We start from the raw sequence: 72089 nt of genomic DNA on the forward strand, positions 1-72089 counted from the left end.
GAGTGGACGATGTTTTCAACATTCTTGACAAGTAGAGGTTCAAAAGTAGAGGGAGGTGAGGGGGAAAGAAGAGGAAAAAACTGACAGTGATGCTGGTGCTGGGCCCAGGCAGGGTGTTCGGCCTAACATCCCTTTCTCCTGAGAACCAAAGTGGGGGATCAGCCATCCCAGAGCGTAAAAAACTGACAGTGATGCTGTGCTGTGGCCACACAGGGTGTTGGGCCTTACATCCCTTTCTCCTGAGAACCAAAGTGGGGGATCAGCCATCCCAGAGAGTAAGCCCCTCTACACAACACAGGATGGCCATTTTGTCCATAGTGACCAAGGACAGAACTCTAAGTCACTCATGCTTCAGGACGTCTGCTAGCTGCTGAGAGTAAAGAAGACCCAGGACACAAATTTACATCCCCAGAGTTACAGTTTAATCAAGCAGTTCAACTGCATGCTGGACACTTATTTGGTTATCCTGACCACAGAGCACCAAGGAGACCAGGACCAGGTTTCATAAAAATAAAACTATTTTCGTCACACTCATTCCTGAAGTTTCTCAATAGTGAAATGTGGCTCTGAGTTTCAGTTTTACAGCATTAAACGTAAAAACATTTCAGTAATTGAAACTGAACCTAAACAGAAATGTTCCAAGCATTTATTAAACTTTAACATATCTTAAGGCCCTGAAAAAAAGAATCAAACTCTTGTGTTTGTAATGCTCTGGACATTTCTGTGTGTGTGTGCATGTGTGTTCAGTCCTCTGCCTAAGTGCTGTCATGTTGTTTCAGGTTTTGGCTACTTCATCTCCCGCTCTCTGCGGGTGCATGTACATCACTGCAATGGTATTAAGGGATCCTACTTGAAGGAACATGCTCATCTCACTTGTAATTTTCTCTTTGTTGTGATTCTGATTGTGTATGACCATTTGCCTGTTTTTTTTATTTTTTATTTTTGACCCGTTTGCTGTCCCCTGATATTAGCTGTCTCACCGTGTACGGTAACTGCACAGCATCCATGTCTCCACCAGCAGACTCTGCAACAGTTTCTTCCCTGAGGCAGGCAGATTACTCAACACCCTGCTGCCTCCCAATGCTCACCTGGGCTAAACACCTAACCTAGTATGACTCCACTGCACACCTGCACCTTACAAAGCTGCATCAGACACTTTATGGAACACTAAATCTGTTGGTGCTAGCCTACCAATAGTTTATAGCCCCTGTTCTGTGTATTTATTTTTCTGCACTCGTCTCACGCTGTTGTGTATTTGCACTTTATGTAGTCTTACAAACTGTTGTGTTGCACCATGGTCCTTGAGGAATGACATTTCATTCCAATGTATACAATCTGTATAGAGGAATGATAACCCACTTGACTTGAATTGTTTGGTTGTCTGTTGCATTATATTTTTCAGGAAAATTCTCACTGATGAGCTTCATACATTTGTGTCTTAGCCTGAGATTATAACAAAGATATTTGGACTGTTGTAGTGGTGCAAAATTAGTCAGAGCTGCTGGCTAAAACACTTCTCTACTTGAGGCTTGAAACCACAATGCTATTTCTGTTCATGTGAAGTCCACTGTGTGATATGAGAGCATGCTGCTGCAGCCAGTCACACTACTTCAAATGCATTAAGAGTATTTTCATACTTGGCCTGAATACTTGAGTCCACTCCCAGGACTGATTCTGGTCTTGTTTCAGGGCAGGCTCATAATTGTAAGTTTGCTTCCCACAGACGAGTTCATTCTAAACCATAGATTAATTGTGCAATTTGTCACTTTTGCAAAATGGGAGGCACTTTTCGTTGTTTATTATTTTTCTTTGGTACCGGCACTTGAGCGGCATGTCAGCATGAAGGAATGCCTACAAATGAGGGGCCATTCTCTTAAGATTTTTGTGATGTTTTCAATGCAAGCATTCACACCACAGTGGTGAATGAATTACAGTGCTCCAGTCACTCCAGTGCCCAGCCAGATGGGGCATATTACTACATCGGACACCACCTTCATTAATTTACACACCGTTACAATGTTACCATTAGTAACATCCTAGTGACAAAGGCATATATCATTAGCTCCTATGCGAAATAACTACCTAAATATTTTAGAGAACCTGTCCTTTCCCAAGATTACCTACAATGTCTGGTGCCCTAGCTCCATGTATACAGCTAACTAAAATTGCTGATGACCATAAAGGCCTAGCTAATTGCATGTGCCATAGAAAAGAGTGTCCTATACCCAGAACTCTTTCAGGCTGCAGTGGGTGCTTCACTGAGCAGAACAACCTTCTGGGACACATAAACGGGAGAGGAGTGGGGCTCCTGTGTGTGAGTCTTAGCATTAGCTTTGGCTTTGCAATGATGCCACCAGATAACCCTTTTGCTCCACTGTGAGGGCTCTAATGCTGGAGTTGGGGGTTCACCATCTTAGCCTTTCCCTTACCGAAACCATGTTGCTCTCACTCTTGCTCGTCTTCTCTGGGGTCTGGATGTGTACCTCTAATCCTGCCATCTTTTTTGTCAGAGTGCTAATTATTTGTGAGAAATGTAGACTATTATTGTACTCAACACAGTGAACAAGCTCAACCTTGTCCATGTCGAATGTCTTACACTTAGCCTTTGTCATAACTTTCCAGTGAGGGTTTCAGGTAGATCTGATGTGGATGGCCTATGTTTGCTGTATTTAAACAAAAAATTCCTTTTTTAATAAAATAAAATCCTTCTAGAGCAGGTGGACTTGGAAGTACACAACTGTGCGCACTGTTTCCCTTTTTCACTTTTTTTTAAGTGTTTATTGCTATAAAATTCACATTCTATAATAACTGCTGTCAAAGAAGACAGACACATGGAAAAGTTTCTCAGTGAAGTAGAAAATCTGCTTATACAAAATCATGCCACTGCATCTGGGATCAAACTCTGCCATCAGTTCTCATTACAGCCACTGGACCAATCAAATCTGACCACAGCTTCAAAACATCCAATCAGGGGTGACTCTGAACCTGGTTTAATCTTGCACACACAAGTTCATTACCTCACTGTCACATTGTCTGAACAGGAACGATGATCACAGTCCTTGTCGCTCTTTGTCTCTTAACATCAGGTGAGTTACATTTTGTATATTTTTATATACAATTATAAAATTATTTCACTAAATATTTGTCTGATATCATTAAACAATGTGTATTTTTTTGTTTCAGTGAAAACTTCTAACATCAAGGAGATTCAAGTTCAAAAAGTAAAGCGTGGAGAAAATGTTGCTATAATATGTGACAACTTGTCCAGTGATAAAAATAAATTAGTTTGGTTCAAACAGAGTTTTGGAAAGGTTCCTCAGTGGGTAGGGAGAGAAGTGGAGAGCTTATTCAGAGCCGGTGAAGGATTTAATGATGGACGTTTCAGTATTAGTGTAAATGAAAAACTGCTTAATCTCAACATTAAAAAAATCAAAGAAGAGGATACAGGAACATATTTCTGTGCAGAATTGCTGGGATCTTCACTACACTTTAGATCTGGAACCCTTTTGGTTGTTGAAGGTAAACAGTTTTACTCTGATAACCTGCTCCTGAACTCAAACTAATTCCAGATCAACACTTTAGCCAGAATTATATTTAATTTCACACCACTTGTTATTTATAGTGTTATTTTTACTAATTGATGTTAAAGCTGAGGAGATGAAATGGCATCCTCCGACTGTAACGGTGATGGAGAACGGAGAGTCGCTCACACTCCAGTGTTCAGTTCAAGCATTTAATTCAAGCTGTGAAGAACAGAGTGTGTACTGGTTCAGACACGGCTCAGGAGAATCTCATCCAGGAATCATTTACACTCATGGAGACGGCAGTGATGAGTGTAAGAAGAGCTCTGAGGCTGGTTCTCCTACACAGAGCTGTGTCTTCACTCTCCCCAAGAGGAAGCTCACAACCTCTGATAATGGAACGATCTACTGTGCTGTGGCTGCGTGTGGACAAATCCTCTTTAGTAATGGAACTGAAATTAAAGTAGAAGGTAAGATTTTCTAAAACTTCCATCCAATATCAATTTTATTTTAAAGCAAGTTTTAGCTATGAATTCACTGTAATATCAACAAATGCATATTGTTTTACCTGGCTTCTGTATATGCTATTGTAAAGTTCACTTCTGACTTGTTTAAAATTACTTTTTTCCCCATACAGGTTACAGTTGTACTGATCAGGCAGATGTGCTGTTCTTGCTCTTAATTTTTAGAGTTGGAGTTCTTGCCATCATGCTCATTATCATAATAATAGTCCTCATCATTTTAAAATTAAGATCAGATTAAATATTCAAAGACAAATGGAATGAATCCTGAGCTAAGGAGAAAACAATGTGTTAGTTTTAATTAGTGTTGTTATGCTCGAGACCTGTCTCAGTCTTGTCATAAACTCGAATAAACTTGAATAAGCATAAACTTGTTGCTGAAATTCTATATGGTCTTTTCTCAGTCTCGGCCTACAAAGACTCAAAATACTTCTTTTATACACCACCCGAGACCATGTCATCATCTCCATGAACCAGTATTTTGTAATGTTCCCATATACCTATATATTAAGTAACTGTTTCAAAATATTTCATGTTCTTATGTTCAAAATAATATAGCACAAGTACTTGTGTACAGCTGTATTTTGTCTCAAAGATGTATGAGACAAAACAAAAAAATAAGTTTTTTATGCATTTTATTTACCTGCTGTATGTTTAAATCAAAGGAAATGTGCTTTGATTTGCAAATGTTTACATGTGCTATACAGCTTCAAGTTGCATTTTTTAATAAAAAAATTAATATTTTGTATAACTAGCAAACTCATTTTATTTACCTCACACATGCTCCCGAACCCATCACTGTTTTAATATTACTCATTGCTTATGTTGGCTGTATAGTGGAATGACTTTATATTTGCCATTTAACTGTGATGTGAAGTTATTCTTTAATATATTTGCTGTTTTTGTATCTTGTTTATTATTCAGTGTAATTAAAATTTGTTTAAATAAAATTTAAAGGCAATGTATAATGGAGTAGTCCTTTTTGCACTAGCCCAAATTTCTGTATCTGTGATTCTACAATAATACATAGAATACAGCTTTTTTTTAACTTAAACCAGCAGGAAATAGAACATAAAGTTGGTTTTTACTGTATAACTAAGTAATTGTACTGTATACCTAATTATATCTATTTATTGTCCCATTCCATGTTTTTAGGAATTAAATTTGGAATACTGAATCAATTCTTTACATAAAAAAATCAGATTGTATTTAATTTATAAAAAAAATTACATTTTGCCTCTTTAATGAAATCCAGAATATGTAATGTGTGTGAAGTGAATTGTATAGGACAGTAAGTGCAGCAATGATGCTCCTCACAGCTTCAGGGTCCCTGGTTTGATCCTGACCTCAGGTTACTCTCTGTGTAGACTTTCTCTTCATCAGGTTTGTGGACAAGGATACAAGTGCAGGTTAACAGGTTTTTATTAATCCAGGCAATCAAAACAAGAATGAGATTAATGGTCAGGGTCAAGATGCAGGCAAAAGTCAGGCACTCAAACTAGGCTTGGCAAGATCAAGGCAAACAATCAAAGGTTTGGTAACGACTGGTTAAAAACACAGAGCATCTATTTCGCAGGGTGTGTGTGTGTGTGTGTGTGTGTGTGTGTGTGTGTGAAATGTGAGTGCTTATATACTGTAAACGTGGCTGTGGTGGTTGAGTCCAGGTGTGTGCAATCAGTAATCGGGTGAACGTGAGAGTATTTGTGATGGCAGTGTGTTGTAGTCCTTGGTGGACATGTTTGTAGGCCACGCTGTATTCTGGGAGCTTTGGTTCGACACTGATTCTGGCATACCCATGACACACTGCATGTTCTCCATCTAAGCTTCCTCCAGGTTCTCCGGTTTCCTCCCACCTCCTATAAACATGGCAGTAGATGGACTGGCTAAGAAAAAAATTGCCCATAATTATAAATGAGTGTGTATTCCTGTTTCAGAAAGAGCAATCAATCTGTGAATCCTTTCCATGTCCAGGCCACCAGGTTTCATATATTGTGTTTACTCCTGGTGGTGCTCTTCCATCACTTCCTTTAAGTTTCAGCTTTGCAACCATACTCCGGCCAGAACCCAAAGACTCATGGTTTCCCTCACCATGACCAGCAGGTCATGGGAATAATGCAGCCGGATCACGGGTTAGAATGGTTTATGGTCAGAACTACGATGGTATCCGATCGTCTTTGAACTGGGTGGTTCTGCCTCCCCAGGGTAAGAGGGACTTTGAAAATTTTTTGAAGTCGAGTGAGTTATACCAGGGGCCAGGCACTTAAAATTAAACTCAAGACTAGCTAAGTGTTGCACTTTGTTTAAACAGCACTTTGTTTAAACATTTTTGCACAAAATAGTTTGGACATGTTATGGGTTCATTAAATGGTTCAAAGCTACCAAATCATGTGAGTATTCTTCAGTTAATACCAACTCTTTCTCTGTTATGTGCTTTAGGGTGGATTCCCCACTCATGTGTTTGAATAAATAGTGCTCAACATTCTACATGATCTTTTTCAGGGACATTATCATTGATGAACTTCATACATTTGTGTCTTAGACTGAGATTCTAATGGACATTTGGACTGTTGAAGTGATGGAAAATAAGTCAGTGTGAGCTGCTGGCTAAAACACGCAGTCTCTATCTCAGGCTTGAAACCACAATGCTATTTATGTTCATGTGAAACTGCTGCTGGATGCGAGAGAGTGCTGCTGCTGCAGCCAGTAACACGTCTTCAAATGCACAAGAGTGTTTTCATACTTGGCTTAAATAATTCAGTCCATTCTCAGGACTGATTCTGGGCAGGGCTCATAATTGGAAGTTTGCTTTCATACAAACAAATTTGTTCCGAACCGTGAATTGATGCCGCAATTCCGTACATGACTTTTGAGCAAGCAGGTTTACAGGTTTAACACAAGACACTAGGTTCATCTTTTTATGTTTTTTTTTTCATTATTTTCCTTTGGTGCCAGCACTCAAGTGGCACGTCATCCCCCTATGCAATACAAAAAGACATGATTTTTTTTTAACAGGCAATATACTACAGGTTGTCCAAAAACTCAAACCAATGGATCTTGAAATACATATAACTGATGTCATATTTATTTACTTATGTACACTTATTTTAATATATTTCTTACACGTGAAAATGGCATTTAACAGTGGCTGAAAGGATAAAGTGCTTCTTGGTACTCTCACCGCCCATAGGTGGACAGAAGGAGAAGGGCAAATTAGTTTAAGGCATTAGCAGAGGAAACCAGTGACCAGCAGAGGGAGTGAGTGTCTGCCAGTCACAGCTCTCTGCATGGCCTCTGTTAATGGCTGATAACCTTTGCTGAGACAGTGTAGCTGAAGAATACAGTAGTCCCTAGACCAGAGGCCTAATTTATGACAGTATTGACACTTAATCCTTATCCTTATTAGATGCCTTTTTCACATTGTCTGAGCTTTGATTGGACCCAGTTCTAGAACTGTTTCTTGTAGAGTGTTGTCAACCACTATCAAATACAGTTCCTTTGACCTTTTAATTTTTCTCCAGTGTGCTATTGCAATTTCTACTGCCTAAGAGAGATCTGGCTGTAATACATCAACCAGCTGCATAAAATAATGTTGCATTCGTCTAAAGTCAGAGAGAGATATACCTGGTTGTGACGGCGGGCCGGCAGCCCGCGCATAAGATTCATTTATCATTCCTCACACAACTGCCGGCAGGGTGCTGAAAGGACAATGCCACTTCAGCACCCCCATGGTTTCGGACGGCCGTAGGGTGCGTGGATGTGAGGCGGAGCGATCTAATGCAGCATGTCTGGCAGCCAATCAGGACTGCAGCAATATAAGCATTTATATAAGCAATATAATACCATATAAGGTAGGAGAGGTTTATGAGCCCTCTAATGGTTATCTCTCTGTTTCTACTAGATGGTTTCTACTAGATGGTTTCTAGTAGATGAGCCTCATCCTCTGCGTGCCGATCGCCCTATTTGCTGAGAACGTCTGCTGTGTATCCTTCGTTCAGCCACTGCTGCCTACTCACTGCACTCAACCCTGGTACAACACCACCCACAAACTTTCACCCCCAGCTCCCTCACTCTGACCCCACCTATTGCCTTCACCAAATTCACCAATAAAGAGCACGTTCCCCCTATATTCCTGCCTCTAGGTGCTTGTGTTCAGCCTCCTCGTGGTCTCGCATGTCACAAAGTGTTGCCCTATATTGTTGTTAAGACTCTGATATTGCTTTGAATTATGTTTATTTATTGGTCACATTCCAAATTCTGCATTGTGTGACTACATTAAAAGCTGTTTATTCCACTTATGCATTTTATAAATGCAAACAAAGGAGGAAATTTAAGGGCAACCACACCATATGGCAAAAAGTTTGTGGACACATGGTGCTCACACCCATATGTAGTTCTTCTCCCACAAAGTTGGAAGCACACAATTGTGTAGAATGTCTTTGTATGATCTAACATTACAATTTTCCTTCACTGAAACTTAGAGGCCCAAACCTGTTCTAGCATGATAATGCCCCTGTGCACAAAAGCAAGCTCCATGAAGACATGGTTTGCCAAAGTAGGTGTGGAAGAACTGGGATAAGCTGGAATACCGACTGCGTTCTAGGCCTCCTTGCCCGACATCAGTGCCTGACTCACTAATGATCTTGTGGCAGAATAGGCAAATCCCCACAGCCAAAATCAACATGCTCCAACATATTTTGGAATGCCTTTCTAGGAGATTGGAGGTATGGAGGAATTTCCTGTTATCAATATCATTTGTTAATCAGTATTATATCAATCAGTATCTATGCAACAGTATTGAAAAGTGACCTTAAATCACCTCATGTATTAACTTTTAAAGCTTCATTTATATACTACACTACCATTTCTGGCGCATTTGGAAGGGTGACTTTGGGCCTGTGATCCTGCAGGGACGTTTCTGTGAGAACGGACTGGTGTGACCTTGAAGATGGAGTTTTTTAAGGTGAAGGCTAATTTTGTTTTTGAAACATTAACATTAACTGACTGAACTCTCGCCACGGTTAAAAATAAGATAAGGGGACAGTGAAATAATTGTGACGAGAAGCAGATGTGTGATTAAAATAAAAAAAGGGAAAACTCCATCCAATGAGATTATTGTTTTAGAATTGTATAAAAGCATGATTATGTAAATCAGATGCTCTGCAGACCATCTCGGCTTTGTTGTTTGATTCAATAAAGTCTATAGATTTTTGGCATCCAGAACCCCTTGTCTTTGTAACTCATTTTCTTATTCTGATTTGCAGAAATATTTGCCACGACAGAGGCAATAAGGGGGAAAAAATAAAGCGGGAATAAATCTGGAATGCTCAGCAAGCATATATGGGTGTGATGGTCAGGTGTCCACATACTTTTGGCCATAGAGTGTATTTTGTTTAACAATTCAGTTAAGGATATCAGTTTATGTTAGTGTTTTAAGAGCAACATTAATGTATTAAAGGGAACTGAGTGGGAGGACCAAATGCTCAATAGGTTAATTCAGGAGGGAACATAGGTGGGCAAATTTGGTGAAAATATATTCAGTAGGAACAGGCCATTCCATTCACAGTGTCCCTTTGATAACTAGGACATGTCCCCAGCAGCAATCTTTTGCCTACTTGGACAAACCTGCCTTCTGTCTGGATGTGTTAGAACAATTCACAAACAACCACCTTCTTTCTCCTGCTGTCATGGGCCAGGAAGTAGTGGTCATCAGTGGGGCTGGTAGATGAGGCAGCAATAGAGGTGTTAGTGAGTAGAAGCTTTCCAGCAGTGACACAGGGGAGCTTTCCCCTAAATATCTCCACAAAATGTGTGTAGCATGCCTTTGTGGGTGTCATTATATACACACACGATCAGGAGGGTTCCTAAAACCTGGACTGGGAAGGCCATGGTGTGGCATGAGCCTAAGTAATGGCACTGCCTGAGCACACTAAACACTAAATTTATTTATCTGAGCAGTTGTTTTCAATAATTCTTGTTTTTTGTGAACTTGTAAGGCCTGGATTTATTGAGTAATTAAATGTTTCAGCTAGGAGCACCATAGGGACACAACAAGACTTTCACTGTGTGATAATGCAGAAGATGAAAATGAAGGCTGCTGTGGACACCACAGGCATGGCTTCAGCCTGTTGTGAGGACCAAGTCAGGGTCAATCAAGCATGCCATTCACTGTGGAGCAACCACCAACAAATCACCACAAAAGTGGCGTACCATGATGACACACCCACCCGGGAGCCAAATCTCTCACAATTACTAAGAAGGAAGCTTGGCTGAGCGGATGGGAAGAAGAAGACCTGGCAGTCCAGGTGGCTAAGGCCTGGTAAGGTGTGCTCTACAGATTATTTTAGACTTGGAACCAGAGCAAAACAGAGGTTTTTAACAGCTATTGTCAGCACTTCAACAGAGGTTTGGTGGACAGGATTCAAGTGAAGCTATGAGAGAGAACTGATCAGCATGTGAGCAGAGAAGAGAGTGTATTGGCATCTTTACTGCAGACATCCATTACTGCTCTCCATTTCCTAGACACTGTCCTGGAAAATCTAGCACTTCATACTTTTCTACATGAGTTTCACCCTGAGGGACTTTGGCAACAAGTCCACCTGTCAGCACCCACTATGCTCATCCAGGCCAGAGATGCAGAAAGAGTGGACAATGTTTTCAACATTCATGTCAAGTAGAGCTTCAAAAATAGGGAGGTAAAGGGGAAAGCCAGAAGGGAAAAAATTGGCAGCGATGCTGGTGCTGGGGCCAGGCAGGGTGTTCGGCCTAACATCCCTTTCTCCTGTTGACACCAAAACAAAGTTGATGGGAACCAAATTGGGGGATCAGCCATCCCAGAGAGTAAGCACCTCTACACAGGATGGCCGTGTTGTCCATAGTGACCAAGGACAGAACTCTAAGTCACTCATGTTTCAGGACGCTTGTTGGCTGCTGGTGGTACAGAAGACCCAGGACACAAATAATTTAATCAAGCAGTTCAACTGTATGCTGGACACTTATTTGGTTATCCTGACCACAGAGCACAAAGGAGACCAGGACCAGGTTTTATAAAAATTAAACTATTTTCATCACACTCATTACTGAAGTTTCTCAATAGTGAAATTTGACTCCGAGCTTCAGTTTTACGGCATTAAAAGTAAACACACTTCAGAAACTGAACCTGAGCCTAAACAAAAATGTTCCAAGCATTTATAAAACTTTAACATATCTTAAGGCCCTGAATTAAACAATCATACTCTTGTGTTTGTTATGCTCTGGCCATTTCCTGTGTGTGTGTATGTGTGCTCAGTGCTCTGTCTCTACCCACCATACAATAACTGCTGCTGCATAAGCAAAGCCACTACTATTACAGATGACCCCCTTCACTCACACCATGGACTCTTCACTCTCCTGCCATCTGGCAGAAGGTACAGGAGCATCTGTGTCTCTACCAGCAGACTCTGCAACAGTTTCTTCCCTGAGGCAGGCAGATTACTCAACACCTTTCTGCCTCCCAACGCTCACCTGGGCTAGTCAAACACCTAATCCAGTATGACTCAATACCACTGCACACCTGCATCTTACAATGCTGCATCAGACACATTATGGAGCATTAAATGTATTGCTGCTAGCCTACCAATAGTTTATAGCCCCTGTTCTGTGTATCTGTTTTCCTGCACTCGTCTCACACTATTGTGTATTTGCACATTATGTAGTCTTGCAAACTGTTGTGTTGCACCATGGTCCTTGAGAAATGACAATTCAATTCCAATGTATACAATCTATATAGAGGAATGATAACCCACAGGACTTGACTTGTTTGGTTGTCTGTTGTAAAAAGTGTCACCAAATTTTCTGTATACAGTATAAACACGCACACACACACGCACACAAACACACACACACACACCTGTTATATATATATCCTAAGAGTGGGGCTTAACGTGTTTATTTCTCACTTTAAACCACAGTATTTTCATGACGCACACTTTCTGTTGTGAGATGGAAACTAGAGGACAAATGTCTCAACCAAACATCAGCATGAGACCATTAAGGTTTTTACCACATCAAAGGTGTTGAAACTCAGGCTGCAGCAGCATTTTGTGTAAAGGTTTTGCACAAATAAGTTTGGACATGTTACAGGTTAATAATTAAATGACTAGTATCTATAAAAGGTGTAAGATTATTCTTTAATACCAATTCTTTCTAGGTTATGAAAGTTCCTCACATAGAGCCCAATCTCTTATACACTTTGAATAAATTCATAATATTTTTCAGGAACATTATCACTGATGAGCTTCATACATTTGTGTCTTAGCCTGAGATTATAACAAAGATATTTGGACTGTTGAAGTGGTGCAAAAGTAGTCAGAGCTGCTGGCTAAAACACTCATTCTCTACTTGAGGCTTACAACCACAATGCTATTTCTGTTCATGTGAAGCCCACTGTGTGATATCAGAGCATGCTGCTGCATGCTGCTACTTGGCCTGAATACTTGAGTCCACTCTTAGGACTGATTCTGGGCTCGTTTAGGGGCAGGCTCATAATCGTAAGTTTGCTTCCCACGGACAAGTTCATTCTAAACCATGGACTAATTGTGCAATTTGTCACTTTTGCAAAATGGGAGGCACTGGGTTCATTCTGTTCTTTGTTTATTGTTTTTCTTTGGTGCCAGCACTTGAGCAGCATGTCATAATGAAGGAATGGCTGCAAATGAGGGGCCATTCTCTTAAGATTTTTGTGATGTTTTCAATGTAAGCACTCACACCACAATGGTGAGTGAACTACAGTGCTCCAGTCACTCCAGTGCCCAGCCAGCTGGGGCATATTACTACATCGGACACCACCTTCATTAATTTATACACCTTTCCAATGTTACCATTAGTAACCTCTGACTGACAAAGGCATATACCATTAGCTCCTACATGAATAACTACCTAAATATTTTAGAGAACCTGTGCTTTCCCAAGATCTTAAGATCAATGTCTGGTGCCCTGGCTCCATGTATACAGCTAACCAAAATAGAGCTCTTTCAGGCTTCAGTGGGTGCTTAACTGAGGAGAACAACCTTCTGGGACACATAAACGGGAGAGGAGTGGGGCTCCTGTGTGTGAGTCTTAGCATTAGCTTCGGCTTTGCAACGATGCCACCAGATCACCCTTTTGCTCCACTGTGAGGGCTCTAATGCTGGAGTTGGCGGTTCACCATCTTAGCCGTTCCCTTACCGAAACCATGTTGCTCTCACTCTTGCTCATCTTCTCTGGGGTCTGGTTTTGTACCTCTAATCCTGCCATCTTTTCTGTCAGAGTGCTAAATATTTGTGAGAAATGTAGACTATTACTAATGTTGGAAGAAGAACAACTAAACATTCTGTACTCAACACAGTGAACAAGCTCAATCTTGTCCATGTCGAATGTCTTACACTTAGCCTTTTTCATAACTTTCCAGTGAGGGTTTCAGGCAGATCTGATGTGGATGGCCTATGTTTGCTGTATTTAAATATAAAATTCCTTTTTTTAAGAAAAAAAAATCCTTCTAGAGCAGGTGGACTTGGAAGTACACAACTGTGCACACTGTTTCCTTTTTTCACTTTTTTTAGTGTTTATTGCTCTAAAATGTCCTCAGAAAAATTGATTTTCTATAATAACTGCTGTCAAAAATTCATATTCTATAAAAACAGCCACATGGAAAGGTTTCTTAGTGAAGTAGAAAATCTGCTTATACAAAATTATGCCACTGCATCTGGGTTCAAACTCCACCATCAGTTCTCATTATAGCCACTGGACCAATCAAATCTGACCACAGCTTCAAAACATCCAATCAGGGGTGACTCTGAACCTGGTTTAATCTTGCACACACAAGTTCATTACCTCACTATCACGTTGTCTGAACAGGAACGATGATCACAGTCCTTGTCGCTCTTTGTCTCTTAACATCAGGTGAGTTACATTTTGTATATTTTTATATACAATTATAAAATAATTTCAATATATAATTGTCTTTATTACGGACATCATTAAACAATGCATATTTTTTGTTTCAGTCAAACCTTCTAACATCAAGAAGCTTCAAGTTCAAAAAGTAAAGCGTGGAGAAAATGTTTCTATAAAATGTGACAACTTGTTCACTTACACATATGATTTATTTTGGTTCAAACAGAGTTTTGGAAAGGTTCCTCAGTGGGTAGGGAGAGGAGGGGAGAACTCATTCACACCCGGTGCAGGATTTAATGATGGACGCTTCAGTATTAGTGTAAATAAAAATCTGCCTAAACTCAACATTAAAGAAATCAAAGAAGAGGATACAGGAACATATTTCTGTGCACAATTGCTGAGATCTTCACTATACTTTAGATCTGGAACCCTTTTGGTTGTTCAAGGTAAACAGTTTTACTCTGATAATCTGCTCCTGAACTCAAACTAATTCCAGATCAACACTTTAGCCAGAATTACATATAATTTCACACCACTCCTTATTTATAGTTTTATTTTTATTAATTGATGTTAAAGCTGAGGAGAAGAAACAGCATCCTCCGACTGTAACGGTGATAGAGAACGGAGAGTCACTCTCACTCCAGTGTTCAGTTCAAGCCTTCACTTCAAGCTGTGAAGAACAGAGTGTGTACTGGTTCAGACACGGCTCAGGAGAATCTCATCCAGGAATCATTTACACTCATGGAGATGGCAGTGATGAGTGTAAGAAGAGCTCTGAGGCTGGTTCTCCTACACAGAGCTGTGTCTACACTCTCCCCAAGAGGAAGCTCACAACCTCTGATAATGGAACGATCTACTGTGCTGTGGCTGCGTGTGGACAAATCCTCTTTACTAATGGAACTGAAGTTGAAGTAATTCAGGGAAAAGGTAAGACATTTGATAAATATTCCTGTTGAAAACTCAGAGATAGTTATAGTGATACTGATCCAAACGATGCTTTATCTTTTCAGAAATTAACCATTGGATTGTTGTTTTAACAACCTCCAATATAATATCTATTATTGTAATCATGGTTCTGGTTGGAGTTTTACTTAAACAAAGAAAAGGTTTGTTTGCTTTTATTATTTTTAAAATTAATTTATCAGTATCATGAAAACACTTATTACAGTTTAACGTTACTGATATTTATTATTGTTTTATAAAGGGGCTTCCAACGGCCATCCAAATAACACAAATCAGGTAATCCAGTGTTTTATAATGTGTATTGATTTTCTTTAAATAAATACAGATCTGTCCTCGAGTCTACAGATCATGTAGGATTATAACTGACATCATCTTACAAAATACAGTAAACAATAACTTTTAAAAAATAACTTTTTTGTGAATCTTTTAATCCACTCTGGTTTATAAACGACTCTTGTTCTTTACCAGGCTGATGATGAAGATGTCTTGAACTATGCAGCTGTGAGTTTTGCTAAGAAACCTTCATCCTCCAGAACATCCAGAGACAAGAGCCATGAAGATGTTTATACACAAGTTAAAATAAAATAAAGAGAAATGAATGAATTCAGATTTAAAAGCACCAGATGCTAAATATTTATTGCTGTAAGTCGAACATTATTTGGTCATGCATGGTGCATTTAACCAAAAAAAAAAAAAAGTTACAATGTATTACTTAATGTTTTTGCAATTAGAAACTGTCATTGCAGTTTGTAAAAAGTGAATTCATAATAAAAAAAAACAAATATTGTAAGAATCAGTGTTTTTTCATTATTTCCCATTAACTTAATATAACTTAACTTAATAATAACTTAATATAATTAGCTTTATTCTATATTATTATCCTGTCTTTATATATAAATACATGCATTTTTTCTAAAAGTCTTATCTTTGGATTTCTTTAGAAATGGTGCATTTATAAGAAAAAATATTATTGTTATTATTGTTTATAAAATTTAATCCAATTACCTGAAATAAATTTGAGTTGTATGAGGTCTCGCTTAGACATTGTATCTGAATAAATTTTTAAAACGTGAATTCTTTATTAAGAGGCTAAAGCCTCAAACGTGACCCCAGCATCAGATATATCAAATGCATTTTTGTTAACTTAAATCTATGGTAAAAATGAGGAAATTTGCTATTTAAAAAACGATTAAGGTTATATATGATGAGATAATTAGTAATTGTTCATTGCATTCTTCTAATTAACTCAAACATTGAATTCCAGACACTGAAATCAAATTTGAAAGAAAAAAAAAAAGGTACATTGATGGACAATGGTAGTGTCAAATAATCCATGACAACAAAAATGTATTTGGTTTTTTTTTTATACAGAATTCATTCAAAAACTGTATTAAAAGGCATGCGAGGTCATTTTGTTAATGAGTTATGTGTAAATAGTTAAGGTGTGTTATTTTCTCTGCAATGTGTATATATTTCTCTGATAAATGTATCTATCTAGCTGCTCTGGTTGGATTTCTCAGAACTCTGACAGCCTGCATCATGTTTTATACTTTCTGAAATTGATCTTACAATCAACAGATTTACAAGAACGAGCAGCTCCATATTGTACATGCTGTGGTTAAAGGTTCGAACTACTGGCCTCAATTTTTCACACAATTTCTCATTGATAACATTTTTCTGAATTTGTTTATATTACCCTATATAATATTGTGATGTGTGATATTACAACATTAAACAGCTAATTCTTTAAGGGGAATTCATCATAGAAAATACAAGCAGCAAGGATAAATCATTAAATAAGGAATCTGAATGATGTGAAAGTTTTTTTAGTGTAAAACACGATGGTCTGAAAATCTGATGTGCTGTTCGTACCTACTTTAACAAGGACCAGACGTCCCTATGGGGTGACCGTGTGAGTGGAGGAAATGAGTGGTGCATCATTTCCTGTTGAATGAGATGCAGGAAGATGCAGTGCAAAGAACATGGCCACCTTTAAGTATCTGATAATGTGAAATATGAGGATCATTTATTAACAGCTCACTTTAAGCTCTGTGCTTCTCATTTCCCTTTCTGCACCAAATATCACATCATTTGATGATATACACATAGTTCTGGTACATACACATATCTGTTAACTGGTGTGAACTACCTGTAAGTGTAACTCAGGATCAGAATCAATTTATATGCCAAATTCACAAGTACACAGGAATTTAACTTGGCAGATCAGCACAAATAATAAGTGGAATAATTGGCAAGATGGCGGCGCGTGCACAACGCGAGGCTCAGTGTCTCTTCAGATTTTGCAAATTGGCAGCGATATTCCTGCTCACAACTTCGAATCACCAACAACAAGAGACTTATGGACTGTAACGTCATGTTATTCATGGAAACATGGCTACACAGCGGAATACCCGACAATGCTATCGAGCTAGCCGGACGCCTCACTCTCAGGGCAGACAGAACAGCAGAACTTTCCGGTAAAACAAAAGGCAGTGGTTTGTGCATTTATGTCAACAAGGCTTGGTGTACGAACTCTGTCATTGTTGGAAGACACTGCTCAGCTAACCTTGAGTTTCTCATGGTGAAGTGTAGACCGTTCTATCTGCCGAGGGAGTTCACTTCAACTATAATAACAGCTGCATATATCCCCCCGGATGCTAATGCTACGCTTGCCATGAACGAACTGCATGCGTCTATTAGCAAACAACAAACTGCACACCCAGAGGCTGCATTTATTGTGGCGGGTGACTTCAACCACTCCAACCTCCAGACAGTACTTCGCAAATTCTATCAGCATGTCTCCTACCACACGAGAGGGGATAAAACTTTGGACCATGTCTACACCAATATTGCTGGAGCCTATACAGCAACCCCCCTCCCACACCTGGGACAATCTGATCACCTCTCTTTGTTCCTCACCCCCAAGTACTCTCCACTCATCAGCCGTGTGAAGCCATCAGTGAGGACCATCAAAGTGTGGCCAGATGGGATGGACTCCGTACTCCAGGACAGGTTTAAAGACACAGACTGGAGTATGTTTGCCTCTAAGGCTACCTGTGGCTCTCACACAAACATTGACTCTTACTCCCACTCAGTACTGGAATATATCAACACCACAATTGACAGTGTAACAACGGAGAGACAGATCACCACGTACCCCAATCAGAAGCCTTGGATGAACTAGGAAGTGCGGCTCCTGCTGGAGGCCCGTAACAATGCATTCAGATCAGGTGACGCACAGGCCTACAGTACATCCAGAGCGGACCTGAAGAGGGGCATCCAGAAGGCCAAGCTAGACTACAAGCTGAAGGTGGAGGAACACTTTGTCAATTCCGACCCCCGACGCATGTGGCAGGGCATTCAGGCCATCACAGACTATAAGCCCAGTAACTCCACACTGGCAGTCATGAATGTGTCCTTCCTCAACGAGCTAAATGACTTTTATGCCCGCTTTGATAAGGGCAACAAGGAAAAGGCTGCCTATACAGAATCCTCTGATGACCACCAGACCCTCACACTCTCCTCCGCTGACGTCCATAATGCACTGAGCAGAATCAACGCACGCAAGGCTGCTGGCCCTGGTGGCATACCTGGACGTGTGCTCAGAGCATGCGCTGAGCAGCTGGCAGGCGTCTTTACAGACATCTTCAACCTGTCCCTTGCCCAGACAGTAGTACCAGCATGCTTCAAGACCACCTCCATTGCGCCAGTGCCGAAACACTCCTCTCCAGCGTGCCTAAATGACTATCGCCCTGTAGCACTCACACCCATTGTGATGAAGTGTTTTGAGCGACTGGTCCTGGCACACCTCAAGACTTGCCTGCCCCCCACACTGGACCCTCACCAATTTGCCTATGGAAGCAATAGAAGCACAGAGGATGCTGTGTCCACAGCACTGCACTGTGTGCTCTCCCACCTGGAGAACAAGAACACATACGCAAGGATGCTGTTTGTTGATTTCAGCTCAGCATTCAATACAGTCATTCCCTCCAAGCTAATCACTAAGCTTGGGGATCTTGGCATCAGTCCCTCCCTCTGCACCTGGATCATGGACTTCCTGACCAACAGACCTCAGAATGTTAGGTCAGGCCACAACTGCTCCACCACCATCACAGTCAACACTGGCGCACCCCAGGGCTGTGTGCTGAGCCCGTTCCTCTACTCCCTGTTCACTCAAGACTGCAAGCCTGTGTATGGATCTAACTCCATCATAAAGTTTGCAGATGACACCACGGTGATTGGGCTCATCAGTGACAACAATGAGTCTGACTACAGGGCAGAGGTGGAGCACTTAGCTGCATGGTGCGCTGACAATAACCTGCTCCTCAACACTAGCAAAACCAAGGAGCTCATTGTGGACTTCAGGAAGGAGAAGAGCGTGCCACATGATCCCATCCACATCAATGGCATGGCTGTTGAACGTGTCTCCAGCTTCAAGTTCCTAGGGACCCACATCTCAGAGAACCTGTCCTGGTCAACCAACACCTCCAGCCTGATCAAGAAGGCCCCTCAGCGCCTCTTCTTCCTGAGGACACTAAAGAAAAACCGCCTCTCCAAAACCAGCAGGTTTAGGAACAGCTTTTTCCCTACAGCTGTCTCCCTACTGAACTCTGTCCCCCACTGAACTTCACTACCCCCTCCCCCTGTATACAACTATATCTAACTGTATATACATATCTGTATATATTGTTCATACCTCATCTCTGTACTTGTACATATTGTTCTTTCCAGATCTTTCAATTGCCCATCTGTATATTAGTATAGCACATCTGTAGATTAGTATAGCACATATGTATATTAGTTCATACTACATCTGCATATTAGTATTAGTATAGCACTTCTGTATATTGTACATATTACATCTGTATATTCTTGCACTATCTTAATTTAATTCCACTTATCTCTCACTGCCCTTGTCTGTACATAACTGCTCTTAACTGTACATTCTGTTTATTTACTACTGTTTATACATGCTGTTTATACTGTACATTCCGTTTATTTACTACTGTTTATACATACTGTTTATACTGTACATTCCATTTATTTACTACTGTTTATACACACTGTTTATACTGTACATTCCATTTATTTACTACTGTTTATACACACTGTTTATACTGTACATTCCATTTATTTACTACTGTTTATACATACTGTTTATACTGTACATACTACACTTGCTGCTTTTTGCACTTCTGATTAGATGCTAAACTGCATTTCGTTACTCTGTATTTATACATGTGTAATGACAATAAAGTTCAATCTAATCTAATCTAATCTAAACAAAAGCATATAATGTGCAAAAAGGCAAGTTTGTAAACATCCAGACCTACAAAAGTGCAGACATTAAATACAGTGCGGGATACTGCGGGAAGAGCTACGCGACCTCAGGCTGCTACGCGAACCAGGCCCTGGGACCGCAGTATTGCCTGATGCAGCTGGCCAGGAGAGAGGGTGCCAGAAACAGTGTGCCAGGCAGCGAAAGCGTGGTAAGCGATTTTGCATCCGTGCTAGGATAAAGGCTAGGCCTAGCCGTCCAGCTCTACCATCCATTCTCTCTCTTTGTATAGTGCTATTAACAATGGGCATTGTCACAAAGCAGCTTTACAGAAATAAATACATTCAAATTAAATTAAACCAAAATAAATTGTAAATATGGAAATTTATCCCTAATGAGCAAGCCAGAGGTGACGGTGGTGAGAAAAAACTCTCTGAGACGATATGAGGAAGAAACCTTGAGAGGAACCAGACTCAAAAGGAACCCATCTTCATCTGGGTGCTAACGGATAGTGCGATTATAAATAAATCCCCTCTATAATGGTGTACTAAATGGACAAATAGTGCAGTTGTGCAACCAGTAAATTCATCACAGTTTTCACAAGAAGTCTAGTTTGTTAAACCTCTCAAAACTAGTCTTTTTACAGTGATGTATTTACGTGTAGTACCATATGGAAGCATGTATCACATATTTTATACTACAATATTTAATGATTGTACGAACAACTACACAGTGAAACTATCAGTATCTTGTGTGTGGGTGATCTAAATTAATGTTTCTATGACATTTCATGATAAATGAGTTATTTGAACCAAGGATTCTGCAAGTGCAAGGTTTCTTTAAAGATATGAATGCACAATGCATTGTTTTGAACACTGGACAGCCTGTTACAAGTGATGACCGTTTTGAGTTTTGTGTCTAGAGCTTTGAAAAGCCACATCAAGGTTCCGAGATTAATGCAAAAGTGATTGTAAAAAAACTGTAATAATAATAATAATAATACTGTAATAGTAATATGTGTTTTAATTCACCTGAACACTACAATGTAGATTTATAAAAGTAGAAACTGTGTAATGTGTGTGAGTGAGTTTGGGTCTGTATCAGGGAGTGTGAGTGAGTGTGTGAGTAGATTCATGACTGAGGCTCACAGTTTGGCTTTTCATAGATGTAGCTGCCCATCCCTGCAGTGCTCACACACACACACACACACACACACACACACACACAGTATAGCCTGGTTTATATTTCTGTATGTGTTGATTTTATGTTTTGTTTTTTGAATTGTCATTTCTCTCAGATTATTCTCAGAGCTCCAGTCAGGGTGGGTAAATATCAATAATAAATTATTAATAATAATTAATAATAAAATAATATTAAAATGAGATTCTCTGTAGTTTAGATTAAACTGTCAATCCATAATATTTATTATTGTTTTTTTCTTTAATCTCATTAATTTGTCTTTTATTTAAATTGTAAACTGTAAGAATAAAAATATTTTGGTTTGTGTTATTATGTCTGATGCTTATGGTTGTTTAGAAATCCTATATGTACAGCCTCATTAACATACACACACTGACCACTTTATTGGGAACACCTGTACACCTGCTCATTTATGCAGTTATCCAATCAGCCAATCATGTGGCAGCAGCGCAATCATAAACTCATGCAGATACAGGTCAAGAGCTTCAGGTAATGTTCACATCAAACATCAGAATGTGGAGAAAGTGTGATCTGTGATTTTAACTTAAAGGCTACAATAATGCACATAACCACTCTGTACAACTGTGGTGAGCAGAAAAGCATCTCAGTTTGCACAGCACGTCAAACCTTGAGGCGGATTAGCTTCAACAGCAGAAGACCACGTCAGGTTCCACTTCTTTCAGGCTGGAGAAATGTAGCCTGGTCTGATGAATCTGTATTTCTGCTGAGGCACACAGATGGTAGGGTCAGAATTTGGCAACAGCAGCATGAATCCATGGACCCAACCTGCCTTCAACAGTCCAGGCTGGTGGAGGTGGTGTAATGGTGCGGGGAATGTTTTCTTAGCACACTTTGGGCCTGTTAATACCAATCGATCATGGCTCGATTGCCACAGCCTATTTGAGTATTGTTGCTGACCATGTGCACCCCTTCATGGCCATAATTTACCCATCTTCTAATGGCTTTTCATTCCAGCATGATAATGCACCATGTCACAAAGCAAAAGTCGTCTCAAACCGGTTTCATGAACATGACAACGTGTTCAGTGTTCTTCTTCAGTGGTCTTTCCAGACACCGGATCTGTTTGGAGAGCAAAGGGACCGATAGCCCTACCCAGTACTAGTCTAGTGTTCCTAATAAAGTGCTCACTGAGTGTACATCATAAGGGAACAGCTGTAGTGGCTCATGATGTCATTTGTATACATTTGCATATGTAAATTTATAAATGATAAAACCGCAGTGTTGACAGGAGTGCTGTAAGACCTGTCGGTCTGGAGATCGGCTAATTCACGTCTTCAGCTCCTCTTTTATCGGCATGTGTAAGTGAATGAGTAAGGCTCCATAACGTCCCCTAATTTGCGATTGGGTTTAGGAAAGAGAGAAGACGAGAAGTGTTGGAAAGGAATTGTTAGGATCGTGTGTTCTGTGTGCAGGTATGCTGGATATGGAGGTCAGTCCAGTCAGAGCTACAGCCAGCCGGGTTACAGAGGATACGGCCCGGGTTCGGAGTCGGACAGCAGCCCCGGACCTTACAGTCAGGGATACGGCTCCAGCTACAGCTCGGGTACAACTAACCACACGCTGTCTAATTACTTACATCCTCATAGCACTCTGATCCTCTTTAATACATCAGCCCGCGGCTGGATATTTATATTTTTATATTAAAAGCCTTTCGAAATCAGCTGAAATACACTTTGGTGTGTGTCAAGGGACTGAAGGTGGAGTGTGCTCATCTACTATATTTCTTTTATTTATATAGAAGTAAATAGATAGCTATTTAATGTATGATGTAATTTACCATTAGATATGACATATTATAAACAAAAAAGATGGTACCCTTAACTTAATATTTGTTGCACCACCTTTAGCAGCAATCACTGCCAACAAGCGATCGCGGTTGTTTACAAGGAGACTTCTGCATCGGGTAAAAGGTATTTTGGCTCACTCTTCCTGAGCAAACTGCTCTGTCTGAGGTTTGAAGGGTGCCTTCTGCACACTGCATTTTTCAGATCTTTCCACAGATGTTCAATAGGATTAAGATCAGGGCTCGTAGAGGGCCATTTAAGAATAGTCCAATGTTTTTCCCCCAGCCATTCTTGAGCCCCCTCCATGTTTAACAGTAGGTATGGTGTTCTTTCCGTTGAAGGCTTCATTTTTATGTCTGTGAACATACAGCTGATGTGACTTGCCCAAAAGCTCTAGTTTTGTTTAGTCAGTCCAAAGGACATTCTCCCAGAAACTTTGTGGCTTGTTAACATGCATTTTAGCAAATTCCAGTGTGGATTTTCATTATCTTTCAATAATGATGTTCTCCTGGGTCTTTTATTCCGTGGAGCCCATTGTTGTTTAAAATGTGACGGGTGATGCGATCAGATTTTGACATACTTTGACCTTGGAGGAGTTCAGCTTGAATGGCTTTGGATGTTTTCCTTGCCTCTTTGTCTACTATCCGCACAATCCTTCTGATCAACCTGGGGTTGCGTTTCTTCTTGCGGCCACGTCCTGGGAGGTTGGCTACAATCCCATTAACCTTATGCTTTTTTATAATATTTGCAACTGTAGTCACAGGAACATCAAACTGCTTGGAGATGGTCTTATAGCCTTTACCTTTAAGATGGCTATCTACAATTTTCTTTCTGAGCTCCTCAGACAACTCTCTCCTTTGCTTTCTCTGGTCCATGTTTAGTGTGATGCACACAATGATACCAACCTACACAGTGGCACGTTTTCTCTCTTTAAATAGGCTGATTGGCTGTTACAAAGATTGAAGACACCTGTGACACTAATTAAGGTTAAACAATTAGTTTGAAACATGATTAGAATGCAATGAATGATGCACCCAGATGAGGTTGGGTTCCCTCTTGAGCCGGTTTCCTCTCAAGGTTTCTTCCTCATATCATCTCAGGAAGTTTTTCCTTGCCACCGTCGCCTCTGGCTTGCTCAATAGGGATAAATTCACAGGGATAAATGCACATATTTACAATATATTTTTTGTGAATCCATTTATTTCTGTAAAGCTGCTTTGTGACAATGTCCATTGTTAAAAGTGCTATACAAATAAAATTGAATTGAATTGAATTAAATAATATTGTGAAACTATAGTAAAAACTTTTACTCTTACATTTTGGACTCTCAACACCACCTGCCTAGCCAAGAAGGCCCAGCAGTGCCTCCACTTCCTGCAGAGGCTGAAGAGAGCCAAACTCCTCCCTCCTATCCTCACCTCCTTCTACAGAGGGACGATAGACGGCATCCTGACCAGGTGTCTCACAGTGTGGTACAGGAACTGCACAGTCTCTGATCGCAAAACCCTTCTGCAAATTGTGAGGACAGCTGAAAAGATCATCGGAGTCTCTCTACCCACCATCGACACCTCATTCAACAGCCACTGCATCCGCAAAGCCAACAGTATTGCAGAGGATCCCTCTGACCCCTCTCATGGACTGTTCACCCTCCTGCCATCTGGCAGAAGGTACAGGAGCATCCGTGCTACCACCAGCAGACTCTACAACAGTTTCTTCCCTGAGGCAGGCAGATTACTCAGCACCGTTTTGCCTCCCAATGCTCACCTGGGCTAGTCAAACACCTAACCCAGTATGACTCAGTCCCACTGCACACCTGCTTAACATGTTTTTAGAAATTAAGTTTGGAATACTGAATCAATCCTTTACATAAAAAAATTGATTTTATTTAATTTCTAACAAAATTTACATTTTGGTTCTTTAATAAAACCTACAATATGCAATATTGAGGTCTTTAGTATAGGACAGTGAGTGCAGCCTGAGGGTCCAGCAGCAATAGTGCTGCCTCACAACTTCAAGATCTCTGGTTTGATCCTGACCTCAGGTTACTCTCTGTGTAGAGTTTCTCTGCAAGTTCTCCATGTAGGTTTCCTCCCAAGAACATGGCAGTAGATGGACTAAGAAAAATTGCCCATAATTATGAATGAGTTTGTGCATGGTGCCCTGCAATGGACTGGTGTCCCATCCAGGATGTATTCCTGTTTCACAACCAGTGTTACTGAGATAGGCTCTGGATTCACTGCAACCCTGAGCAGGATAAATCAGTTAGTGAAAGTAAGTGAGAAAGTGAGTGATGTGTAATTATATAATACAGCAGGAACATGTCCCTTCTGTCCTATACTGAGAGCTCTTGACCTGCTATACTCGTTCTTGTGTGGACAGGATTTCCTATTTAGACACAGTGGGGGCAGGGAGCAGGTGGAGGTTTAATCAACTTCTTTAAAAGGTTCAACTTGCCTAACCTCAGCTGTGATCTACTACCTCACCCTCAGCACTCTCAGCTCTCTGCAACTCATGTGCCATTAGACTTATTTACTAATGTCTGGAAATGATGGCACCACTTTAAAAAGTTTACCTGCATTTCCACTTATTGACTAGAATTTCACATCAAATTAATATTGATTACTATTAATAATTATTGGAGTCCTATACAGGACAATATAAAACAACAAAATATGCTGCAATGCTTTCCCCTATTTGCATATATGTTTTACAGGGAAAAAAAAACTGTCTTCCATGCAAGTCGTGACGGCGGGCCGGCAGCCTGTGCACGGAAATCATCCATAGCTCCTCGCACAACTGCCGGCGGGGTTCTGAAAGGTCAGCGCTCTTTCAGCACTTCCATTGTTTTGGACAGCTGGAGTGCAGGTGGCTGTGAGGCAGAGCAATTTAATGCAGCGTGTCTGGCAGCCAATGAGGACCGCGGAGATAATCTACCCTTACAGAGAAGATGGAGGGATATAAAAGGAATCAGCGGCCGAACGGCTCAAACCTGTTCTAGCATGATAATGCCCCTGTGCACAAAAGCAAGCTCCATGAAGACATGGTTTGCCAAAGTAGGTGTGGAAGAACTGGGATAAGCTGGAACACCGACTGCGTTCTAGGCCTCCTTGCCCGACATCAGTGCCTGACCTCACTAATAATCTTGTGCCAGAATAGGCAAATCCCCACAGCCAAAATCAACATGCTCCAACATATTTTGGAATGCCTTTCTAGGAAGGCGGAAGCAATAAGGGGGAAAAAATAAAGGGGGAATAAATCTGGAATGGGATGCTCAACAAGCACATATGGGTGTGATGGTCACATACTTTTGCCCATATAGTGTATTTTGTTTAACAATTCATTTAAGGATATCAGTTTTTGTTAGTGTTTTAAGAGCAACATTAATGTATTAAAGGGAACCGAGTGGGAGGACCAAATGCTCCATAGGTAAATTCAGGAGGGAACATAGGATGGCAAATCTGATGAAAATATATTCAGTAGGGAGAGGCTATTCCATTCTCAGTGTCACTTTGATAACTAGGACGTGGCCCAGCAGCCATTATTTGCCTACTTGGACAAACCTGCCTTCTGTCTGGATGTGTTCGAAGAATTCGCAAACAACCACCTTCTTTCCCCTGTTGTCATGGGCCAGGAAGTAGTGGTCATGAGTGGGGCTGGAAGATGAGGCAGCAATAGAGGTATTAGTGAGTAGAAACTTTCCAACAGTGACACAGGGGAGCTTTCCCCTAAATATCTCCACAAAATGTGTGTAGCATGCCTTTGTGAGTATCACTATATACGCACACGATCCGGAGGGTTCCTAGGAGGGTGTGGGATGAGCCTAAGTAATGGCACTGCCTGAGCACACCAAATACTAAATTGTTTTATTTATCTGAGCAGTTGTTTTCAATGATTCTTGTTTTTTGTGAACTTGTAAGGCCTGGATTTATTTAGTAATTAAATGTTTCGGCTAGGAGCACCATAGGGACACAACAAGGCTTTCACTGTGTGATAATGCAGAAGATGAAAATGATGGCTGCTGTGGACACCACAGGCACACCTTCAGCCTGTTGTGAGGACCAAGCCAGCCTCAATCAAGCATGCCCCTCACTGTGGAGCAACCACCAATAAATCACCACAAAAGTGGCATACCATGATGACACACCCACCTGGGAGCCAAATCTCTCGCAATTACTAAGAAGGAAGCTTGGCCGACTGGATGGGAAGAAGAGCTGGCAGTCCAGGTGGCTCAGGCCTGGTAAGGTGTGCTCTACAGATTATTTTAGACTTGGAACCAGAACAAAACAGAGCTTTGAACAGCTATTGTCAGCACTTCAACAAAGGTTTGGTGGACAGGATTCAAGTGAAGCCATGAGAGAGAACTCATCAGCACGTGAGCAGAGAAGGGATTGTGAGCAGAGAAGGGACATCCATAACTGCTCTCCATTTCCCAGACACTTTTGGAAGAGCTAGCATGTCATGCTTTTCTACAAAAAGTTTCACTCTGTCGTCCTGTCAGCACCCACTATTCTCCTCCAGGCCAGGGAGGCAGAAAGAGTGGACGATGTTTTCAACATTCTTGTCAAGTAGAGCTTCAAAAGTAGAGGGAGGTGAAGAGGAAAGCCAGAAGAGAAAAAACTGACAGTGGTGCTGTGCTGGGGCCAGGCAGGGTGTTGGACCTGACATCCCTTTCTCCTGAGAACCAAAGTGGGAGATCAGCCATCCCAGAGAGTAGGCCCCTTTACACAACACAGGATGGCATGTTGTCCATAGTGACCAAGGACAGAAGTCACTCATGCTTCAGGACGTCTGCTAGCTGCTGATGGTAAAGAAGACCCAGAACACAAATTTACATCCCCCGAGTTACAGTTTAATCAAGCGGTTCAACTATATGCTGGACACTTATTTGGTTATCCTGATCACAGAGCACCAAGGAGACCGGGACCAGGTTTTATAAAAATTAAACTATTTTCGTTATACTCATTACTGAAGTGTCTCAATAGTGAAATGTGTCTCAGAGATTCAGTTTTATGGCATTAAAAGTAAACATACTTCAGTAATTGAACCTGAACATAAACAGAAATGTTCCAAGCATTTAAAAAAACTTTAACATATCTTATGACCCTGAAAAAAGCATCAAACTCTTGTCATTTCCTGTGTGTGCGCATGTGTGTTCAGGCCCCTGTCTAAGTGCTGCCATGTTGCTTCCAGATTTTGGCTACTTCATCTCCCGCCTTCGGCGGGTGCATATACGTCACTGCAATGGTACTAAGGGATCCTACTTGAAGGAACATGCTCATCTCACTTGTAATTTTCTCTTTGTTGTGATTCTGATTCTGTATGACCATTTACCTGTTTAATTTTTGGCCCTTTTGCTGTCCCCTGATATTAGCTGTCTCACCGGGTATGGGAACTGCACAGTATCCGTGTCTCCACAAGCAGACTCTGCAACAGTTTCTTCCCTGAGGCAGGTAGATTACTCAATACCCTACTGCCTCCCAACGCTCACCTGGGCTAGTCAAACACCTAACCTAGTATGACTCCACTGCACACCTGCATCTTACAAAGCTGCATCAGACACTTTATGGAACATTAAATGTATCGCTGCTAGCCTACCAATAGTTTATAGCCCCTGTTCTGTGTATTTATTTTCCTGCAATCACTCACACAGTTGTGTATTTGTACTTTATGTAGTCTTGCAAACTGTTGTGTTGCACCATGGTCCTTGAGAAATGACATTTCATTCAAATGTATACAATCTGTATAGAGGAATGATAACCCACTTGACTTGAATTGTTTGGTTGTCTGTTGTAAATGGTGTGACCTAATTTTCTCAAAGTTTCTTTATACTGTGTATACACACACACCCACCCACACACACACGCACCCCTTTTATATATATCGTAAAGGAGGGGGTTAACATTTATATGTCTCACTTTAAACCATTCTCTGGTGTGAGATGGAAACTAGAGGACAAAAGTCTCAAACCAAACATCAGCATGAGACCAATAAGGTTTTTACCACATCAAAGGTGCTGAAACTCAGGCTGCAGCAGCATTTTGTGTAAAGGTTTTGCACAAATAAGTTTCAACGTGTTACAGGTTAATAATTAAATGATTAGTATCTATAAAAGATGTAAGATTATTCTTTAATACCAATTCTTTCTAGGTTATAAAAGTTCCTCACACAGAGCACAATCTTTTTATTCAAAGTGTACAATGCATTATATTTTTCAGGAACATTCTCACTGATGAGCTTCATACATTTGTGTCTTAGCCTGAGATTATAACAAAGATATTTGGACTGTGGTAGTGGTTCAAAATTAGTCAGAGCTGCTGGCTAAAACACTTCTCTACTTGAGGCTTGAAACCACACTGCTATTTCTGTTCATGTGAAGCCCACTGTGTGATATCAGAGCATGCTGCTGCAGCCAGTGACACTACTTCAAATGCATTAAGAGTATTTTCATACTTGGCCTGAATACTTACATTTACATTTACATTTATGGCATTTAGCAGACGCCCTTATCCAGAGCGACTTACAATAGTGCTTTGAAGTCTATCAAAAATACATTCTGATATTGGCTCGCTAGGTCACAAACTAGGAATACCATCAGTCCAAAACTCTGTTGGGGAGGTTTTTTTTTTTTTTTTTTTTTTTTTGTAAAAGTGCTAATTTAAGTATTTTATGAAGAGGTAAGTCTTTAGACGTCGTTTGAAGACTGCCAGTGACTCAGCTGTTCGGACATCTAGGGGAAGTTCATTCCACCACCTTGGTGCCAGAACAGAGAAGAGTCTCGATGCAGGTCTTCCTTGTACCCTGAGAGATGGAGGGATCAGTCAAGCAGTGCTAGAGGATCGGAGGGAGCGTGCTGCAGTGTGAGGTGTGATAAGTGCTTTGAGGTGGTGGTCTGTTTTTGGCTTTGTAGGCGAGCATCAGTGTTTTAAATCTGATGCGGGCAGCTACAGGAAGCCAGTGGAGGGATCGCAGCAATGGGGTGGTGTGGGAAAATTTAGGAAGGTTGAAAACCAGTCGGGCAGCTGCATTCTGGATCAGTTGCAGAGGACGAATGGCGCTCAGAGGCAGACCTGCCAGGAGTGAGTTGCAGTAGTCCAGTCTTGAAATGACAAGGGACTGAACAAGCACCTGTGTGGCCTGTGAGGAAAGAAATGGACGAATTCTTCTGATGTTATAAAGGAGAAATCGACATGAGCGTGTTAGATTAGCAATGTGAGAGGAGAAGGACAGTTGATTGTCCATGGTAGAATTGTCTAGGGAAATTGCAAGATCCTGAGATGGGGATGAATCACATGGGATGAACAGCAGTTAAGTTTTGGTGGGATTAAGTTTCAGCTGGTGAGTTGTCATCCATGAAGAGATGTCAGCCAGACAAGCTGATATCCGAGCAGAAACATGAGAGTCTGAGGGAGGGAAGGAGAGGATGACTTGAGTCCACTCCCAGGACTGATTCTGGGCTTGTTTCAGGGCAGGCTCATAATCGCAAGTTTGCTTCCCACGGACAAGTTCATTCTAAACCATAGACTAATTGTACACTTTGTCACTTTTGCAAAATGGGAGGCACTTTTCGTTGTTTATTATTTTTCTTTGGTACCGGCACTTGAGCGGCATGTCATCATGAAGGAATGCCTGCAAACGAGGGGCCATTCTCTTAAGATTTTTGTGATGTTTGCAATGCAAGCATTCACACCACAGTGGTGAGTGAATTACAGTGCTCCAGTCACTCCAGTGCCCAGCCAGATGGGGCATATTACTACATTGAACATCACCTTCATTAATTTACACACCTTTACAATGTTACCATTAGTAACCTCTGACTGACAAAGGCATATATCATTAACTACCTAAATATTTTAGAGAACCTGTCCTTTCCCAAGATTTTAAGAGTACCTTCCATGTCTGGTGCCCTGGCTCCATGTATACAGCTAACTAAAATTGCTGATGACCCTAAAGGCCTAGCTAATTGCATGTGCCATAGAAAAGAGTCTCCTATACCCAGAACTCTTTCAAGCTTCAGTGGGTGCTTAACTGAGGAGAACAACCTTCTGGTACACATAAACAGGAGAGGAGTGGGGATCCTGTGTGTGAGTCTTAGCATTAGCTTTGGCTTTGCAATGATGCCACCAGATCACCCTTTTGCTCCACTTTGTTGGGCTCTAATGCTGGAGTTGGGGTTTCACCATCTTAGCCTTTCCCTTACCGAAACCATGTTGTTCTCATTCTTGCTCGTCTTCTCTGAGGTCTGGATGTGTACCTCTAATCCTGCCATCTTTTCTGTCAGAGTGCTAATTATTTGTGTGAAATGTAGATTATTACTAATGTTGGAAGAAGAACAACTAAACATTCTGTACTCAACACAGTGAACAAGCTCAATCTTGGCCATGTCAAATGTCTTACACTTGGCCTTTGTCATAACTTTCCAGTGAGGGTTTCAGGCAGATCTAATGTGGATGGCCTATGTTTGCTGTATTTAAACAAAAAAAATTCCTTTTTTTAAAGAAAAAAAATCCTTCTAGAGCAGGTGGACTTGGAAGTACACAACTGTGCACACCATTTCCCTTTTTCACTTTTTTTCAGTGTTTATTGCTATAAAATGTCCTCAGAAAAATTCACATTCTATAATAACTGCTGTCAAAGACAACAGCCACATGGAAAGGTTTCTCAGTGAAGTAGAAAATCTGCTTATACAAAATTATGCCACTGCATCTGGGTTCAAACTCCACCATCAGTTCTCATTACAGCCACTGGACCAATCAAATCTGACCACAGCTTCAAAACATCCAATCAGGGTTGACTCTGAACCTGGTTTAATCTTGCACACACAAGTTCATTACCTCACTATCACGTTGTCTGAACAGGAACGATGATCACAGTACTTGTCACTCTTTGTCTCTTAACATCAGGTGAGTTACATTTTGTATATTTTTATATACAATTATAAAATAATTTCAATATATAATTGTCTTTATTACTGACATCATTAAACAATGCATATTTTTTGTTTCAGTCAAACCTTCTAACATCAAGAAGCTTCAAGTTCAAAAAGTAAAGCGTGGAGAAAATGTTTCTATAAAATGTGACAACTTGTTCACTTACACATATGATTTATTTTGGTTCAAACAGAGTTTTGGAAAGGTTCCTCAGTGGGTAGGGAGAGGAGGGGAGAACTCATTCACACCCGGTGCAGGATTTAATGATGGACGCTTCAGTACTAGGGTAAATAAAAATCTGCCTAAACTCAACATTAAAGAAATCAAAGAAGAGGATACAGGAACATATTTCTGTGCACAAGTGCTGGGATCTTCACTATACTTTAGATCTGGAACCCTTTTGGTTGTTGAAGGTAAACAGTTTTACTCTGATAACCTGCTCCTGAACTCAAACTGATTCCAGATCAACACTTTAGCAAGAATTATATTTAATTTCACACCACTCCTTATTTATAGTTTTATTTTTACTAATTGATGTTAAAGCTGAGGAGATGAAACAGAATCCTCCGACTGTAACGGTGATGGAGAACGGAGAGTCGCTCACACTCCAGTGTTCAGTACAAGCATTTAATTCAAGCTGTGAAGAACAGAGTGTGTACTGGTTTAGACACGGCTCAGGAGAATCTCATCCAGGAATCATTTACACTCATGGAGATGGCAGTGATGAGTGTAAGAAGAGCTCTGAGGCTGGTTCTCCTACACAGAGCTGTGTCTACACTCTCCCCAAGAGGAAGCTCACAACCTCTGATGATGGAGCGTTCTACTGTGCTGTGGCTGCGTGTGGACAAATCCTCTTTACTAATGGAACTGAAATTAAAGTAGTAGGTAAGATTTTCTAAAACTTCTATCCAATAACAATTTTATTTTAAAGCAAGTTTTAGCTATGAATTCACTGTAATATCTAGAAATGCATATTATTTTACCTGGTTTCTGTATACGTAAAGTTCACTTCTGACTTGTTTAAAATTACTTTTTTCCCCATACAGGTTACAGTTGTACTGATCAGACACGTGTGCTGCTCTTGCTCTCAATTTTTAGAGTTGGAGTTCTTGCCATCATGCTCATTATCTTTACAATAGTCCTCATCATTTTAAAATTAAGATCAGATTAAATATTCAAAGACAAATGGAATGAATCCTGAGCTAAGGAGAAAACAATGTGTTAGCTTTAATTAGTGTTGTGATGCTTGAGACCTGTCTCAGTCTTGTCATAAACTCGAATAAACTTGAATAAGCATAAACTTGTTGCTGAAATTCTGTATGGTCTTTTCTCAGTCTCGGCCTACAAAGACTCAAAATACTTCTTTTAGACACCACCCGAGACCATATCATCATCTCCCTGAGCCAGTATTTTGTAATGTTCCCATATACCTATATATTAAGTAACTGTTTCAAAATATTTCTTGTTCTTATGTTCAAAATAATATAGCGCAAGTACTTGTGTACAGCTGTATTTGGTCTCAAAGATGTATGAGACAAAACAAATTCTATTTTTTTATGCATTTTATTTACTTGCTGTATGTTTAAGTCAAAGGAAATGTGCTTTGATTTGCAAATGTTTACATGTGCTATACTGCTTCATGTTGCATTTTTTAATAAAAAATTAATATTTTGTATAACTAGCAAACTCATTTTATTCACCTTACATGCTCCCGAACCCATCACTGTTTTAATATTACTCAGTGCTTATGTTGGCTGTATAGTGGAATGACTTTGGTTTAACTGTGATATGAAGTTATTCTTTAATATATTTGCTGTTTTATATCTTGTCTATTATTCAGTGTAATAAAAAATTTATTTAAATAAAATTTAAAGGCAATGTATGATGGAGTAGTCCTTTTTGCAGTAGCCCGTACATCTGGATCTGTGATTCTACAATAATACATAGAATCCAGCTTCTTTAACTTAAACCAGCAGGAAGTAGAACATAAAGTTGTTTTTTACTGTATAACTGAGTAATTGTATACCTAATTATATCAACCTCTTGTCCCACTCCATGTTTTTCGAAATTAAATTTGGAATACTGAATCAATCTATTACATTAAAAAAAAAATTAAATTGTATTTAATTTCTAACAAAATTTACATTTTGCCTCTTTAATGAAATCTACAATATGCCATAAGTGTGAAGTCATTTGTATAGGACAGTAAGTGCAGCAATGATGCTGCCTCACAGTGTCAGGGTCCCTGGTTTGATCCTGACCTCAGGTTACTCTCTGTGTAGACTTTCTCTTCGTCAGGTTTGCAGACAAGGATGCAAGTGCAGGTTGACAGGTTTTTATTAATCCAGGCAATCAAAACAAGAGCGAGATTCAAGGTCAGGGTCAAGATGCAGGCAAAAGTCAGGCACTCAAACTAGGCTTGGCAAGAGCAAGGCAAACAATCAAAGGTTTGGTAACTAGTGAAAAACACAGAGCATATACTTCACAAATGTGTGTGTGTATGTGTGTGAACTGTGAGTGCTTATATACTGAAGGTGGCTGTGGTGGTTGAGTCCAGGTGAGTGCAATCAGTAATCAGGTGAACGTGAAAGTATTTGTGATGGCAGTGTGTTGTAGTCCTTGGTGGACACGTCTGTAGGCCACGCTGCATTCTGGGAGCAGTGGTTCGACACTGATTCTGGCATACCCATTACACACTGCATGTTCTCTATGTAAGCTTCCTCCAGGTTCTCCGGTTTCCTCCCACCTCCCATAAACATGGCAGTAGATGGACTGGCTAAGAAAAAAATTGCCCATAATTATAAATGAGTGTGTGCATCGTGCCCTGCAATGGACTGGTGTCTCATCCAGGATGTATTCCTGTTTTAGAAAGAGCAATCAATCTGTCAATCCTTTCCATGTCCAGGCCGCCAGGTTTCATATATTGTGTTTACTCCTGGTGGTGCTCTTCCATCACTTCCTTTAAGTTTCAGCTTTGCAACCATACTCCAGCCAGAACCCAAAGACTCATGGTTTCCCTCACCATGACCAGCAGGTCATGGGAATAACGCAGCCGGATCACGGGTCAGCATGGTTTATGGTCAGAACTACGACGGTATCCGATCGTCTTTGAACTGGGTGGTTCTGCCTCCCCAGGGTAAGAGGGACTTTGAAAAATTTTTGAAGTCATGTGAGTTATACCACGGGCCAGGCACTTAAAATTAAACTCAAGACTAGCTAAATGCTGCAGCAGCACTTTGTTTAAACACAACAATTTTGTGTTTTTGCACAAAATAGTTTGGACATATTACAGGTTCATTAAATGGTTCAAAGCTACCAAATCATGTGAGTATTCTTCAGTTAAAACCAACTCTTTCTCTGTTATGTCCTTTAGGGTGGATACCAGGCCTCACACAGATAGAGCACAGTCTTTAGCACTGTTTGAATAAATAGTGCTCAACATTCTACATGATCTTTTTCAGGGACATTATCAATGATGAACTTCATACATTTGTGTCTTAGTCTGAGATTCTAATGGACATTTGGACTGTTGAAGTGATGGAAAATAAGTCAGTGTGAGCTGCTGGCTAAAACACCCAGTCTCTATCTGAGGCTTGAAACCACAGTGCTATTTATGTTCACGTGAAACCGCTGCTTGATGTGAGAGAGTGCTGCTGCTGCAGCCAGTAACACATCTTCAAATGCAAAAGAGTGTTTTCATACTTGGCTAAAATAATTCAGTCAACTCCCAGAACTGATTCTGGGCAGGGCTGATAATTGGAAGTTTGCGTTCATACAAACAAATTTGTTCCGAACCGTGAATTGATGCCGCAATTCCATACATCACTTTTGAGCAAGCAGGTTTACATAACACAAGGCACTAGGTTCATCTTTTTAGTCTTTTTTTTTTTTCGTTATTTTCCGTTGGTGCCAGCACTCAAGTGGCACGTCATCCCCCTATGCAATACAAAAAGACATGATTTTTTTTTAACAGGCAATATACTTGTTGTCCAAAAACTCAAACCAGTGGGACTTGAAATACATATAACTGATGTCACATTTATTTACTTATGTACACTTATTTTTATATTTTTCTTACAGGTGAAAATGGCATTTAAGGTTGGCTGAAAGGATAAAGTGCTTCTTGGTACTCTCATGGCCCGTAGGTGGGCAGAAGGAGAAGGGCAAATTAGTTTAAGGCATTAGCAGAGGAAACCAGTGACCAGCAGAGGGAGTGAGTGTCTGCCAGTCACAGCTCTCTGCATGGCCTCTGTTAATGGCTGATAACCTTTGCTGAGACAGTGTAGCTGAAGAATACAATAGTCCCTAGGCCAACGGCCTAATTTATGACGGTATTGACACTTAATCCTTATCCTTATCAGATGGCTTTTTCAGATTGTCTGAGCTCTGATTGGACCCAGTTCTAGAACTGTTTCTTGTAAAGTGTTGTCAACCACTATCAAAGTTCCTTTGACCTTTTAATTTTTCTCCAGTGTGCTATTGCAGTTTCTACTGCCTAAGAGAGATCTGGCTGTAATACATCAACCAGTTGCATAAAATAATGTTGCATTCGTCTAAACGTCAGAGAGAGATATACCTGGTTGTGACGGCGGGCCTGCAGCCCGCGCACGAGATTCATTCATCGCTCCTCACACAACTGCCGGCAGGGTGCTGAAAGGACAACGCCACTTCAGCACCCCCATGGTTTCGGACAGCCGGAGGGCGCGTGGCTGCGAAGCAGAGCGATCTAATGCAGCAACGTCTGGCAGCCAATCAGGACTGCAGCAATCTACCCTCATGGAGAAGACGGAAGGATATAAAAGGAGCCCGCGGCTGATCTCAGGAACAGGTAGGAGAGGCTTATGAGCCCTGTAATGTGTGGATCTTTGTCTCTAGTAGACGGAGACGTCAGCGAGGAAGACGAACCTCACCCTCTGCATACTGACAGCCCTGCCCTCTGAGAGCGCCCGCCGTGTACCTTCCATCCCACCGCCGTGCCGCTGCTGCCTGCTTGCTGCCCTCAACCCTGGGACGACGCCACACTCCAGCCTCCACTTCTCACTCCCTCACCTCTACTTTCACCTATCACCTTCACCAGTTTCAACAATAAAGAGCACGTTCCCCCACATCCCTGCCTCTGGGTGCTTGTGTTCAGCTTCCTCGTGGTCTTGCATGTCACACTGCCTACAACAACACAGCAATAACATGGAGCCAGCAGGTGATCCAGGTCACAATAGAGGTCAAGCAGTGGGAGGAGGAAGACAAGGAAGACATGGTGGTGAGAGGAATGGCAGGGGACAAGCACCCCTTCTGAGAGGTGATTGTGGGCCTCGTCATAGAGGAGGGCTTAGGCCTCACCAGAGAGGTAGCCATGGGCTCAAGGCGCTCTCAAGAACAAGTCACCCTTCTCCAGGCCATAGATAACACAGGCAATAACATCACAGCAGACCAGTGTCAGGCCTGGATTCGCCATGCCCGAAGATTCTTCCCAAGATGTTTGGCTAATGAAAACATCCATTGAGATGTGGATGAGAAGCTGTGGCCAAATCCACAAGACAGGGTTGGTGGAAATATAGAAGTACAGTAATCAATCCTTTGTTTTGCTTTTTACAGTATGCCTGGTGAGGAACACTGCAGTAGACGTTTTACAGTACTGTACTTTTTTTCTTTTTTTTGTAGCTGATTATTTTTGCTTTGATTCAAAGAAACCTTTGTTGTGATTTGATTGTATTTCATCAATAAATTTCAGATTTTCTTCAATGAATATTCTCTCTACTATTCAATTCAATTCCGTTTTATTCGTATAGCCCTTTTAACAATGGACTTCGTCAAAAAACAGCTTTATAGAAATAAATACAATCAAAATTAATTAAACCAAAATAAATTGTAAATATGTGAATTTATCCCTAATGACCAAGTCAGAGGTGACGGTGGTGAGAAAAAACTCTCTGAGACGTTATGAGGAAGAAACCTTGAGAGGAACCAGACTCAAAAGGAACCCATCCTCATCTGGGTGCTAATGGATAGTGCGATTATAAATAAATCCCCTCTATAACTGTGTACTACATGGACAAATAGTGCAGTTGTGCAACTAGTAAATTCATCACAGTTTTCACAAGAAGTCTGGTTTGTTAAACCTATCCAAACTAGTCTTTTTACAGTGATGTATTTACATGTAGTACCATATGGAAGCATGTATCACATATTTTATACTACAATATTTAATGATTGTACGAACAACTATGCAATGAAACTATCAGTATCTTGTGTGTGGGTGATCTAAATTAATGTTCCTATGGCATTTCATGATAAATGAGTTATTTGAACCAATGATTCTGCAAGTGCAAGGTTTCTTTAAAGATATGAATTCACAATGCAGTGTTTTGAACACTGGACAGCCTGTTACAAGTGATGACAGTTTTGAGTTTTGTGTCTAGAGCTTCGAAAAACCACATCGAGGTTCCGAGATTTATGCAAATGTGATTGTAAAAAACTGCAACAATAATAATAATAATAATAATAATAATAATAATATCTGTTTTAATTCACCTGAACACTATGAGGTAGATTTATAAAAGTAGAAACTGTGTAATGTGTGTGAGTGAGCTTAGGTCTGTATCAGGGAGTGTGAGTGAGTGTGAGCGGATTCATGGCTGAGGCTCACGGTTTGGTTTTTCATAGATGTAGCTGCCCATCCCTGCAGTGTTCACACACACACACACACACACACACACACACAGTATAGCCTGATTTATATTTCTGTGTTAATGCGTATTTTAGGCGGATCGTGATTAAATGTGTCCCATAGAGACGTGCTAGCGTTCAGTCCTCCCATGAGCTAACTACACATCGTGTGTATCTGCAGTGCTGTGTGTCGGGAGAACGCTAATGGTTTGGTGTGGAGATGTTTCTGGTTGCGTACCAGTGACTGTATATACGGCTGGACGTCATATATTATCAAATATTTTTATTGGCATAGAAGCGAGTCAAAATAACTTCCATTTCCGTTTTTCAGCCTTTACCCTGATTGTTTATTACGTGTTCGCAGCTGTCTGTGCACTTTACCTTTTATGGAGTTTTGTGGGCATCGCTATATGTAAATGAGCTGTGTCAGGAATGAAGAGATTGATAAATGAGGCCCTGTGTATATATAAAATACACAAAGACAAAAAAAACACACACCTCAGAAGATGAGAAGTTATGTCTATGGTTCATTTATTCTGTGCATTTGATAAACATGCAGAAAATAAAAATAAAAATCGCTTATATGAAGCTAAAACCGTATCAACACCTTTCACACACACAAGCGTAAAATTCACTAAATACTGTATATACACACACTTAATAAATATTGACAAATAAACACAATGCAAAACGCACAACTAATGTCATTCATCTCTGTAGAAAGTGATTTCAAAATGTGTAGAATAAAATGGAAAGATAAAATAAAAGATATAAAAATACAGAAAAACACACTTTATTAGTGTAATCCACTGTTTATTTATTTGTTTTGGGTTATTTTTTTCAGTTTTTTTTTTTTGGTTGGGTTTTTTTTTTGTTTTTGAAGTTTTAAGCTGTTTTCTTTTTGGGTTATTTTTGTTTTTGTTTGTTTGTTTTTGCGTCGCTGGTGTCTGTTACCACGGTAACTCGGTTAAAGGTCACCGGGCACAGGCCGACGCTGACGAGTTTACAGAGCGGTTTCAGGGTTGGAGCAGCTGGTGAAGGTCTTGGAGATGTTGGAGAAGATCCTGCCCAGCCTTCTGCGAGCGTTCTTGAAGACCGACCCCGAGGCCTTCGATTCTCTGTATGAAGCTGAAAACAGGAGAAGAAGCAGAATTACAGCAAAATGACAAAAGCTGCTCTTTTAGCTCATTATCAGTACACACGGTGCAGGAACAGATAAAAACTCAAACTCTTAAACATTATCATCACGCTATTTAAAAATCATCAGCTAACATCATAAACAAACAGGATCATTATCATCATTTATTCTTATTTAAAGTACAGAATACAGAGCACTAATGAAGGTCAAATGACGTGTTATACACTAAAAAGACACGCGGCGTAAACGTGGTCAAAAATCGCAGCTTCATTTCATTTTAAAGACTTACAGTTGTGAAGATTTGCGGATGTGGAAGGGGTCGGCTGGTCATTGCTTGTCAGAGGAACTCTGCTCTGCTTCTTCTTCCACTTCTTGGGACACTGAGATTAGTGAAGATAAAAAGATAAATCAGGAAGCAGAAATGGACGTCTAAGACAACTAATAACCTTAAAGAACGTGATTAGTGCTGTAAATCGAGTGTAAATGACTGATGTTAAACAAACCATTCAATTATCAGTAACTACAAATAAATTCCACACAAAACTGTGAACTCTAAACCACAGGAGAACATACAGGAGAAAAAGTCCTGCATACCTTAACGCGCCCGTTCCTTGTAAGAAGTCCAAGCCTCTTTTTCTTCTCCTGATCCTCAGCTGCTGGATGTGAGGTGCGTCCATCACTTCCGGTCCGATTCTGCTGATCAGTGACGCTCAGATGTTCCTGAATCTCCTCCACGTCAGCACGAGGAGACGAGCTGGAGGGAGCTGCTGATAGCTGAGGAGACTTAGAAAGCGAACTGCTACTACGACACTCAGAGGAAGTCTTGATTTCACGTGCAAGTGCTGTAGCAAACGGACAAACAGTCGATTTGTCCATGAAGCTGCTCTCCTGTGCTTCGTTTCCTGCACTCGGCCTAGCGTTTAGCACATTCTGCAGTAAAGCCTTGATGGACTCCTCTGCAAACGTGTAAACGCACTCAAAAGGTAACTGGATGGAGTGCAACATGTTGTTCCCCCTCCCCAGAACAGAATCTGATGAACACTGGCCAACATCTGCCCTGTCCACGTTCCTCAGGAGGAGTTTTGCGATCACATCCGTTATAGCACGTGCTCGTCGATGTATCATCTCCTCCAGAGAAAGATCTTCCAGCTCTGTTAGTTCATGAACCGTGCCATCCTCACTGATGTAGATGGGAGTGACACGATCCTCATCCCTCTCTGACTGTGCTGACGCATCTGTCCTTTCATCATCAGCGACACGTTTAGAGAAGGAAGTGAAGAAAGCCTTCAGCTGATTGCGCACCACAGTGAAAAGGTGCAGAGGAGCGAATGAACTGTTCTGGACTGAAGGCGTCGACTTCCTGTCTGCGTCTATAAACTGCTGCACAGTGGCACAAACAGTTCGGGAAATCTCAGAAGCGGTAGAAACCATCTGCGGATTTAAAGCGGACGACACTTTCCTGAGATGCGCTTCCGTGTGACGTTCCTTTGGGAATTGTGAGGGCAGCAGAGGACAGGATTCCACCACTCGGAAGATGATGTCACTCACACGCCTGGTGGATTTGGTCTGGAAATAGGCGTCTTCGTTCTTCACTCTAGGTGGAGCTGTCAGCTCACTCCTTAACAAATCAATGACTTCAGTAATGACGCTGTTGGTGCACAGATCCAGGTCCACCTGCTCCTCCACCCTTTCCTCGTGTGTGGGAGAGCTCAGAGCTTCAGATGCCTTTGAGAAAAACACCTGAAGGAGACTTCGCACTTTTCTCAAGATGTTGCATGGTTTTTTGGCAGATTTTGCTTCGCTGACGTCAAAGAAGCAGGAAAAGGCATCGAGAGCGTCAGAGCTCTTAGTCTGATCTTTCACAGACTCATCACATTCGTATAAAATGCTGATGAGCGAATCTGCGGTACTAACGGCACTCTGCACATCTTCTATTGAGCATCTTGAGGAATCTGCTGCCGACAACCTTCTGAGCAGCATTTCATTCACCACCTGAGTGGCTTTATTGAGGAACTCCTTAGACCTCAGAGGGACAGAACTGCTCACCTCACAGGTCTTTTTTACCTCGGAAACAATCCGATTACCGGATTTACACGGCTGCAAGAACGCAAACCGTCTGAGCCGAGGTGCTTTAGAAGAGCTGGACTTGGCCAGCAGCTCGTCACGTAGAAATAAATCTGCGTTCTTCTCAATGAGCTCCTCAGTGCAGCTGTCAATAACAGCATTCAGGTTTGGAGCTTCGCTGATCGACACGAGGCTCTGAGCATCAGTCACTTCTGCTGCTGCTGCCGTGTTCTTCAGGCATGAGCACGACTGTCTCTTTTTATCTCCGAGTCCAATCAGACTTCGGAGCTTTGTGAAAATGTTAGAGAAGTTCTTTGAGTAGGGAGCTGAGCGAGCATCAGCATCACTCACCTGAGCTTCACCTACCCGAGCTTCTGATCTGTTTTCCACGTCAGTTATTCCGATCTCGAGAGCTATTCCACTGAACACCGTGTTTACGATTTCAGCAGTGACTCGATCGAGATCTACTGACACCGTCGGTGACGACTCTGTGCTGGAACCTGAATCTTTCCCACTGAATAAACCTGGGGAAATGTGTGAAGATAACCACTTCTCTAGGATCTCACTCGCAACCAGAATGGCTTTATCGAGGAAACGTTCAGCAGCAGCAGGCTCCTGGACGTTCTCCGACCTGACCTCGAGCTCAGCAGCAGTTTTAGGACAGATGTCCAAGAACAACTTGTTTTTTTCAGAAACGGCTCGCTTCCGCCCAGAGACGAACGTAAACACCTGCTTGAAGATGTTCTCGTGGATCTTTTGAGCACAAGAGAGGAAGTTCTTCCGCTCATCTTCTGGTCCAGACTGGTCAGTATCGTTGCAGCTGACGCCTGATGTGTTTTTGCACAGTGATTGTATTAGTGTAAAAAATAATTTCCACAGAATTTCTGAGGCTGTGCTCTCGACCTCCTCCATCAGGGAATTCATTTCTGTCTCACTGCGGACAGGGACGGAGGTTTGGGACGACATTGAGGCAGCGATTTTTTCTTCTGTTTTCAGAAGAACTTTTCTGACCGCTTGTGTGGCTTTGCTCAGAAACTGATCGCTGAAAAGCCTCTCAGCATTAGGAGCTGATGAAGCACAATCAGGAGCCATCACTTTAGTCGTCACAGGGACCGAATCAGGGCTCAAGGATTTTAGAGTTAACTCGAAAGAGGACCTGCTGATGGAGACAACTTCTTCCAAGCCCTTCATTATTCCATGCACCTCCTGGTGGGACTTTAGCGACGTTTCTGCAGTTTTCTCTCCTCCAGGTCTGCGGAAGTCGTCAGAGTGATACAGAGCCAAGATCTTCTCACAGATCTCATTAGTGCCTGCAATGCTGAGATCATCTCGCTGTGAGATCTGATCTTCTGCAGGTGATGAAGCACTCGCCCGGCAGATCACCCTTCGTCCTGATGCCACTCTCCGGATCGCCTCCAGCATCGCGGTTTTGGTCTGAGTAACGATTCTCTGAACGAGCTGACAGATGAATTCAGACCTCTCTGTAGGCGATCTTTATACACACACACACACACAGAAAAGAGAGAGTATTAACAGTGCTCACATGAATTTAAATAAATAAATGCAAGTGAAAACGACAATCAGCGGTAAATTTCTTTTCTCTTTCGGAATATCGTTTGTTCTACAGCCAATTGATCATAAAACACAGAAAACCCATCTGATAGCACTATAAGTCTTTCCACCACAGCACTGCTGAATCCTACATTCTGATTTGTCAGACGGTGTGGATTAAACAGTGCAGTAAAGTTCATCATTGTGAATATTAAGAGTGAAATCTGAGCATCAGGTTGGTAAAGTTTACCTTTGAGCTGAGGTGTCTGAGTCAGACCACTTCCTCCATTTAGACTCAGGCATTTTCTTCAGTTTGTCTTTTGCCTGGAGAATCAAGTCGATCCCGAAGCTTTCGATGAGAGGCCTCAGTAAACGTCTAATGGCAGAAGATGCCGCTGACATCACGATTTTTGTGCACAGAGCCGCAAACTCCAACTTTGTGACCTTTTGAAATAAAACAAAGAAAATCAGAATATGAAATATGATCAGTGACATTACAGCCTGTTACACTAAATGACACTAGTTCATTATTCGTTATTCTAAAACTCTTACCTTCTTTGTCATGTCCCTGGTCACAGCCTTCCATTCCCTTTAAACACACACACACACACACACACACACACACAAACAGAGTAAATCAGCATTTATTCAAGTGAAAATGAATTGAATAAAATGTTACTGAGAGTCAGAAATCAGTAAAAATGAACATACTCATCGCTCAGATGAAGAACAACGTCCATAATGTCACTGAAACACTTCATTCTCTGGTCAGATGTGGAGTCCTGAGTGCACGCTCCAGCTGTTCCAGCTGTTCCAGCTGTTCCTCTTTGGCTACTTCTCTTCTCACTCATCTGTAGAGAGCACATGGAGTTCACAGCAGTTTCAGTGCTTTAACTTTAGCATTTTGATCATCACAGTTCAAATTAAATCCTAGCAGAGTTTTTAATAACTACATCAGCGAGCATAAATATTAGCACCCATCCTGTTTCAGTCCCAGAATCAAATCACTGACATCATCCTGTTCATGTTCAAACTGATTCACATGAACTCGACTCACCTTTGAATCACGTGGGTATGAATTCAGTATTTTCTCTCGGATTGCTTTCTCTATAAAACCACAAACAGGTCGTTAATCAAAGCAGATTCTTTACAAAATAGTCAGCTGTAAGAAAGTGGAAAAGACAGAATAAGGAAGTGCGCAGTGAAAGCTGAACAGCGGGCGGATTTGTGTTCAGAAGCGATTCATCAGTGACTCTTTTTAACGCAGTGAACTAAACCATGTGCGAGCCGCACACATCAGTGAAAGTGTAAAGTGTAATCCTCAGTCCTACAGCAAAGGGATCAGAATAAAGTGAGTGTTCAGGAGCGGCTTCGTTACACTCCATGTTTAAACTCAGGCCTGGATTCATCTCAGCTCATCTTTCACACCTTTCACACCAACAAGTCTGGCTTTTTAATCGCCACAATAATTATTCATTCACTGTCAACAACAACAACAACAACAATAATAATAATAATAATAATAATAATAATAATAATAAGGGTTAGAGGAGCTTACCTGGCATGTGAGCTGTAAAACAGTAACTGAACTAAAGCACCTGAAATCACGGTTTTTGTCCCTTCTCCTCCTGTGACGTCATAGCCTCCTCTTGTGACATCACAGTCCCCATCTCTTACAGCTTTACGTTCCAAATCCGTGATGATTTTTTTCTCAGAACAGATAGAAGAGAGTGTGTTCGTGTCCGCCATTTTGTCTCTCACACTGACCTGATTTAACAACAGCAGCTTAGCATCTTAGCATTATCATTTTATTTAGATATAAAAACTGATATTTATGTATGAAAATGTGTTGATTTAATGTTTTGGTTTTTTAAATTGTCATTTCTCTCAGATTATTCTCAGCTCCAGTCAGGGCTGGTAAATATCAATAAAAAATTATCATTAATAATAAATAATAAAAGAATATTAAAATGAGAGTCTCTGTAGTTTAAATTAAACTGTCAGTCCATAATATTTTTTTTCTTTTTATCATTAATTTGCCTTTTATTTAAATTGTAAACTGTAAAAATAAAAATATTTTGGTTTCTGTTATTATGTCTGATGCTCATGGTTGTTTAGAAATCCTATATGTACAGCCTCATTAACATACACACACTGACCACTTTATTAGGAACACCTGTACACAGGGGCCCTTTTCAAGGAGCAAGGAGGTTCAACCAACTCTGAGTTTAAACTTGAACTCTTAGTTGACTTACTCTGAGATGGGAAACTGAGTTTTCGGTTAGAGAACAGCTGAAATGAGTTAGTTCAATCAACTCTGTAGGTTGACTGAGTTAAGCACATGTACCATGACTATAAAAAGCCATGATCAATAGAGTGCAGATATTATGAGTCACCATGGCAACAGCACCCAAAAAAAAGAGGTCTGTATTTTTCTCCCCAGCCGAACTGGATGTGCTTCTGCAAGCGTGTGGCGAGTACGAGCACATATTTCGAAAAAAAACCAACACAGCTACAGCGGTGAAAGAGAGAGAGTTAGCTTGGGAGAAAATAGCTGCTCGAGTCAATGCGTAAGTTTAAGTAATGTAATTACTGTAATTTAATTTTCCACTTGAAAAAGTAAGGGATTACTCTTAATGTTTCTGTAATTTAATGGAAGTAACATGTGATGCAATTACATTAAATACAGAATTTTTTTTACAAATTAAAAGCGCAGTTTTGTGTCTATCCTTGTATTGTGGTTGAGTTTGATATGGGATTTATAAAGCAATTAGTAATGAATAATCCAATACTTTTTAGGGAGAGTAATTGTCACATTAATCTACTTTTTTTTAGAGTAACTTACTCAACACTGCTGTAATAATAATCAGAAGCAAAACTGGAAGAACAATACATTATTGAACCTAATTTTAATTTTCATGTAGCTGCAATCCTGCAGGCATAAAAAGAACGTGGCAGCAGCTAAAAATGAAATATAAAAACATAATTCAATCAGGTAAGGCTTGAGCATATCACTGGTGTAGGCTACCTGACTTTACAAACATGTGACATATTAAATAACTAAATAGCATCCAGTGTCTTGCAGTGCAGCAGCATTTTTGACATAGGTGTAATGCTGTTTTCACACGATTAAATGTTCATTCTTATTTGACTTCTACTCAGCCAACAGAAAGAAGGCAGAAGCTCGCAAAACTGGGGGAGAACCTCCACCACCACCACTCACAAATGCAGAGGAGATGGTCCTGAGCCTGAACACTGGAAGGCCAGTGGCAGAGGGAATTCCAGGAGGGAGTTCATCAGAGCCAGTCACTCCCCAGGACACAAGTGCCTTCATAGAATGTAAGAGGCCAAACTATATATTTTATTTTTTTTATATAGGCTATTTTTCATATGCATTTATTTCACTTTGGGTTGGGTTCTGGGTTGTTGGTCCCAACAGATTCTGATGGTAATATCTGCCTTTTGGAGCCTCCTGTCATAATAGAACTCCAAGCAGTTGTAAGTAGCCTACTAAATAAACCATTAATTATGACAAGTAGTATTATAAAGTGTACTCAACCAAACGCTAATCTTCACAGGAAGATGAGGATGATGAAACCACTTCTGCCACAGAGAGGCCTACAGAGGTAATATTAATATAGTGTCTACACATCAAACAATCTACACATTCACATTTCTTCACATTTTTGTGTGGAGTAGCCTATAGAATCAAAGTTTATATTTAAGTATAAACTGATATTATTATCTCTCCTCCACCCCCCCAGAGTGTGGAAGAACTGCAGGAGGAGGGTCCATCAAATTCTGCTGCACAGATGAACACAGTTCAGTAAATGCCAGAGTTTAATTCTGTACAATTCATGAAGAACTACATAATATAATTCTAATCTACTGTATTGTCAGTTACCAGTTAAGGAGTTATATAGACTTCATCTTATTTAAAAAAAATTGAAAAAAACAGCAAAGAAATTACTTGGACCACCAGATCTGGAAATCAACATCCTGAAAGAAAAGCTAAAGGTGAGAGTATGGTCACAGGTGAATTGTATGAATTATTGGAAGAATTTGAAAATCTAACAGTTGCTTTGTATTTGAAGGAAGAAAGAAGACCAAATAAAGTATGATTTGTATTTATTCATTTTGTTTCTTTTGTGGGTGCTTGTTGATTAATCTGAGAACAAATTGCAGCATATAATATCTCTGACTACCCTTCCATCCTGGAAATCTTCAGGGTGGATGGGGTCTTCCTCGGGGTCTTGTATTTGTAGGGCAGGGTGTTGCTCCCCTCTAATTATGGCAATATTATGGAGAACAACACATGCCGCAATAATGTCGCAGGCCCTCTCAGGGGTTACCCTGAGGTGACATAGGCACTGAAAACGTGCTTTCAACAGGCCTATGGTCATCTCCACCCGGGCTCTCGTCCTGCAGTGTGCCACATTGAAGTGCTGCTGGGGGCTTGGTTCAGGTTCTGGATAAGGGGTTATTAGTGTTGGTTGGCATGGGTAACCCCTATCTCCCAGCAGAAAGCCATCAGTCTCTCCTGTAAGAAAGTTCACATTGCTTTAGTGCTGCAGAAGTGCCCCTGTAAGTGTGTAGTGCGTACATGCATTGAAATAAGTGTAAGTGTATTTGTGATGATATGTGCAGCATCACATATGATCTTGACAGTGCAAAGAATGAGACATGTGAGTTACAGTATTGTGATGTAGTCTTTGACCATTAGAAACAGTAGGTTAGTCAGTGTACCTGCACATTAATACTGTGGATACACCTCCTGTTGACAGAGTCAGCTTCATGTTCGGAGGGTGCAGTGATGGGAATGTGTGTGCCATCAATGCATCCAACCCCATTTGGAAATCCTGAAGGGAATTCTAATTATTAGGTTACTTCCAGAGGTCGCAGCAACATGTTATTAACTGATCATTTTTCAGAGTAGCCTCATTTAAAATGATTTCTACACCACTAACCTGCAATCCTGTGAAACTCCTCTTTGATGACTCTCAGGGGTTTGTGCCCAGGAAACACCACAGAAATCCGCAGAAAGCGTTTGAGAGTGAGGCACACTTTCCTTACTGTTCTGCATACAGTGGCCTTACTAATGTGCTCTGCATCCTCCATGTTATACAGAAAACTACCATTTGCAAAGAAACAAAGCAACACAAAGCATCTGCTCGGATGTAAGAGCACGGCCACGATGGCAGATGTTTCTGATGGAAGGATGGATGAGATTATGGATATATTCAATTGACTGTCTAGAAAAACGGTACCGCTCAAATAAAAATGCATGAGGATATAACAAAAAATCCACTCGGGGCCTCAAAATCCTCCCCTGACGTAAATGTAACTCCCTGCGAATTAATGCAGCCTCCTCATCTACAGAATCCTCTACAAACGGACATGCCATTTTCACTTTTTAGACAGTCTGCAAGACGGAAATATGTGCAATGAATGAATGTACTGAAAGAATGAATTAAGTAATTTAAACACCGCTTCCACTTTAATAAGGGGAGGAGACCGAAAGAAACTCCGGGTTTAACGAAGAAAACCTGCTCCTGACCAGGTTAGGTTCACAGAGTAAGTTACCACGGTAACTGACTCAGAGTATAGGTTACCTATCTTTCAGAAACTGGCTTGACTTACCCTGCTTTCTCGGGTTTGAGATACCTCTGTTTCTGAAACGGAAAACCCAGAGTTTCCCACATTTCAGGGTTAACATACTGTAACCCCCGTCAGTGCAAATTAGGAGCTTACACGCAAAAATTTAAATGATTATTTATGGGAATACCATAGACCCAATTTACCTCAAATCAGAAGACGCAAGGATTCGTAGGAGGCAAGGAGACACACACACAGATACGGTTTCAGTGCACTTATTTATATTTATACCTATTTATAGGTAAGAAAGGTATTTGAATTTTAACAGAAAAATTGTGTCAATAACACTGTATGGATAGGAAAGGAAACAGAGCAAAAGAAAATGTAAACTGGAAAACATATAAATCAACCCCAAATTGTCATATGCCCAATTAAATTACACAAATGAATTAAAATGAAATCTTTAAATACCAGAAATTCCTTCCTCCGAAATGAACTTAAAATTTATGTCTCGAATGTTATGCTAGGCTCGATCCCAATTTCTTTTATATTTGATCTTATATCAATATTAACTAAATTTTAGCACCTTAGAGTCCAATTTATATACACAACCCAAATATACATACACTCAAGTCCAACAAATGCAAAGCAATGGACCCAAACATCAGCGGTTAAATGGAATCGCATACACAAATTGGCACCCTAAAGAATTATACACAAATTGAATGTGTATCAGCAACTCTTGAAATGCACAATCCAGTGTCAGTCCAAATAATAACAAATGATATTTCTTTCCTTGGTTCCTTATAATGAATAGCCCAGTACTCAAAAATATAATGGATACTTCAAACCTCCAGAAGTCCAGCGAAACCTTGCTAGAGGTGATGAAAAAAATGCAGAAGTCCACGGGGAAAAAACAAAGAGGGGTAAGTGTCTCTTGTCGTCTCACGGGTGGCTCGCCATCTTTACACGATGCACATGTGAAGCGTTCACATCAATACAGTCTACGAATAGGGAGGTCCGAAATCTAGATTTCTAGAATGACAAAACTGGCCGATTCCCTTGTGTATTAACGCTATTTCTTAATCCCTTTCAAGTTTTCAGCGGATGACGAAATGATGGCCTACTCCACTGGATTCCAGCGCGATGCGACACGGATCAACAGGATAAAGGTAAGTTCTTTTGAAAACTACTAAGAAATTTTGTTTCTCAACAAAATAACTTACACTGCTTGTTCCTCGCAAGTGTATTTCCTGATAAAATCAAATAAATCAAGAGTTCTGCGCAGCTCTTAGCTCACGCTTCTCTTCTCATGCTCTCTCCATCACCTTCGCGCGCTTCCCTAGGGGGCGGAGTCAGCTTTTTCTAATTACACTCAATTGGCTGCTCACCTGCACAGCAGACCAAGAGCTCGGTATGAAATAGTTTGACTGCAGTTTTTTTCTTATTGCCTTATATTGTAAATAAAGCATATTTAACATGAGATATTTTATATTTCATCTTTTATCTGAACATTTTCTTTACATGCCTTATATTTTTTCTTTAGTCTAACTGCATTCATAAACTGACTCAAACTACAAATGTTTTTGAGCCTGGGTTACAATACTCAGAGTTTTCACTTAACCTCCTTTCTGAAACGGGCCCCTGGACTGCTGGGCAGAGTGTGTCCATAAATCAGCCAGGGCCTAAGGGCCAGTGATGCTCAGAGGAAGCAACATCCTCAGCAGAGCAGGGGGATGGAGCGACATCCTCAGCACAGCGACGTCCACAGTGGAGCTCAAAGGGGGGAAGCAATGTGCCCCTGAAGCTAGAGGAGGGGAAGTGACATCTCCAGTGGTGCTAAAGGGGTGAGCAAAATTCTTACAATTCTAGGGGGTGGAGCAACATCCATAGTGGTAGTCAAGGTGGGAGCAACTTCCCCCCGCAAAGCCAGAGGTAGGAAACTCGTCCTCCACAGAAAAGGGAGGCAGAGCAGAAAGGTGGAGCAACATCCTCTGGGGAGCAGAGAGGCAGAGCAATGGGTTGTTAATTAGTAAGAGTATTTAGAGACTCGAGTTGGAGAGCTGATGCTGAACAGCTGCCAGTGATCTTAGGAAAAAAACACTTGAAAAACCTTGTAAAAAGAAACATGTGGATCTTTTTTTGTTTTGTTTGTTAATATTTTAATTTGCCAAGAGAAGCACTTTTAAGGTGCATAGAAAAAAAAATTGTTTTGTAAAAAGTCAGCATCCCCCAATCTGCAGCCTGCCTCCCACATCCTCATTCCCATCACTAACTAACAGGGTTTTATAGTGGGGCTGAAATCTAGGGGGAAATAGTGACTTCTTTTAAATGTCAGGTTTTATGAGCTGTAATGTATGTACACTTGGTGATGTGTGTTTCTGTAGGAAAAGGTGAAAAGTCTCCTGATTGCACACTGATCCAGCAGGGGGCAGTATGCATGTGCAGTTTTGTCTGCAGATAACATGAATTTATCCAACATCTATCTAAAATCAGTCAGTGATGGAAATGACAGAATGTCAGAATATAAAACATTTAAGTTAGGACTTCATAAAAAGTTATAAAGTGTTAGTGGGACATAGCGTACACAATTATACTGGATAAACTGAACCATGCAAACTCTGATTTCACCTCAATGTTCTTTGTTTTTCTTTCTTCATTTTTCCTAACTTTGTTCTTTCACCTCTTTCTTCCTACCCAAATAATTTCCTTCATTCTTATTTTTAATTTCAGCTCCCTCAGTCCCCGACTCTTATCTTTTTCTTTCCTTTTTCTGTTCATTTATCTTCCATTTTGTTCCATGTTGGTTTCTGACTTTTCTGTGAAAAACTCGTGCAGTGCCACAGGACCCAACTGCAGAGTTAAACCCCCCAGCTTGCTTATAAATAAATTGGCAAGGAGGGTTTATAGATAGGTAAGAAAGATTGGTGTTTTGTGCACGGTGAAAAACAGCCACGAGCAGCACTCACACCAGGAATCTGCGCTCAGAGGCATGCACTTTACCACCGCAGCACGGGGGGGATAAAGGCAGGAACTGCTACAGCACTGACTCGGGGGGGAAAAGGCAGGAAAAACCAAAACAAAGGAGACACCAAAATAAACAAAGGAATCTTCCTTACTAAACAGGGACAGATTAAACATCAAATAGACTCCTTCAACTTGGAAATCTTCAGCAGGGGAATGAGGGTGATTATATATACTGTTTTCACTAGTTTGTTCTTCTTTTCAATCATCATATCTTAGCTTCTTTCTCATTTCCTGGCCAGGAAATAAGAATAAAATCTCTCTTGTCCTTTCTTTCCTCCACTTACTTTCTGCTTTTCTTTTTTCTTTTTATCTCAGGTGAAGCCCTGACATACCATACCAGTCACCCCTCTACAAAGGTGTGACAAAGAGCTGTATCAAAGGCAGGCCTTAAGTAACCTGCCTGACAGGTGCAGATAATCCGGGTTAATCAGCCTGGAGAATTCTGGGTAACTGAGTTCTCCCACACAGCAGCTCTCACTGTGACGCTGCCCTCTGCTGGCTGCCAGCGGTGTAGCGCCGCCTCTTACATGTAGTATTTGGGTCCTTTATTGTGTGTGTGTGGGTGTGTGTGTACTATATATATATATATATATATATATATATATATGTATATATATATATATATATATATATATATATATGTATATATACAGTTCTGTGTAAAAGTCTTAGACACATGCAAAGAAATGCTGTAGAGTAAAGACGCCTTCAAAAATAATGAAATTAAATGTTTCTAAAAAAATCCTATAAAGAACAGTAAACAGTAATAAATGAAACAAAGTCAATATTTGGTGTGACGATCTTTCGCTTTAAAATAAAGCAGTATTCTCAGGTGCAGTGTGTGCAGTTTTATAAGGAAATGAGCTGGAAGTGTTACTGAGCATCTTGCAGAAGCAGCCACAGTTCTTCTGGAGACTTTGACTGTCGACTCACTTCTTATTTCTGCAGCGAAACCCAGCAGCCTTCATTATGTTTTTATCTGAAAAGTGTCTCTTATGGAATCTGCAGCTTTCTTTACTGACATTTACATTTCATTTTGTGCTGGAAAACTAATGTTTGGAATCTAAAATGTTTTTGTACTGAATCAATAATGTAGAAGTCAGAAAATAAACATCTGTAACAAAGTTTGTACTAAAAAAAAATAGGGTGCCTAAGACTTTTGCACAGTTCTGTAGGTATATATATATATATATATATATATATATATATATATATATATATATATATATATATATATATATATATATATATATATATATAAAATCACATTGCATTGTCCACCTGAGCTGATATGAAGCGGTGTCCCTGTGCTGACCGGTCTAACACCCCGATGAGATCCATGCGCATTTGAGATGGTCGGTGGATTCACCAGCTGACATTTGTGGCAAGATGCACACCATCTGCGTATATCACCATGGACGCCTGGCTAAGAAAAGCGAGCCATTAACCGGGGTAGAGTTTTATCTACCCCAAGGTGCCCTGTCATGGGATTATAACGATTATAATTATAATAACTCCCTACCTTCAGACTATGTTTTTGTCCCTTATAAGTGATTGTGAGAGGCACCATAGGATACGTGTGCACATCTCCATGAAACTTCACCTCCCTACACCTCTCCAAACCCTCACCTTGACTCAGGCTTTGGTGTATTAAGGGTCTGAACACCTGGATTAAGATCCGAATTCACCAAGGCTTGATATATATCCCCTTGAGTACTAACCGGCACTCTGTATGTCGGCTCCGGATTGGGGGAGGGCCATGGAAAACCTGAGATCTGGAGCATGTGACTCACATCCATCCTCAGGCACTTTGCATTTTGAGACCATCATCGAACCCACAAATGCAGATGCTCCTGATACTCACACAGCCTAAACAAGGCCGGTTTGTGCTAAAGTAATTGCACAAGGGTTTTCTAATGATGAATTAGCCTTTTAGCATGATAACCAGAGCTTAGCTAACACAGTGGTTGTGATGGATGTTGAAATGGGCCTTTATATGCCACTGTACTGTAGATATTCCATTAAAATCCTCATTTACAACATTAACAATGTCTAGACTGTATCAGTCTAATGTTATTTTAATTGGAAAAAATATAGATTTTCTTTCAAAAACAAGGCAATTTCTTTATAAAATATATTCAATATTTCAATACATACATATTTGGCACAACCCTACACTACCATTCCTCCTGCGATGGCACGCAGCGGCCACTAGGGGCGCCTGAGACCACATTTTACATTCCTCTTTCAGTTTCTTTATTCGTGATACTGCACACTGAAATCATTTTCATCCCTGACAAAATATTTGAGTATACTTCATTTTAATGTTTCTTCCTTCTCTGCCATTTTTTTCTTTTTCCTTTCTTTATTCTCCATTGCTTTGTTCCTTCTCCATTTATTTTTTCACTGTTTTTATTTTAATTTTTTTCATACATCCCACTTTCCTTTCTTTCAAAACTCACTCCCTTTTTTTTACTTTTGCTAGTGATGTTTTATTTATTTAATTTGCTTGTTTGTTTATTTCTTTATTGTTAGACCTATTTATGTGTGCGTGTGTGACCACATAAATAGGTCTATATATACATATATATACATGTATACACACACACACACACACACACACACGAACACACACACACACACATGCAAATAAAATTTTAATCAAGATATATTTCTCAGCTCCATGCACTTTATCTAATATCTCCAACACTTCCAAGAAAACTTGGACTCACTGTGCATGCAAGGGACTTTTATTTTAGAATTCCGCCCGGTTTCATCCCCGGAAGTCTCCTGAACGCAGCAGTTGTCTCTCCCTGTTATAAAGTAATTATCAGAAGCTGGACAGAAGAATCCTGCTGAAAGAAATGTCTCTTTATCTCACTAACATCAGCATCACTGTCACTGAGAGCATGACCGAGGAAAAGGTAAAAACCTTCCTGCTTTATTTACTTTAACTTTAACTGCATCAGTCCAGGTTTATTTTATTTTTTATTTTATTTTTTATTTTATATTAAGCCGTGTCTCTGGGAAATTTCAGTGATTATACAAATGTTGGAAGTTTAATTTCTGATCTGTGTGTTGTACTGTGTTGACGTTTTGGAGATTTCTTTTTGTTCCTCAGACTCAAACTCTTTACTTCCTACACAAATACACACCATGAATAAAACATAAATAAATAAATAGATAAATAAATAAGTACATAAATACATAAATAAATAACTAAAGAAGAATAATCAGTAATCATTAGGCTACACCTCATACACTACTGCACTAAAAGTACGACTGTTTTATTTTGTAAATAAATAATAGTATAAAATAATCTCTGATTGATATTAACTTAAATCCACTAATTTATTTATTTAATTTTTCTTTCATTGTTCCTTCACTGCTCCTTTCTTTCTACCTTTCCTAACTAATGTCCTTCTTTCTTTCTCTTGTTTATTTCTTTCCTTCGTCTCACTTTTCTTTCTTCCTTCCTTCACTCGATCCCTCCTTTCTGTCTTTCTTTTTTCCTTCTTTATCATTTTTTTCTTTGTCATGAAGGTGATCTACAGAACGTGAATGTAAACACACACTCTGTGACGTCTGTGACAATATTATATTTGTATTTATTTATTTCTTAAATAATTTGTATTTTGTATTTAAAGAAACCCAGTTTGACCAGCAGGAGAGTGTGTGTGTGTGTGTGTGTGTGTGTGTGTAAAGATAGCACACCTCAGTCTCGGGTTGTTACAGTGTGTGTTTCGTTGCAGAGTGTGAAGAAGGAGTGTGAGTGTGTGGAACTGGGAGATCTGCAGCAGAAAGACAAGTGTAGAGAGAAAGCTCCACGCCGAGTCATTCACTTCTCCAGCGGAGAGACAATGGAGGAATACAGCACCGAGGACGAGGAAGACCACACACACACACAGCCTGACAAAAACAACCAATTGTCCTCAGTAGACGCGGTGCGTGTGTGTGTGTGTGTGTGTGTGTGGTTTGCTCTGTTTTACAGTTGCATATTTCCAAACATCTCTAGTTTTAATCAAATCCAGCTCTCACAGACGTCTCTGCTGTCACTCCATCCTCACCTGAAACACAATCTTCAGGAAAAGTTCATCCTGCGTCGTTTTTCCTCAAACTGCTGAGACTCTGTGTGTTTGCTTTAAACAGTATCACAACACTTACAACACGGTGGTGACTGTTCATGATGTTCACGTCTCCTAATGACTCTCTTAACGGGGACCAGACGAGAACTCAGTCCTTCAGAATCTACATAGAAATCCAAATGAGATCCGTTCCAGTCTGATCATTCAGCACAGCTCTGTGTGTGTGATCAGTCTGTGTGTGTGAGCAGTCTGTGTGCTGAAAACATGATTTAAATCATCACACGTTTATCTGAAACAGGGGGAATTTCATGGACTGGTAAACCTTAAAACATAGGCAAAATCAGAGATAGATGGATGGATAGATAGATAGATAGATAGATAGATAGATAGATAAATAGATAGATAGATAGATAGATGGATGGATGGATGGATAGATAGGTAGATAGATAGAACTTTATTGGCATTGCACAGTACAGGTACTCAACAGCGAAATGCAGTTTAGTGTCTACCAGAAGTGCAAATAGTAGCACTGTGCAAACTAATGAAGTGCCATTTGAATATATATATGTGTGTGTGTGTGTGTGTGTGTGTATGTATGTATACACATACACTGAACAGCCATAACATTATGACCACCTGCCTAATGTTGTGTTGGTCCCCCTTGCGCCACCAAAACAGCTCTGACCGTCGAGGCATGGACTCCACAAGATCTCTGAAGGTGTGTGTGGTATCTGGCACCAAGACGTTAGCAGCAGATCCTTTAAGTCCTGTAAGTTGTGAGGTGGGGCCTCCATGGATCGGACTTGTTTGTCCAGCACGTCCCACAGATGTTCGATTGGATTGAGATCTGGGGAATTTGGAGGCCAATCAACACCTTGAACTCTTTGTCATGTTCCTTGAACCATTCCTGAACAATTTTTGCAGTGTGGCAGGGAACATTATCCTGCTGAAAGAGGCCACTGCCGTTAGAGAATACCGTTGCCATGAAGGGGTGTAACTCGGTCTGCGACAATGTTTAGGTAGGTGGTACGTGTCAAAGTAACATCCACATGAAAGCCAGGACCCGAGGTTTCCCAGCAGAACATTGCCCAGAGCATCACACTGCCTCCGCCAGCTTGCGTTCTTCTCACAGTGCATCCTGGTGCCATCTCTTCCCCAGGTAAGCGACGCACCCACACCTGGCCATCCACATGGTGTAAAAGAAAACGTGATTCATTAGACCAGGCCACCTTCTTCCATTGCTCCATGGTCCAGTTCTGATGCTCACGTGCCCAATGTACGAGCTTTCGGTGGTGGACAGGGTCAGCATGGGCTCTCTGACCGCTCTGCAGCTACGCAGCCCCCTTATGCAGCAAGCTGCACTGTCCTTTCTATCAGAGCAGCTTTAACTTTTCAGCAGTTTGTGCTACAATAGCTCTTCTGTGGGATCGAACCAAATGGACTAGCGTTCACTCCCCAAATGCATCAGTGAGCCTTGGGAGCCCATGACCCTGTCGCTGGTTCACCGGTTGTCCTTCCTTGGACCACTTTTGGCAGGTACTAACCACTGCATACCGGGAACACCCTACAAGGCCTGCTGTTTTGGAGAAGCTCTGACCCAGTCATCTAACCATCACAATTTGGCCGTTGTCAAAGTCTCTCTAATCCTTACGCTTGCCCATTTTTCCTGTTTCTAACATATCAACTTCGAGAACCAACTGGTCACTTGCTGCCTAATATATCTCACCCCTTTACAGGTGCCACTGTAACGAGATAACGTTATTCTCTTCACCTGTCAGTGGTCATAATGATATGGCTGATCGGTGTGTATAACACAAGGCTGTGGGCACTGAACATGTGCAGTAGCTGTGGAGTAGATAACAGTATGAAAGGTAAATTACAGTATGTTATAATAGAAAAACTCTAATAGGTATTAAAATATATATATATATTTATATAATATATATGTAAGTATAGTATATATAATCCTCAGCATGGATGCTTGTAGTCAGTGATTTTATAAAATGCAGTTCAGAGTAAAATGATACTGTGTAAATCAGAAGGTAGAGTAAGAGTTCATTAGGCGATTTCTGCCGTAGTTCAGCACAGAAAAAACCTCACTGGGCAAAATATTATTATATTATTATTATTATTATTATTATTATTATTATATTATAAACTCTGTTCAGTTTAGAGTCTAAAAATGTCCGTGAGTCATTTGGGAGTCGAAAGAGTCAACGCTTATTGATGAGCCGAGTCAAATGATCTGACTCACTGAAAGAGGTTCAGATTGCCATTACTCCTCCATTATTCTTAACTAATCCAAGAAATTTAAAAAAAAATTAAAATTAAAAAAAAAACATTTCCATGTGTTGAATACGAGCAGAAATAATAGAAGTGAAAAAGAATTGTTTTTTAGAAAGTCAGGAGATTAAAGTGTTTATTTTTCCTTCTGTATTTACAGTCGAAGCTGACGTGGGGTCCGTACGTGTGGTTCCAGATGTGGAGAGCAGCTACAAACACTGTGTCGGGTACACACACACACACACACACACACACACACACACACACGCTTTAGGACACACACTTATCATTTTACAGTTTGTCTTTTCACGACTTGTAAAAATGATTCTTTATGCACAGCCTCACTCATCACATCACTCTTTCTCTTTTCATAACACAGTCAATGACCATTAAATATCTTTTCTTTAAAAAAAAATGAGTGTAGAATATCTGGAAAGGTTTTTTGTTTAACAGGAAACATTAACCTGTAAAAAAAAGTCATGAAAGCATCTGGATTTTTTTTCTTTAACAGAAAAGACATTAATTCTTTCTTTCCTCCCTCCCTTTTTTCTGCAAAAAGAGTAAAGAACTCTCTGTTAGTTCTCTGATTTATTGGCCTCAGATCTTCACCTCATGCTTAGACAGGGAGTGATGTTTGTTTCTTCCCACAGTGCGCCACCTAGTGGTGAGGTTTTACAGAATCAGTGTAAAGGTGTAAAAAGTCTGTGGATCATTGTTTCTTTAACTTCCTGATGTGTGACTGTGATTGTGATTGTGATCGCAGCGTGTGATTATGTGGGTGAGAGAATCGCCTCGCTGTTCGGCCCTCACGTCAGCCAAATATCAGTACGCCATCAACGAGTACCACAGGAGCACCAAACAGGTAGAACCTGTATACCTATACCCATCACTTCTCTTTCTTTCTTTCTTTCTTTCTTTCTTTCTTTCTTTCTTCACTTCTGTCTTTTTTTCTTTTTCATTCATTTCTCCTTTCATTCTGTCTCTGTTCTTTTTTCTTTCTTTCTGTAAAGATATTTTCCCCTTTCATGCAAGGTTCTTTACCAGCTCTCTCTCTCTCACACACACACATTCTCTCTCACTCTCTCTTTCTCTCTCTCTCTTACTCAGAAGGAGAATGAAGCTAGGGACTCTCCAGTCTCGGAGGAGGCCGAGTCGCATTTTGAGGGGAAACAAAAAGAGGAGATCCAGGAGCAGAACTTAGATAAATCTAAAGTTGATGAACCTGAGATCCTTGACGCTGAGACTCGTCCTGAACCCGAGGACCTCGACGCTGAGACTCGTCCTGAACCCGAGATCCTCGACGCTGAGACTCGTCCTGAACCCGAGAAGCTCGACGCTGAGACTCGTCCTGAACCCGAGAAGCTCGACGCTGAGACTCGTCCTGAACCCGAGGACCTCGACGCTGAGACTCGTCCTGAACCCGAGGACCTCGACGCTGAGACTCGTCCTGAACCCGAGGACCTCGACGCTGAGACTTGTCCTGAACCTGAGATCCTTGACGCTGAGACTCGTCCTGAACCCGAGAACCTCAACGCTGAGACTCGTCCTGAACCCGAGAAGCTCGATGTTCCTGTTGCTGCACAGAGCGTTTAGCCACCTTCAGTTCCAGCACCGAGTTCTCCACACTGAGGTTCCTCCTGCAGCAGCTGCTACAGCACTAAACAAGTTTAAACACTTTCCTGTTTTCCTCGTCTTTACTAACGTCTTTGACTTTGCTTTAACCTCATCGTGTACAAATATAAGCGTTTTAATTGTTTTATAACAAACATATTGCACTGAAATACTGATGTACTGAGTTACAGTTCTGTTATTTATTCAGTCATCAATGTTTATTTTTAGATAAATTATAAAACTTATCAGAAAGCCTTAATTTCATGCACTAAGTTTTCTACTTGTATTTATTACATATTTATTACTCAAGATTTGTTTATAAGCTGCTAAAATGATTATAATTCAGTAGAGTATTTTTTCATTTTTCTATTTAACACTGAAATAAATGTTTAATATTGGGCAAAATTTGAACTTTTTTATTTGTTTTATTTAATATCACAAGAGTGGCTGCATTGCAGTGTGTGTTCTGTCACACTTTCAAAATTATTGGCACCCAAGTTAAAAATGGGCTTAAAGTAAAAAAATAAATAAATAAAAACAGTTTTGTTGTTAATTAGCTTAATCTCACACTGAAAAACGAGAAATCTAACCTTAATCATTTACAATAACAAAGTCACATGTCAGAATTATTGGCACCCCTAGAAAGTTTTCTATTCCTTCCTCACTTCTTTGTTTGTTTTTGTATTATTCTTTCTTTCCTCACTTTGTTCTTCTCTCTTCTTTCATCTTTCTGTCTCTCCTTCCTCACGTCTTTCATTCTACAGCTGTAGATATTTCATATTCCCGCTGGTTTATACTGAGTGGAATTTATTTGAACTTTATTTATTTATTTTATTTTTTATTTATCTATCTATCTATCTATCTATCTATCTGAGGAATTACATTGTGAATCAGTAGTGTGGTGGTCATGTGTGTGATTGGGCCGGAGGTGTGTTATTTCAGCTTTCCAGCAGTTCTGCTTTTATTCTGGCAGTCAGGAGAGTAAAGAGTTGGAGGATGGAGGATGGAGGATGGAGGTTGGTGGTGCTGCAGAGAGATGGCTCATCTACACAGCCAAGCCCAATGAGAACAAGGACGTCCTTCAGACATGATACAATACGGCATTGAGCTGATGATGAACCGCTTCAACTCACATCTCATATGAAAAAAGTTTGAGCAGATTGATTGATCTTAGAAGGAATGATTGGATTAATTATTAAACAATTCATAACATCATAACCAAATATTACCCCATTATACTCAAAACTATTATAATCTTATCTGATTATACTCAAAACTATTTTTCTTTACACACATGATGACGATATTTAATGTATGTTAGCAGTTTAATACAGCTGCAGATCACAGGTTTATACCAATGCACGTTCTAATACTTCATCGTTTCTATAGTAACGGCATATTCACAGGGACTCGTACCGCAGACGCTCCACATAGTGGATGTAACTTAATGTGGTGAAGTTTTCTGTAAGGAGATGTTTATTTAACATTTATGGAAGGAGTCTCCAGTGTCAGCGCTTTGTAACCGTCAGAGGTAAAGCCGTAACTTTAATTTGTCATCTTCAAGACAGACGAGTTTACACTTTGTATTTTCTCGGTAACATGACAAGCTGCGTTTTTTTTTTCATCACATTATGTCAAGACAGGAAAAAAAAGAGAGGCTGGTGAGGGAACGACTGTTTATAGCTGCTATAATGTAAGTGAGAACAGGAACTAACTTGTTTCAAGAACAATCCACAATATTTATTGTAACTATAAACAGATATAAAGTATTCCATCAGAAGAGCGAAAGTGCTCGCTGGGTGGTAGAGATGGCATTACTCTCGCTCTCCTGTAAATCACAGTGCCACTTGTTGGCATTCGTGAGCTTGTGTATGTGGAAGAGGGCAGACAGCACTTTCCTATGAGTGTGTTGTGCTGCCCTGTGATGCAGCATGAGCAGAAGTTTGAAAAGATGAGGTTTAGCACACTTCACTTGTCTCAGAGGAAGCATGTGTTAACCTTCACCCTCCCTGGTTGGTAGTTATCATATGATAGCGGAGAGATGACTGTGGTGGGAATTGACAGGTGACCAAATCGGGGAGAAAACAGAGACAGTAGCCACTATGAGACACAGCCATTGTCATAAAACAATGAAACAAAACCAGGGAATACATTAACAAGGAACAGAATCATGCACAGGAATTTTTATAACCAGACCTTCCAGAGAACCCCAGTGGTAGTACTGAGGAATCTGGGAAGACAGCGTGAGGTGGAGATGACGGAGAACTGAGTGTGATGATGAAAAAAAGTGTGACTGTTGCTCAAGTAATATTCACAATAACCACTTAAACTCTCAGAAGGCCTGGTACACATCATCCTGACAAGAACCGGATCAGAATTTACGCTGGGAATTACGTACAGATTAAACAAAAAGTGTGCTTTTAGTTTCAATTTCAGTAATTTCAGTAATTCAGAATCAATTTCAGTAATTCAGAATCATTTTGGACTTTCACTTTATTTGAACGTTCAAGGGTCACTTTCACTATCATTTGAATAATTTTCCCAGTTAAATTTAATTTAGGTCAAGTTTATTGTTCCACGTATGCAAAATGTTAAGAGCATTTACTCTCTTTGTAGACTATGTGACTGAGTGAAATTAGCAGGTTACATGTATATACTACTTGTTGAAGATCTCATTTCAGATTTATTCCCCCTGTGTTTGCTGTTATAATAAGCTCCACTTTTCTGCAGTCTTTCCACTAGATGTTGGAGCGTGGCTGTGGGGATTTGTGTTCATTCAGCTACAAGAGCATTAGTGAGGTCAGGTGCTGATGTTGGGATGTCGAGGAGGTCTGGGGTTCAGTCGGTGTTCCAGTTCATCCCAAAGGTGTTCAGTGGGGTTGAGGTCAGGGCTCTGTGCAGGACACTCGAGTTCTTCCACTCCAACCTTCACACACCATGTCTTCATGGATGTAGAAAAAAATAACTGAAAAATAAATGTCTTACTCAATAAGAAAGAATACAACTCATACAACTTAATAGGTCCAACATTACTAATCCCCCCCCCCCCCCCCCCCACATACACACACACACACACACACACACACACACACACAGGCTTAATGGTATGTTCCACTCATACTTGTCAAAATAAATTGCAGGTTTTTGTTGAAAACATTATTACCCAACTACACATGTGCTGTAGTGTATTTATGATCCACTAGGTGGCACTATCAGTAGGCTTTACAGTGGAGGAAATTTTCCGTAATCTTTGTTGCACAATTTTCTAATGAAATGTGTTATGTGTTGATGTTGTGTAAGTAAGCTGATAATCAGTCAAGCATAATGGTCTTGTTTGTCATGTAAACTCCAGCATGTCCTGTGTGAAGATCACGCTGTAATCCACAGGGAAAATCCCAAGATATAAAAGCGCCTTGCTGTCAGGTCACCCTTTGACCTTATGGTGTCACATGTATGCAGTTCCTCTAACAATAAAGTCTCACAATAGATATCCTTATGCATTTCCCATCACCACAATCTTAAATTTCACATAATCATCTGAACACTTTAAAAATAGCTGGGCTTCATATCAGCTTTAAGCAGCCTTACTGCAATAAAACATGACAATGCAAAGTCATATCTGTGTACATTTAGAAATCATGAGTGATGAATATCAAACACAGGATTCAATCAACTCAACTCCAGTGTTAGCCAATAATCCGAGATAATGTTACTGAGAAAATGTGAAGTAAATTTTAACTACCTAGAAATAACTAAGATTACTGTAAATGCAATTATGTAAGAATTTAATCTTTAAAATTTACTTACAACAAAATATTAATTTGTCCTTTTTATTGTGTGAAGCCAGTGTAGTCAAAATATATCAAATAACATTAGCTGGCATACTTTATTGGCATATATTAAGCCAAAACACATGTTAAAATAGTTGTTTCATATGTAATGTCTACAGAAAAGTTCAACTATATTATAAATTCAGTTCATTTTGAAGATATCTTTTACTTCAGACTTTTTCTGGATGGCACTCAGGCACAAGAAATGCATCTTTTCAGACCCTTTCAGGCCCATTATTAACCCAAATACCTGATCCAACAAGCTAAACCCAGCAACTGAGTTTTTTTTTTTTTTTTGCACATTACTCATATTGCATTTGCCCATAACCCTTTGTCCTTTCTGGCACTTTGTAAATATTAATATTATTCATACTTAATCAAGTACTGAATATACTTTATTCATCACTTGATTATATACATGCCCATTTATCTCACTGTGTATATGTAAACAGTCACCGACCACTTTTGCCGTGTTGTGCTTTCTGAGATGCTTTTCTGCTCACAACGTTTGTAAAGAGTGGTTACTTGAGTCACTGTAGTCTTCCTGGAAACTCGAACCAGTCTGGCCTTTTTCCCCTGACCTCTCTTATCAACAGACGTTTCCACCCACACAACTGTCACTTCACAGGATTGCTTTTTGTTTTTCGCACCATTCTGCGTAAACTGTAGAGACTGTTGTGTGTGAAAATCTCAGGAGATCAGCAGTTTCTGAAAACTCAAACCATCCCATCTGGTACCAACAACCACGTCATGGTCAAACTCACTGAGATCATGTTTTTTTTCCTCATCCTGATGTTAATGTGAACATTACCTGAAGCTCCTGACCTGTAACTGTATAATTCTTATGTATTGCGTTGTTGGCACATGATTGGCTGATTTGCATGAAATTTGCATGAATATGCAGTTGTACAGTTGTACAGGGTGAGTGTATATCCTATTTATTTGCTTTCTCTGCACTTTAATAGTATTGTATTAGCTAGTGAGATGCTAAACTGCATTTTGTTGTATTTAGTACTTGACAGTAAAGTTGAATCTAATGTACTCTATTCCAATAACGATCTCACATGCAGACTATTCCCATTCATGTAGAAGTACTGCTTCCTCTTCATTCTTCTGGCTGATTCTAAAAATTACCTGCAGCAGGGACTTTTCTCTGTACATCATTCTGACCTCATTCACATATAAAAATAGCTGTCCTGCTTTGTGTCTGTCACCAAAGTGACTTGCAGCAGTAGAATAAAGTAGGACACACCACATCACACACTAGTGTTTAGTCTGTGAAGCGCTGAAAAAAAACAACCAGTATCTGCAACATCTGATGCACGTCTGATGCAGCTCATGAGGGCTTGATATCTGGATTGTGAAAAGGTTGAATCATTAATTCCTAGTTGAAACCCTGCAGTGCTCAGAGTAGCACTCAGACCCACTGATCAAGACAGTTTCTGTATTTTTATGTAGCTTTCAATGAGTTTTATGGAAAGAGCAAAGCGTGAGAAAGTGTTTCAGTTCCTGAGAACAGCGATGACGGAGCAGCTGAGAGTGGTGTGAATGAACTGTTCATAATATGATAAATATTATCATATTTATGATCATCATATTATAAATAATATTCATAATAAAAAATAGAAGTATGAAATTGCCAATGTAAGAACAGAAAGTAAACACAATAGAGTACATTTTTTTGATATATTCATGTAAGAAATAGACTTCTTTTGGTGAAATGTTACCCACTGTAGACTATTATAAATATATATAATGATATTTTTCCTAAGTCAAAGGTCAAATGGCTTATATTGCAAACAAATGTATACTTCTGCATTGTGGAACTAGGTGTACTACTTAAACATCAGTAGATTGTTGAGCTTTTTTCTTAATGTGGCCCATATAAGGGTTAAAACAGTACATCTTAGTTCTCTGCACACTCATTGGTGCATTTATTGCTTTTTGCACACCATTACACTTATTCCCATTAGCAGCAGTAGTTTCTTTATGCACTGTGTTCTTCGGTTGCTGGATTTTTTTCTCTATAACTCCTTATGGTGATCTTTCCAAATAAACTTTTTCTCTCAGAACCAGTTAATCAAGATTCAGATATCCTCCCAAAGCAAAATAAACCTTCCTCGCCCGCGCCAGCGGCCTCTATGTTGAAGCATGGATGGGGATTCCACCATTTTTTTCCTGCAGCAGTGTTTCCTCCCAGATTAAAGGAAAGAACCAACCTGAACAACTTGAATATCATCTCTATAATTAACATGTGACCTTAAATGGTGTCCAACATTTATTTAGCCTTTTTTTTTAGTTTAAACTCTTTCTTCAACAACATTTTCCTACATTTTCCCTAAACTGCCATTAGACTACCTGCTGATAGTGGAGCAGTAGGATTTTAGCCCTAGAGAGCATATGCAGCGGTGCTTCAGTCCTTTAGTCTGTCCTGCTCTCTCACCTCCTCGTCTGTACACTCTACTCAGCTTCCAAAACATCAACTTTCATGCTAATACCTCTGTCAACGCCATCGCTGTCTCGTAGATCGCTAACTAGCTGAGCTATGGGAGCTATATGAGTCTCTGCCATTATATATCTGCATTGTATTCTGGGACTCATTCAGTCTGCATTCAGGTTTCCACTACTTCTACGCTGGATTTCTCATTAATATGATATCTTGAAAACGAGTGAGAATAGATGCTCTCACTCTTTTGTTTTTAGGAGCTAACAGTGAAATCTGACCAAAAAAATAACAGTGTCCACCTGTGACATCATCTCAATGCACAACCGCTAATTTCTTACAGGAATCACTGATCACATCAGAAATAAATCAATCTAAGCATATTCAAGTGTGCTTCAGGGTGGAGCTAAACTTTACACCCGATGCCTCCTGTCAAAGAGACAAGAAATACACGTGCCACAAACAGGTATGGAACAGGTATGGAACAGGTATGGAACAGGTATTCCAGATAACAAAATTGTAAGAACATGTCCAGGTGTGATCAGTCATCCCCAAAGGAATGTTCACTATGCTACTTCCTGTTTATACAGAACATTGTGCAGAATTTAAGATTAACTGATGTCCTGATGGCACATAAATTAACAGATAAACTTCTTGTGCATGCAAAATGACATATCACGCATATGACGAAGTGTTACTGCAGACAGGACCATAAGCATTGTGCAGATGGGTGTTTCTCTCTCTCTCTCTCTATCTCTCTCTCACTTTTTCTCTGTGGAAAGTCCCTACACCGCCTTCTTGCGGTGTTCTCTGAGTACGGGACTCAAGACACAGTGGCGAGGTCAAAGTTTCCATTCCTTCTAAAGTGCTCTAACTGCCGTGGCTTTCATGCTCTTTCTAGCTCTTCAGCTTTCATCAAGTTGATGAAATCTTTCTCTGAAATTAGGACATGGGTTACAGTTCAATAAGCGTTGAATTCTGGATTCTGATTGGTCAGAAGGTGTTGATTATTTTTCTATAACAGCAGCTTCTGACAGTAGTGCAGCTGCAAATCACAGGTTTATATTAATGCGCTCTCCAGCTAATGTTGTCATCATGTAGCTACAACTTTTCCTGATTACCGTAGTTTTGTTGTAGCAGCGTAACTACTTACGTAGAAAAATCATAGCAATGTGATGCGGCTTTGTGAAAGGGTATGATAGAACGTTATCGTTTCTATAGTAACAGCTCATTCACAGGGACTTGTACAGCAGACGCTCCGCATAAACATTAAAAAAATCGTCAATATGGTGAAGCGTTCCATATTTACAGTGTTTGTGCGGTTTAGGTTGCAGATTTGTTTATATTTTGGGAAACGGAACCATATTATCATGAGAAAATCTCATAGGTGGATGCAAAAAAGAAATAATAATAACTGCATGGGATTGAAAAACAGTCTCCTCTACACCTTTAGTCTGCAGGATATGACAGCACACCTGCCCTATACTTCATAAATGGAGAAGAAAAAAAGAGCTTAAACGCCTTCCGGGATGTGATTGGGATCCTGCTGTTTGCACTCTGAGTTTGAATAGAGAGGAATGCAATGATGAGCAGCAGCTGAGTTTACTGAACGGTGGGAATTTCCCTCAGCTTCCCTCTGGCACAATCTGTCCTTTTATTCACAGAGACTGGAATTATGTCCTTATCAGCACAACAACAATGAAAGCACATACTGAACATTTCAAACCTCGAGTGAAGTGCTCTGTAGAGTTGTGCATGGGAGTGACAAATGCAGAAATGCACAAGGTCTCCAAAGGGGGAAAAAAAAGTGACGTTTCAGATGTGCACATTAATTTCAGTACTCTTTATTGCTGACGTTCGCTGCAGACACTTCCTGGATTTCTCTTCACGTTAGCACAGGTACTTTAGCATTTTTTTTAAACATACATTGAAATATTAAAGTGGAGTTTTTCCTGAATTTGTTTTTGCTTAAACATCCAAAAAGAGAAAAAAATTAAACTAATAAAAATAATAAATAAAGTATAATAAACAATTTTAATTACATAATATGTTCAATAAAATAAAACACAATTGGAAATTTAAAGCTTAATAAATATGCACAGGAATTTTCCAATGATCAACATGAGATATAAAGTGCTATACATTCACTTTGTTCTCATAAGAACATAAAGCATCTCAATTTGCATCTTTTTTTATTACATCTATAACTCATGAATGTTATAAATCATATGGAGCTGAGATTGTTTGTATTTGGGCAAATTTCCATCCTTTAATAGACAATTTTAAAAGCGATATTTAGCACACATAAACCCAATCCATGTGTAAAGATGCTAATTTCTGTTTTATTTTTTATATAAATAATCGTTATATATGTGTAAAGCTAGTCATGATGCTGCTGATGAAATGCAGTATAGACTTTCCCTGAACTTGAGGGAAGAGCTCATTGAGAAGAAAGGTGAAATGATAAGTCACCTTGTGCACGTCCTCTACTTCCTGAAATTATTTACAGTTCTGCTTTTCAGAAATCCCCCGGAACTTTCCCCTCGTCTGTAGTACAGGTGTAAAAAATGATGAGCATTACAGATGACCTCAGGCCTGGACGAAGGTTGGATGTATTGTCTGGCCTCATTGTCCTTCATGCACACTGTGTTACAGGAGACATCACGGAGAAAAGTATTCACTGTTTAGCAATCTTCAGCTGTTTAACATTTAACCTTAGATGTGTAACGTAATGCCCGTGTGTATCACAGTTGCACTGTGGGAAGAGGCACTAAGGAAAAACATTCACTACATTAATACATCTCGTGTATGTAATGTATGTGACAAATAAAGAATCTTGAACCTTGTATCTGTTTTTAAAACCTGAAGTGGGCGTGGCCTAAGACAGAAAGGATTTTTTTTATTAAATATGACTTCTATATGACACAATTATCTCCAGAAACACTGGAAGATGCGGGAAAATCAGATGTACATGTGGCAGAACAAATAAAAAAAGACGTGCTGTTCTATAGTAAATTTTAAAAAAATTACTGTTGGCAATTTGCCATGGTATAAGAGGAATAAAACACTTAGAGATATGCTGTTATAGTAAAACAATCCACTATTATAATAATTTAAAAAATAATTTCAGGGTGGGAACAGTAACTGCTTCATCTCACCACCTGGTGGTTTATTATTTTCCAATAACAGCACCACACACAGTGTTTTATTCTGTCCTTTGGGACACTAGTAATGATTTGGGGTGTTAATAAATCATTAATAAAGGGTTAATGCTATCAGGATGTTATAAGAGATAGCAGCCCTGTCATGCTGTCTGTCTGAGATATTCGGCATTATTTAACGCCAGACTGTGGGGAAGTCCCTGACAACTATTTCATTTGCTTTTCCAACCTGAAAGCAGCAGCATCTCTTGATTATCTTCCACAGATAAAAGCAACAGTCAAACGCGCTTAAAGAGACAATCTTCAAAGTTTTAGAGTGTGGTTGAAAAGAAGCTCAGAAGTGCACAATGCTGCTTTCCCTTTGTCTGTCTCTGTGTGTGTGTGTGAATATACGAGTCTGATGGACGCCAGTGATTCTGCTCATCTCTTCAGTGACAAAAGGAAGCAGTCTGACGTGTTTATCACAGGATATTGTGCTCAGATTTATCTGTTTCCTGAGCCGTGCTGTAGTACTACACAGTGACCTTTTATCACACCGCAGTGCTGTTGAATTCTCAAATCAGAAGGTGTTGGTTAATTTTCTATAACAGCAGCTCTGTCAGTAGTGCAGCTGCAAATCACAGGTTTATATTAATGCACTCAGTCTAATACGTAATCGTTTCTATAGTAACAGCTAGTTGAACGCTCCACATAAACGACCTAAAAAACAAGTGTAATCATTGACATTTATGGAAGGAGTCTCCAGTGTCAGCGCTTTGTAACAGTCAGAGGTAAAGCTGTAACTTTAAGTTTTCCAACATCTTCAGGACAGAGGAGTTTACGCTTCTTTGCGGTTTGTTTGCGTTTATTTTTTGTCTTATTAACTTCAAGAAAGACAAGAAGGAGAAGCTGGTGAGGGAACGACTGTTTATAGCTGCTATAACGTAAGTGACAACAGGAACTAACCTGTTCTGCAAACGTTCCACAACATTAAATGTAACTAGAAACGGTTAAGAGTTAAGAGTATGCCGTTTTGTTCATTAATAAATACAAAATTGTAATAATTGGCAATTCGTTGTGGTATAAGAGGAATAAAACACTTTGAGAACATGCTGTAATAGTAAAATAATCAACTTTGGGGCAGTGACTCTGCTTCTACCTCTTATTGATTATTTTAATATTACAGCTCAACACACACAGCGTTTATTCCTAACATATCTAACTCTTTCTAAACTCTTCAATAGCAACATTACAGACGATTATGTTTAATTAATTGCATTCTTTCATCAACAGTGGTTCTCTGAAAAGCACAGATGAGGGCAAAAGTTTACAATTTACCCAAAATATACAAATATATTTCACAATTATACACAACACAAAATCAACAAAGAAAGAATTTTAGAAGAACCAAAAATCAAACTTCCGACTGATTTGAAGATGGCAGTGTGAGATCTGGATCATCCGGGGATCAAAACTCTGTTCAGTGAATGTGAAAGAGGTTGGAGGTTTATGTACATGTTATTAGAGAATATTTATATCACTTTCACAAACTTTTCTGGTGTTTTTTTCAGTTTTAGTGAAAAAAAAAAGATTTTTGTTTTACATAATAATAAAGACTCTAATAAAGATAACAAAGGCGTGACCAAGAAACATTTTTTTGTTCCTGGGGTGTACAAACTTTTGCACTCATTCACTGATGATTCTTTTAGTGTTTCTGAATGCATTTCAGAATGCAGCATCTTACGTCCATTATTGTGTAACTGAGAAGCAAAACGTGTGTGTGGAAGAAAAAACGAAAAATGAAACCTAAACGTCTAAACAGTACTTTGGCCTGAAGTGCTTCTAAAATACACACATTCAGTTCTTTTGGTTATGTGAGTGTGTGAAAGCAGGCCAAATGACTCACTGCGGAGATTCCTAACCCTGTTCACTGACTACTTCAAAGCCTTCATGATGCCCCCTGGCCTACACACACACACTGCTCAAGCGCTCTTCAGCCTTTTAGTCCACATTCTGAGTGTACGGCTGTTCTCCTGTCCTCGTGTAATAAAATTCATCAGTATGTGCTGACAGGATAAAAGGCAGGAGTTACAATCCATTTAAAATATCAACAAAATATCAAATATAGTGGCTTTATCTGTATAATGCACAGTTTTCTTCAGTGTGTGATTGAAGAATAAATATCTGCTCATGTGACCATTTATATAAAACCATCCATATGAAATAAAAACTATCTATAGTGTAATGTACAGCTGATCTTTTACCAAGAAATTGAACACGTTTCTTTCTTAAATGCATTTTATTCTCACATATCCTGTAGACGATGAGGTACAATATCATTTTCTCCCCTAAATATCACAACAGTTTTGTTAAAGTCAGAGGTGTTTTTTTTATCAGGATTTTGGAAATGACGAAATTCCCACGGCATATTTATTTCAGCAGAAAAGAGCAGGGAATCTTCCCCAGTATTTCCCTCACTTTCCCAATCCTGGCTGATTCTGATGTATCAGTTAATGGCTGTGTTTATTTTTGGCA

The 72089-nt window shown here is 40.1% G+C and overlaps 3 protein-coding genes across 3 annotated transcripts; 2 read left to right on the top strand and 1 right to left on the bottom strand.

Moving 5' to 3' along the window:
• The first annotated feature begins 6177 nt into the window (after positions 1-6177).
• On the top strand, positions 6178-15268 carry LOC117599690 (immunoglobulin alpha-2 heavy chain-like). The gene is made up of 4 exons (XM_053242043.1): positions 6178-6244; positions 14062-14397; positions 14528-14878; positions 15240-15268. The coding sequence occupies exons 1-4, from the start codon at positions 6178-6180 to the stop codon at positions 15266-15268; spliced, it is 783 nt and encodes a 260-aa protein (XP_053098018.1).
• Positions 15269-39790: 24522 nt separating this feature from the next.
• Positions 39791-43993, bottom strand: LOC128321677 (uncharacterized). Its single transcript, XM_053242044.1, has 4 exons — positions 43791-43993; positions 40520-43481; positions 40215-40305; positions 39791-39915 (listed from the first exon to the last, which is right to left on the bottom strand). The coding sequence occupies exons 1-4, from the start codon at positions 43940-43942 to the stop codon at positions 39791-39793; spliced, it is 3330 nt and encodes a 1109-aa protein (XP_053098019.1). The 5' UTR covers positions 43943-43993.
• A 10925-nt stretch (positions 43994-54918) lies between these two features.
• Positions 54919-60657, top strand: LOC113524757 (protein FAM177A1). Its single transcript, XM_053242417.1, is given in 6 exon segments — positions 54919-55086; positions 55915-56106; positions 58691-58757; positions 59294-59334; positions 59336-59392; positions 59638-60657. Coding segments are annotated over 6 exon segments (903 nt in total). The 5' UTR covers positions 54919-55026; the 3' UTR covers positions 60124-60657.
• Positions 60658-72089: the final 11432 nt, after the last annotated feature.

Source organism: Pangasianodon hypophthalmus, chromosome 19 (assembly GCF_027358585.1).
Source record: "Pangasianodon hypophthalmus isolate fPanHyp1 chromosome 19, fPanHyp1.pri, whole genome shotgun sequence".
NCBI classification, from domain to species: Eukaryota; Metazoa; Chordata; class Actinopteri; order Siluriformes; family Pangasiidae; genus Pangasianodon; species Pangasianodon hypophthalmus.

Bases quoted from the DNA above. Each gene is read 5' to 3' on its own strand.
- LOC128321677 (XM_053242044.1), bottom strand. From the start codon at position 43,942: ATGTCAGCGGCATCTTCTGCCATTAGACGTTTACTGAGGCCTCTCATC. The intron at 40,306-40,519 runs GTATGCAGGACT...CACTAATCTCAG, and splicing joins CAAGGAACGGGCGCGTTAAG to TGTCCCAAGAAGTGGAAGAA. The intron at 39,916-40,214 runs GTAAGTCTTTAA...TCCTGTTTTCAG, and splicing joins ATCCGCAAATCTTCACAACT to CTTCATACAGAGAATCGAAG.
- LOC117599690 (XM_053242043.1), top strand. From the start codon at position 6,178: ATGGTTTATGGTCAGAACTACGATGGTATCCGATCGTCTTTGAACTGG. The intron at 14,398-14,527 runs GTAAACAGTTTT...TTGATGTTAAAG, and splicing joins AACCCTTTTGGTTGTTCAAG to CTGAGGAGAAGAAACAGCAT. The intron at 14,879-15,239 runs GTAAGACATTTG...AAATAAATACAG, and splicing joins TGAAGTAATTCAGGGAAAAG to ATCTGTCCTCGAGTCTACAG.